The following is a 72,089-nucleotide window of genomic DNA, read 5'->3' on the forward strand; positions in this document are numbered from 1 at the left end:
AAATAGAAGAGTTTTTAGCTAAAATTGAACTGCCAAAATTGCAAGAAGAGGACCAAAACAAGCTGATAAAACCATTTGAAATAGAGGAAATACAGGATATATTAAAAAAGATACCGAACAATAAAACGTCTGGAGAGGATGGATTCCCAATAGAATTCTATAAAACATTTAAAGAGTTATTAATTCCTCCTCTCCTGGAAGTAATGAACCAGATAGAAGAAAAACAAAACTTGCCAGATTCATGTAAGACAGCAATAATACCAAAGACGAGGAAGGATCCACTAATACCAGCATCATATAGACTAATATCTCTACTTAATTCAGATTATAAGATAATAGCAAAATTATTAGCAAACAGATTGGCCGACTGTGTACCGAAAATAGTAAAACAAGATCAAACTGGATTTATTAAGAAAAGACGAACAGCGGATAATGTCTGCAAATTTATTAATTTAATTCATGCAATTCAAGGAAATAAGATACCAACGGTGGCTGTTGCTTTAGACGCAGAAAAAGCCTTTGACAGGATAGAATGAAATTATTTATTCAAAGTATTATAGAGGTTCAATCTACCAGAAAAATATATTAATTGGATTAAAGCATTATATAAGGGACCATTGGGGAAGGTAACAGTAAATGGATATGTATCGAACCAATTTAAATTAAGTAGGTCAACTAGGCAGGGATGTCCACTATCTCCCTCACTGTTTGCTTTAGCAATAGAACCATTGGCAGAACTGATAAGAACAGAAAATAAAATAAAAGGGATAAAAATAAAGGAGAAGGAGTATAAAATCAGTTTATTTGCAGATGACATCATAGTATACTTAACAGAACCAGAAATATCAATATAAGAACTACATAAGAAATTGAAGGAGTATGGAGAAATATCGGGGTACAAGATCAACGCAAATAAAAGTGAAGCGATGCCAATGAGTAATGCAGATTATACAGAATTTAAAAAAAGAATCACCATTTAAATGGCAAACACAAGCAATCCGATACCTAGGTATTAGATTAGATAATAATTTAAGCCACCTATACAAATTAAATTATCAGCCATTAATGAAGAAATTACAGGAAGACTTAAAACATTGGAAAGAATTGCCACTAACATTGATAGGGAGGATAAATTGCATTAAAATGAATGTCTTCCCAAGGATACAATACTTATTTCAATCGTTAACAGAGAAATTCCTGAAAAAAGAAACATTCTTTTTGAACTAAATGAAATTCTTCAATGAACTAAGGAGAATAATAAGGAAATTCTTATGGAAAGGGGGGAAACCAAGGATAGCGTTAGATAAATTAACAGAGTGGTACAAACAAGGTGGTTTGCAGTTACCAAACTTTAAAAATTATTATAGAGCAGCACAATTAAGGTATTTATCAGATTTTTATCAGACAAGGGAAAAACCAGATTGGACTAAGACAGAGCTAGATAAAATAGGGGAGAAGGTACCGGAACATATACTTTATAAGTGCGAAGAAAAGCTGGTGCAATATAAAAGCTCACCAGAACCGCATCATTTACTCAATATATGGAAGAAGATTCACTTAGAGAGGAAAAAAACAAATTACCAACTACCAAAATTATTAATGATGCAAAATCAACTAATCCCTTTTACAATAGATAATCTTTCCTTTTGAGAATGGGAGAGAAAAGAAATTAAAAGAATAGAAAATTGTTTTTTGGGAAATAACAAATATGGAATAACTCATGGTACAATGTTTGCATACCATCAACTGAAAGCCTACTAAAAGGACAAATTGGGAAGCAGACTGAGATTACCAGAAGGAACCAGCTTTGAATATGTGATTACAGAAACAATGATAATAAAAAGATTTATAATGAACATGTACATTAAGCTGCAAGAGAAGGAAAATGATGAAATAAGCTATAAACCCAAACAAAAGTGGGAAAAAGATTTAAATATAAAGATAAAAAATGAAATATGGGAAAAGTTATGCTCTGGAAATATGAAGAATATAATAAACACAAGGTTACACATGATACAGTATAATTGGTTACACACGTTATATATTTCGCCCCAAAAGTTTTAAAAAATGGGATCCAACATTATCAGACAGATGTTTTCGCTGTAAGAAGGAAACAGGAACAACAGTACATGCAATTTGGGCATGTGAGAAAGTGAAAAAGTTTTGGGAAGATTTAAATCAGGTATTAAATAAAATTACAAAAAGCAACATACCAAATAAATGCAGAGATCTTCTAACTAATATAAGAAGTAAAGAATTAGGCCTCAAACTGGATGAAACACAAAAAAGATTTATTATGATAGCCTTAGCTGTAGCAAAAAAATGTATAATGTCAACTTGGAAATCAAAAGAGAGCCTGAGAGTACAACAATGGTACATAGAAATGAATAAATGTATTCCATTGGAAAAAATAACATATAATTGTGATAGTACAGACCTATCACCAATGTATATAGTTACAGTATCTAGAGTGTAATGACTGTGCTTACAGCGATTGGCTGAGAGCTTAGCCATGCCTACAGTCTGGGCCTTAAAAGGATGTGTCCCTAGCCAGGTCAGATCATTCCGGACTGGTCAGCCACCTGTGAAGAGCTCCTGTCTTTTGCTAATAAAAGCCTTGGTTTGGATCAACAAGTCTTTGGTTCTTTCGACGAGCTCTACAATAATTAAAAAAATAAACTCATATTATTTAAACAAATTTTGGAACCGTACATGGAACATAACAGAGAGGGCTTGCCTCGGACCTCCAACCCCCTAAAATGATAAGAAGACAAAATGACTTGATCCAGTGTGTAAAAGTAGATGACACAATTTTCTTGTTTATTTTCATTGTGTGATGACATTGTTTAATGGTTTTATTGTATTGTATATGTGAATGTTAAATGGGTTTGGAGGGGGGGTGGGAAGGGGGGAGGGAAGGTAGGGGGGGAAAGGGGAGAAAGTGCCACTGTGTATATTTAAGAAGGAAATGTCTGTATGTATTTTGATTGATATGGTTCACAGTGTGAAAAATAATTTAAAAAAATACCACTACTTTATCCGCACTTTCTCCATACCCCTTAATTCCCCCGTAGTTTTAATGTATCAGTGTATTCAATATATCTGCTTCTGTGGGTCTCTGTGTTGGAGAATTCCAAAGAATCATAATTCTCTGAGAAGAAATACCTCTTCACCCCTATCTGAAAGGAGCAGTCTTTTTTCCGAAGCCACATTTTTCCTAGTTCAAGTTTGAGAGAGCCAGGGCTTTTCCCTCTGGAGCAACAAAGAATGAGAGATGACAATAGAGGTGTAAAAGTTTATGAAGGGCTTAGGAAAGTTAGACAGCCAGCACCTTTTTTCATAGGGCAACAATTGCAGATACCAGAGGACATCTGTTTAAGGTGAATGAAGGAAAGTTTAGGGGAGACGTCAGAGGTAGGTTTTTACACAGTGGTGCATATTATCGGGGATGGTGGTGGAGGCTGGTACAAAAGGGACATTCAACTGTCTCTTAGATAGCCACATGGATGAAAGAAAAATAGAGCTATGTCTGTAAGGTAGGGACAGGTTCATTGTTGTGGAGTAAGTTTCCATAGGTTGGCACAATATCATGGGCTATACTGTAATGTTCTATGTTTAAAGCATTTACCACTGAACTGGAAGAAATACACAGGATTGGATCAATATCTTGTGCAGTTAGGCTCAGTGAGGCTTAAAGCACAAATAAAACCCTTGCAAGATCTGTGACATCTCCTTGGAATACAGCTTGTAACTATTTTTCTGATATATTTATAAAAGATCCTGTTTTTAGTCAGCTATGATGGCAGTGATGTGGCTGGTTTGCATGGTGATTATTGTTGGAAGAAGACAATTGAAGTCTCTTATTGCATTAGCATTCAGAAGTTGACCTGACTCAAGGCAAGCATTAGCCATGTCCCATCTCCAATGGTCACAGAAACTTCCATCAGAAATATCTCACTAGAACAACAATAACTGATGTGTGGCCAAAAGAGGAAAGTGCATGACTACTAAGGAATTCAGGTCGTCGTATCTCCTGCCCTATTTGTAAGGCTCCTGTGGATAGAAGTGGTTTAACTTCCAGAGGAATGGAGGATGTCAAATATAGTGCTGTGGCGGCTCACCACAAGGCAGGCGAACTGGCCTCGCTTGTAAGCCACACGGCGGGGCAGCCGGCAAAAATGGCACCGTCGGGGGTTTCCCTTCCTTCCAGCTCAGGGCTCAGAAACCCACGCTTGGGAATCATGTGATGCCCGGATGACGTCAGCGCCCTCCAGTGCGGTTCTCAGCCATGTCCATGCTGGGAGTATAAGTGCAGCCCAGCAGCCTGCAATTTAACTAGTCTGCTCACTGAGCTCAACCCGTCTGGTTGTGTGTGTTATTGCAGGAGCAGTGTAGCTGCCGCTACAATTGGTGACCCCGACTGGTTCAAACGTCTTTGAACCTATCATGAGCAAGCCTGGGATCAGCGCTATAGTCGTGAAACTGCCTGAATTCTGTGTTCAGGAGGCCCAGTTTCACCTCTGCCAGATTTCGTCCGACACAACCAAATTCTACCATGTTGTCGCTGCCCTGGACCAGGCCACCGCCAGACACGTGCTGCACCTTGTTCAGCACCCACCTGCCGAGGACAAGTATGAGACCATCAAGCGAGTGCTTACCGGGTCCCTCGGACTATTCAGACACCAGCATGCCGCTCGGGTGCTGAACCTCGATGTCCTGGGGGACAGGTCCCCGATCGAACTGATGGATGAGATGCTCACGCTCATGGGTGAGCACACCAACTGCCCACTTTTCGAGCACATCTTCCTCGAACATATGCCTGGGGACATCCACCTGCTGCTGGTTCAGGAGAGCTTCACTGACCCAGGAAGGTCCCCCAGAAGGCCCAAGAGCTATGGCTCGCACGATTCTCAGAAGGCTCAGTGGTCCAGCAGGTCATGGGGCATGGGCACAACCATGCCAAGCCCACCCCTAGTGCTGCAGTAGAGCACCCGGCCCCTGCATGGGCCCCCATGAGCATAACCAAAGCCACAGCATCCACTTCAGGCCTCTGCTTCTACCACCAGCGCTGGGGAGCCAAGGCTCAGAATTGTCGTCAGCCCTGCTCGTTCCAGGGAAACGACAGGCTGGCCATTGTTAATGGCTGCGGCGGCTGGCCAAGGACACAGCCTTCTCTACCTGCGGGACTCAGTCAGCAGCCAGCGGTTCCTCAATGACACAGGAGCCATACCCACCGCTGCGAAGGTTGCCACCATCAGAGAGTTCCCACGTCCGAACAGCCTCAAGGGGCTGCAGGAGTTCGCGGGTATGGTCAACTTTTACAACCGCTTCATCTCGGAAGCTGCGCGCATCATGCAGCTGCTGTTTGCCCGCATCGCAGCCAAGCACAAGAAGCTCGTTTTGAACCCAGAAGCCTGCACCACATTTGAGGCCACCAAGGACGCCCTCGTGAAGGCTGCCATGCTCGCCCACCCGCACACCAACCTGTATATGGCACTGTCTGTCGATGCCTCTGCCACAGCCGTCAGTGCCATCCTGGAGCAGCAGGTGAATGGGCAATGGAAGCCGCTGGCATTCTTCAGCTGCCTGCTCCGCCTGCCGGAACGCAAGTATAGTGCCTTCACCACGAGTTACTGGGCATGTACCTGGTGATGCGGCATTTCCACTATTTTTTGGAAGGGAGGACTTTTACCATTTTCACCGACCACAAACCCCTCACTCAGGTGCTCACGGTGATGAAGGATCCCTGGTCGGCCCGCCAGCAGCGTCACCTCTCCTTTGTGTCGGAATTCACCACCGACATTCGGCACAAGGTGGGGAAGGACAATGTGGTTGCTGATGCACTCTCGTGACCGGCCATCTGCGCGCTGATGTCCTGCCTCGACTTCAACCAGCTTGCCCGGGACCAGGAAGCTGATGAGGAGACGAGGGCCTTCAAGACCACCATCACCGGCCTGCAGTTCCAAGACCTCCCAACTCCGAGCGGCGAAGGCACCATCCTGTGCGATATCTCCTTGGGCACCCCGCGGCCAGTGGTTCCACAGCAGTGGCGTAGGCAGGTCTTCCATCTCATCCACGACCTTTCACATCCATCCATCAGGTCCACAGTCCAGATGGTGGCAGAATGGTTCGTATGGCATGGGGTGCGGAAACAGATCGTGGGCTGGGCCAGAAAATGCACCCATTGCCAGGCGTCCAAGGTGCACAGGCACACCAGGGTGCCCATACAGGAGTTTGAGCACATCTGGGAATGGTTCAGCCACATTCACGTGGACATCGTCGGGCCCTTACCTGTTTTCTGGGGCAACCATTACCTGTTTACGCACCACTTGCTGGCCTGAGGTGATCCCAATGCCAGATGCCTCCACTGACTCCTACTCCCGAACCCTGTTGCATGGTTGGGTCGCCCAGTTCGGCGTCCCGGCTCACCTCACCAGCGATTGGGGCGCTCTGGGCACAGCTCCCCAACAGGTTGGGGATACAGCTACACTGCACCATGGCCTACTATCCGTAGGCCAATGGACTGGCCGAACGTCTGCACCTCCACCTTAAGTCGGCGCTCATGGCCCACCTCACCGGTCGCGACTGGACGGATGAACTGCCTTGGGTGCTCTTGGGCATCCGCTCCACTCCCAAAGAAGATCTGCAGGCGTCATCAGCTGAGCAGGTCTACGGTGCAACGCTGGCACTAACTGGTGAGTTCGTCAACGCATCTCATAATCCCCAGCAGTCGCCGCATAAATTACTTCCTCACCTCAGGGCATGCTTGGACTCCTTCGAACCCCCACTGCCACCCAGGCATGCCCGACTTGCATTCCTGGTGACCTGGTTTCTGCGGAGTTGGTTTTCGTTCGGCAGGGCCCGACTGCAGCACCTCTGCAGTGACCATACAAGGGGCTGTACAGGGTTATACAGCATTCCGGCTCGATGTTCACAATGGACTTTGGCGGCAGGCATGTCAGCGCACCTCGATCCCACCGAATCCGTGGTCGTTGCCCAGCCCGAAGCGAGGCCGCCCTGCAAAAAAGGACATTGGCACCAGTTCTGCGGAGGGCTGTGTGGTGGCTCACCACAAGGCAGGCGAACCGGTCCCGTTTGTAAGCCATGTGGCAGGGCAGCCAGCCAAAATGGCGCCGTCGGGGGTTTCCCTTCCTTCCAGCTCGGGGCTCAGAAACCCGCGCTTAGGGATCACGTGACACCCGGATGACATCAGCGCCCTCCAGCGTGATTCTCAGCCAGGTCCGGGGTGAGAGTATATGTGCAGCCCAGCTGCCTGCAATAAACTAGTCTGCTCACTGAGCTCAACCCGTCTGGTTGCGTGTCTTATTGCAGGAGCAGAGTAGCTGCCGCTACAGTGCCATCATTTATAAAGGATAATGCAGATGACTACAGACCTGTTGGTTGAATGTCAGTGGAAAGGAAAATGCTGGAGAAGATACTGAGAGATAGAATTATTCAACATTTGGATGGCCAGACGGAAATTAAGGAGCACCAGCATGGATTTGTGCGTGAGAAATCGTGTTTCATGAACTTAATAGAATTTTTTGAAGAGGTGACAAAGAGAGCAGACCAGGCAGTTGATGTGGTTTATGTGGATTTTAGTAATAAATTTGATATGGTCGCACATGGGCACACAGGACAGGAGGCCAACAGTTGAATTGAATTTAAAAATTGGCTTTGTGATAGGAGTCTGAGAGAGGCAGATTTTTAGACTTTTTTTTTACTTTTACTTGTGCACTTTATTGATTTTTTTTAATTTTCTCTCTCTTTTGCTGCTGGGGTTTTTTTTGCATTCATAATCTGTTGTAATTTTTTGTTTATTGCACCAGGAACCATTATCAATAACAATATATACAAGAGAGTTCATCATTAATATATACCCAGTGACATTTCAATTTTCCCCCCTTCATCTCTCCCCCACCCCTTCAAAATCAAATAAATAATAAAAACACACAGAACAAAAGAAAACAGGAAAAAGAACGCCGTATTGTCCACATTTCCATATTTAAGCCTTATTGTGCTTGTATTCATATCACTTTAGTAGTTGGAGGTCCAAAGTCGGCAGTTTCTAACATATTTTATGTATGGTTCCCAAATTTGTTCAAATAAAGTATATTTGTCTTTTAGATTGTAAGTAATTTTTTTCTGATGGAATTTTCTTGTTCATTTCTATCTGCCGTTGTTGTATTTTTAGGCTTGCTTCCATTTTCCAAGTTGTCATCATACACTTTTTTGCTACCGCAAGCTCAATCATAATAAATCTTTTTTGGGCTCTGTCTAATTTTAGAGCTAGTTTTTTGTCTCTTATATTATTTAACAGAAATATTTCTGGATATTTTGGTATGTTATTTTTTGTAATTCTGTTTAATATTAAGTTTAAATCTTCCCAGGTTCTCTTCTGTACATGTCCAAATTGCATGTAATGCTGTTCCAGTCTCTTGTTTACAGTGGAAGCGTCGTCCGATATTGTTGGGTTCCACTCTTTTAATTTCTGAGGAGTGAATATATAACCTCTGTAACCTGTTATATTGTATCATACGTAACCTAGTATTTATTGTGTTTCTCATAGTTCTTGTACATAACTCCTCCCATGTTTCATTTTTTATCTTTATGTTTAAATCTTTTTCCCAACTTTGTTTAGGTTTATTCCTTATTTCATCCACTTCTCTGTATTGCAGTTTGATGTACATATTTGTTATAATTTTTTTTACTATCACTGTGTCTGTGATTAAGTGTTCATAGCTGCTACTTTCTGGTAATCTCAAGCTATTTCCCAATTTATCTTTTAAGTAAGTTTTCAACTGGTAGTATGCAAATATTGTACCATGCGTTATTCCATATTTGTCTTTCAATTGTTCAAATGTTATTAAATTATTTCCCAAAAAGCAGTCTTCTATTCTCTTAATTCCTCTTCTAGCACATTCCTTAAAAAATAAATTATCTATTGTAAAAGGGATTAATGGTCAATAACATTTTTGGTATTTGATAATTTATCTTTTTTTCATTCCAGGTGTATTTTCATCCATATTTTAAGTATATGATGTAAGACTGGTGAATTGTTGTATTGCACCAGCTTTTCGTCCCATTTATAAAGTAAATGTTCCAGGACATTTTCTCCTAACTTATCTAATTCTATCCTAATCCAGTCCAGTTTTTCTCCTGCCTGATAAAAATCTGATAAATATCTTAACAGCGCTGCCCTGTAATAACCATATAACATATATCAGTTTATGGCATGGAAACAGGCCATCTCAGCCCTTCAAGTCCACGCCAGTTCACTCAAACAACTCCACTAGATCCCCCCACCTATTCTCCACCCATAACCCTCCAACCCCCTCCTATCCATGTATATATCCAGCCTCCTCTTAAATGAAAGAATTGACTCTGCCTCAACTATTTCCTCTGGAAGATTATTCCATTCGGCCACCACTCTCTGAGTGAAGAAGCATCCTCTAATGTTTCTCCTAAAATGTTGCCCCCTTACCCTCAACGTGTCCTCTTGTTTCAACCTCCCCTGCTCTCAGGGGGAAGAGTCTACTTGCATCATAATTTTAAACACCTCTATCAAATCCCCTCTCAACCGTCTACGTTCCAATGAATAAAGTCCTAACCTCTTCAATCTTTCTCTGTACTCTAGGTATTTAAAGCCAAGCAACATCCTTGTAAATCTTCTCTGCATCCTCTATATTCTTATCTATATCTTTCCTATAATTTGGAGACCAGAACTGAACACAATCTCTAATGGGTTGTATGAGATCTGCTTTTCTTCTTTTCTTATCGCTAAAATGGTTCTTTTTATTGTTCTGTTTTAAGTTGCCAGGCCAGTATTTTGTGCATTTTCTCTCCTAGTTCATAATATCTTTGCTTTGTTTTCATAATGTTTTTTTTCCACTTTGTATGTTGGTAATGTTTTGCATTTTAATTTTTTTCTCTGCCAATTCTATCTTTTTCTCTATGTCTTCCCTTTTCGCTAATTCCTTTTCTCTTTTTCCAACTGTTCTCCTTCCCAGTTATATTCTTTTTTTAATTTTAGTCATATAGCTAATTATTTGTCCTCTAGTAAAGGCCTTCACTGCATCCCATAATATAAATTTATCTTTTACTGTCTTTGAGTTCATCTCAAAATATGCTTTAATTTGTTGTTCAATATATTCCCAAAAATCTTACCTTTTTAAGAATATAAGGTTTAGCCTCTATCTATATGTTTTGGGTGGAATATCCTCTGATTCGATTGTTAATAACAAGGCTGAGTGATCAGATAAAAGTCTTACCTTATATTCAGTCTTTCAAACTCTCCCTTGAATTTTCACTGACTACAAGAACATGTCTATCCTTGAATAGGTTTTATGTCTATTTGAATAATATGAATACCCTCTTTCTTTTGGGTGTTGTTTTCTCCATATATTAATTATTTTTATATCATGCATTGATTTTAGTGTAAATTTGGTTACCTTATTTTTATTGTTTTCCCAGTTTTATCTATCACTGGGTCAAGATTAAAGTTAAAATCTCCAACTTGTAAGATGTGTCCCTGTGTATCCGCTATCTTTAGAAAGATTTCCTGCATAAATTCCTGATCTTCTTCGTTAGGTGCATAAATGTTTAGCAAATTCCAAAATTCTGAATAAATCTGGCACTTCATCATTACCTGCCCACTGGGACTGTTACTATTTCCTTTATCTTTATGGGCATAGTCTTATTAACTAGAGTATAGCTACTCCCCTGGCTTTTGACTTGTATGATGATGCCATGACATGACCAGTCTCGTCTCAATTTACTTTGTTCTATCTCAGTTAAGTGTGTTTCTTGTATAAATGCTATTCTTGTGGCGCTAAACCCAGCTGAAGAAAGTACACCCACCACATTGAGGGTCGTTAACGACCATTTTATTTGAATTTAGTGCGCGCCCCTTTAAGGGCAGTGCTGGCTCAGTCACCACGTGTGTGGTGACATCATAATTGCTGCCCGAGGCGCACGCTGCGCTGGAGGCTTGAGTCAGGAAGAATCCCTGATGGCGCCATTTTCCATGGCTGCCCCTCCACGTGGCGTTACATGCAGAGCTGGTTCACCATGTGAGATTGCACCGCCACACAACCCCACCCCCCCAGAACCGGCTACGCGTCCCACTGCTTGTACAGGCAGCCTCGGCGTTTAGGCATGGCTGTCCGTATGGGCTGCGATAAGTTCAAGTGTGCCGCCTTCAGGCGGTCCACTGTGAAAAGTTCCTCCTTCCCTGTCAATGTCTAACGTGAAAGTTCCGCTGGATCGCCAGAGGACCTTATACAGACTTTCGTATGGGTGCTGCAACGGTTTTGCCTGTGGTCCTCTCCAGGTGAACACGAACTGTGCTGAGTCCAATTCCTTGGGGCAGTGAGACAGCCAAGGTCTGTGGCGCGATGGGGGTGGGGGGGGGGGGGGGGCCCAGGGAGGCGAGTTTTCTGCGGAGATCTGCCAGCAGGTTCACATGCTCGTGTGCGGTGCTAGATTCTGGGCCGAAGAACTCGCCAGGCAGGGAGAGTGGCACGCCATATACCAGTTCCGCTGACGAGGCTTGCAGGTCCTCGTTGGGTGCAGTCCTGATCCCAAGGAAGACCTAGGGCAGTTTGTCTTTGATGGTGAGAGAAGGGACTGACACGATTGACAACAAGGATATTAACTCAGAAGATGTGGAATCTATATGGGTAGAACTGAGGAATAGCAAAGGGCGGAAAACGTTAGTGGGGGTGGTATATAGGCCTCCAAATAGTAATGTAGAGGTGAGGGAAGGCATAAAAAGAGAAGCGTGCAATAAGGGAACAGCTGTCATAATGGGAGACTTTAATTTACATATAGATTGGACTAGTCAAATTAGTAAAAATACTGAGGAGGAGGAATTCCTTGAATGTTTACGGGACGGTTATCTAGACCAATATGTCGAGGAACCAACTCGGGAACAGGTCATTTTAGACCAGGTATTATGTAATGAAAAGGGGCTAATCAGCAATCTTCTTGTATGAGGCCCTTTGGGTAGGAGCGATCACAATATGATCGAATTCTCATTCAACATGGAGAGTGAAGAAATTAAAACCGAGACTAAGGTCCTGAATTTAAATAAAGGGAATTATGATGGTATGAGACGGGAGTTGAGTAAGATTGATTGGGTGGTGTTTATGGGGGAGTCGACTGTGGATAGACAATGGAAAGCATTCAAAGATCTAATGGAAGAATTGCAAAAATCGTTTATACCAGTTTGGCATAAAAATGAACCAAAAAAGGTGACTCAACCGTGGATAACAAGGGAAATTAGAGACAGCATTAGATCCAAAGAGACAGCATATCAATTGGCCAAACAAAGTACCAAATCAGAAGACTGGGAACAGTTCAAGATGCAGCAAAGGAGGACAAAGGGATTAATCAAGAGGGCAAAAATAAATTACGAAAGTAAGCTTGCGGCAAACATAAAAACCAACTGCAAAAGCTTTTATAGATATGTCAAGAGGAAAAGATTGGTGAAATCCAGAGTAGGTCCCTTGCAGTCAGAATCAGGGGAAGATATAATGCGGAATAAGGAAATGGCAGACCAATTAAATTCTTACTTTTCACAAGAGAGGATACAAATAACCTCCCAAGGATGTTGGGAAACATAGAGACTAATGCAAGGGAGGAGCTGAAATAAATCAGTATCTCTAAGGACATGGTCTTGGGGAAATTGAAGGCCGATAAATCCCAAGGGCCTGATAATCTACATCCTAGGGTACTTAAAGAAGTGGCCATTCAGATAGCAGATGCTTTAAGAATTATTTTCCAGAACTCGATAGACTCAGGATCAGTACCTATGTGAGGGTAGCTAATGTTACCCCACTATTTAAAAAGGGGGATAGAAAAAAAGCGGGGAATTATAGGCGGTGAGCCTTACATCAGTAGGTGGCAAAATGATGGAATCCATTATTAAGGATGTAATAGCGGAGCATATGACTAGCAGAGAAGAGATTGGACAGAGTCAACATGGATTTACAAAAGGTAAATCATGCTTGACAAATCTATTGGAATTCTTTGAGATGGTGACAGGTAAAATAGATGGGGGACAGCCAGTGGATGTGGTGTACCTGGATTTCCAGAAGGCCTTTGATAAGGTCCCACATAAACGACTGGCTTGCAAAATCAAGGCTCATGGGATTGGGGGAAAGGTATTGATGTGGATTGAGAACTGGCTGGCTGATAGAAGACAGAGAGTTGGGATAAACGGCTCATTTTCTGAGTGGCAGGCGGTGACCAGTGGGGTGCCACAGGGATCTGTTCTGGGACCCCAGCTGTTCACAATTTACATCAATGATCTAGATGAGGGGATTGGATGTAATATCTCCAAATTTGCGGACGACACTAAGCTAGGAGGAGTTGTGTGCACTGAAGAGGGGGTCAGGAAGCTCCAGTGTGATTTGGATAAATTGGGAGACTGGGCAGATACATGGCAAATGCCCTACAATGTGGATAAATGTGAGGTTATCCACTTTGGTAATACAAACCAGAGGGCAGATTACTATTTGAATGGCAATAGATTGGGAGATGGGAAAGTGCAGAGAGACCTAGGGGTTCTTGTGCACCAGTCACTGAAGGCGAGCATGCAGGTACAGCAGGCGGTTAAAAAAGCAAATGGTATGTTGGCCTTCATATCAAAAGGGTTTGAGTATAGGAATAAGGATACCTTACTGCAGCTGTACAGAGCCTTGGTGAGACCACACCTGGAGTATTGTGTGCAGTTTTGGTCGCCTTATCTAAGGAAGGATGTTCTTGCAGTGGAGGGTGTGCAAAGGCGATTCACCAGGCTGATACCTGGAATGGCAGGAATAACTTATGAGGAAAGATTGCGCAAATTGGGATTGTACTCACTGGAGTTTAGAAGATTGAAAGGGGATCTCATAGACACATATAAAATTCTGGCAGGACTGGACAGAATGAATGCGGAAGGGATGTTTCCAATGGTGGGGGAGACCAGAACCCGGGGCCATGGTTCAAGGATAATAGGCAAACCATTTACAACCGAGATGAGGAGGAATTTCTTTACCCAGAGGGTGGTGAATCTGTGGAATTCATTGCCACAGAGAGCAGTAGAGGCAGGTTCATTGAATATATTTAAGAGGGAATTAAATATATTTCTTCAGTATAAGGGAATTAGGGGTTACGGAGAGAAGGCGGAGAGGGGCAATAGATTGGGAGATGATCAGCCATGATCTCATTGAATGGTGGAGCAGGCCGAATGACCTACTCCTGCTCCTATATTCTATGTTTCTATGTCTGCCCAGTCCGGGCCAGTGATTCGAGCCATGAGCGTGGACTTTAGGTGCTAATGAAACCTCTCCGCCAAACCATTGGATTGCGGGTAGTAGGCCATTGTGTGGTAGAGTTTAACCCCCAGGAGTCTCGCCAGCTAGGCCCAAAGTACAGAGGTAAACTGGGCACCCCTGTCGCTGATGATATGTGCCAGAACGCCGAACCGAGCAATACACTGACTAACCAGACTCCTAGCACATGTCTCTCTGATAGGGATGGCCTCGAGCCATCTCGTAGCTCTGTCCACCACCTGTCTTGGGTAAACTTGTACCTCTCACTTTGTTCATTTTAGATTGGTCACAGTGTTTGAGCTACTGAAAGAAAATAGACACACACACCAAGAGCAGTTCAGATTATACAAATGTTTATTACAAATTCAAAAGCTGATTTCACACTACAATATGCAAGCCCTTCCCAACTATACTTATCAACGCCTGGACTGGTCCCAACTGCTGAAGCGAGGCAATGACTGCACACTTGTAGTAGGTTGTCAGGGCGCCGGTAGCAGCTTCTCCACCTCCCCTGACTGGGACGTTGGCTGGACTCTAGAAGTTCTTCTTCTTCTTGCTGAGAGATGTTGCCACCTCTCAGAGAGTCTCAAACTTCAGCAGCGGGACCATGGCTTATATTACCCAAAAACTGCTTACCCAAGCACCTATTCCCAGCACAGCAAGAAAGATAAGTGAGCAAGCTAGCATGCTAGGTTTCTAACGAATAACATAATTTTCAGCTTATCACTTTGAATACAATGGTTTATTTTGCATCAAGGCTAGGCCTCTGACAGTCTGTGACCAAAACAAGCAGGAAGATTAAATGTTCTTGGTACACAGATGTCCTTTCTTCAGATAACTGCATCTCTGGCCCCTCGGTGGAATTTAGCTTATGTCTGCTGATTCTAAAAACAAGCAGGTTCTCAGCCTTGCAGAAGCAAAAGCTGAAAAGTAAAAATAAACAGTTAGAATCTTCCATTTCACCACCGTAAGGTGGTAGCACATCTCTCTGGACACTGGCAAGGGACCGACGACATCAACGTGGATGTGCTGGAACCTCCGTGCCGACGAGTCGAAGTGTTGGATTGAAGCCTGTGTGTGCAGGTGGACCTTGGAGGCCTGGCACTTGGTGCAGTTTCTAGGCAACTCCGCCACCTCCTCCTTGAGCCCGTGCCACACGAACCGCTCCACCACCATTTGCATGGACGTCTTCACCGAGGGTTGAGCTAGGTCGTGGACTAGACTAAAGACCCTCGCTCTCCACTGCAGTGGGACTACTGGATGCGATGGGCCCGTGGAGATGTCGCAGAGCAGCATGTCCGAGCTGTTGGGCAATTGGATGTCCTTGAGGTCAAGGCCCAAGATAGCGGTCCGGAGGGCTTGTGTCTCTGCGTCGTGCCACTGGGCCTGGGCTAGCTGCGTATAGTCAAGGTCGGGGGTGAGAGAGATGATGGTCGGGCGCAAGAGTGTGTCCGCTACCACATTGTCCTTGTCTGCTCTGTGCCGGATGTCGGTGGTGAACTCCAACACATAAGAGAGGTGGCGCTGTTGCCTGGCTGACCATGGGTCCTTGGCCACCACGAGTGCCTGGGTGAGGGGCTTGTGGTCTGTGAAGGCCATGGTCTGCCCTCCAGGAAGTAATGGAAATGGCAGGTGGCCAGGTACAGCACCATGTGTTCCCGATCGAACGTGCTGTACCTGAGCTCCGGTGGGTGCAGCTGCTCACTGAAAAGGGCCAGTGGGTCCCATTGTCCATTAAGCCATTGCTCCAGAACTCCTCCGACCGCCGTCACCGAGGCGTCCACTGAGAACGCTGTGTGTGCCTCCTGGCGTGGATGCACCAATAGCGTCACACTGGCAAGGGCCTCCTTCATTGCCATAAAAGCCCTGTCTGCCTCTTCCGACCAGGATAGTCTTATCCTTCCCGGTGATCAGAGCAAACAGTGCACACGTGGTATGGGCAGCACCAGGGATAAAATGATGGTAAAAGTTCATCATTTTCATGAACTCCTGTAGGCCTTTGAGGGTGGATGGGTTGGGGAAGCGTTGGACGGCCACCACCTTCTCTGGTGCCAGAGCGGCCCCAGCCACTGAGATGGTCTGCCCCAGGAACTGCAGTGACTGCTTGCCGAACTAACAATTGGCCGTGTTGCCCATGAGGCCGAAGTCCGCCAGCCAGGCAAAAAGGGTGCGGAAATGGGCTTTGTGTTCTTTGCGGTTGTGGCTGGCGATGAGAATATTATCTAGGTAGATAAACACAAACTCCAAATTCCTACCCACTGCGTCCATGAGGTGCTGAAAGGTCTGGGCCACATTCTTTAACCTGAAGGGCATCCAGAGGAATTTGAAAAGGCCGAAAGAGGTGATGATTGCCATCTTTCCCATGTTGTCGGGGTGCACTGAAATCTGGTGATAGCCCAACATCAGGTCGACATTAGAAAAGACCTGCGTGCAGTGGAGGTTGGCCAAGAAGTCTTGGATGTGAGGGACTGGGTACCTGTCGGGGGTTTTTGCATTGTTCAGCCGCCGGTAGTCTCTGAAGGGTCTCCAGCCCCCAGACAATTTGGGGACCATGTAGAGGGGTGATGCCCAGGCACTGTCCAAGTGCTGGACGATCCCCAACTCTTGCAGCCTTGAAAATTCCTCCTTCACCTGTTGCAGATTTTCAGGTGGTAGCCATCTGGGATTGGCATGTAACAGGGAGCCTTGTGTGGAGATGTGATGGCACACTCCATGCTGGGGAAAGGCAGTGTTGAAGCGTGGCTCCAAGATGGTGGGGAACTCGTGGAATATACTCGAATGCTCATCCTTGGCAGCGGCAATGGCGGCGATCTCAGGTTTGCAGGCATCCGCGGTGTCCAAGCACACTGAGTGGAATGTACGGGCGTTGACCAGCTTCTTGCCATTCATATCAACCAGCAAGCCGTGATCCCTCAGGAAGTCGGCTCCCAACAACGCGGTGCCCACTGAGGCCAACACGAACCTCCAGTGGAATTTTTCTTTGCCGATCTGGATCTGTGCTCTGCGGGTACCGTAGGTCTTGATGGTGGAAACATTGGTCGCCCGCAGGGTTGGACTGCGAGATCGGGTGCGAGTCTCTAGAGCTGTGGAGGGTAGGATGCTCAGTTTGGCCCCTGTGTCCACCAGGAAACGCCGGCCGGTGGATTTATCAATGACATGAAGGAAGCTGTTCACATGGCCAGCCGTCACAGCCATCAATTGTGGCTGGCCTGGTCATTTCCCTGGAAGCTGCAGGGATGCCGACACTTACGGGCTTGCACTCCCCAGCACTGGTGATAAAAGCACCAGGTGGAATGGCTCTCCTCTGGCTTGTGCTTAGGGCGGCTTGCGGTTGGCTGGTTCCTGGTTGCAAAATCTGGTTGAGGGCTGCCTCATTCTCCCTCTTTGTGCACCAGAGGGCATCCGCCCAGGCCGTGACTTTATGTGAGTCTGCTAAATCCTCGTCTGCCAGGAGCAGCTGGATATCTTCAGGCATCTGCTTGAGGAAAATCTGGCAGAAGAGGAGACAAAGCTTATGATCCTCTGCCAGGGCCAGCATTTCATCCATTAGTGCTGATGGGCTGCAGTCCCCAAGCCCATCCAGGTGCAAGAGCCTGGAAGCCCGCTGCTGGGGGGTTAAGGTTAATGTGCCTAGGAGCAAGTCCTTGAGGGTGGTATATTTACCCTCTGCCGGTGGATGGTGTATGAGGTCATCCACCCTAGCTGCTGTTTCTTAGTCCAGTGCACTCACGACGTGGTAGAACATTGTGGCATCTGCTGAAATGTTTCTGAGCTGGAATTGCGCTTCTTCTTGCCCAAACCACGTCCACAGGTGGTGGGTTCAGAAGGGGGGGGGGGGCGGGGGGGAGCTTGATTGCTACAGCGCTAATCTCAGCCAAATCCATGTCTCAGAGACCAGAAAGATGTTTTGGCTCATTGGGGTCACCAATGTGGCGCTAAATGCAGCTGAAGAAAGCACAGCCACCACATTGAGGGTCGATAACAACTGTTTTATTTGAATTTAGTGCGCGCCCCTTGAAGGGCAGCGCTGGCTCAGTCACCACGTGTGTGGTGACATCATAATCGCTGCCCAAGGCACACGCTGCGTGGGAGGCTTGAGTCAGGAAGAATCCCTGACAGCGCCATCTTCCCATGGCTGCCCTGCCACATGGTGTTACACGCGGGACTGGTTCGCCATGAGAGAGTGTGCCGCCACATTCTCTCTTTTTAAGTAATGTCAATATCCTTTTCCTTTTAATTTGGTTGTGAATTCCATTACTATTGATGGTCATATAATTCAATGTACTCACCGTATTCAACCGTTTTCAGCTCTCTCGCCTCTTCAACCCCTCCATCTCCCTTTTCCCAGAATCACTCTTTAAATTATTCTTACTTTTTACTATACACGATGATACAACTAACAAAAGAACCACAGAAACTTCAACAAAAACAAAATATAGTCTTAAAAAAAAATTAACCCCCACGGGCCCCCCCCCCCCCACCCCGTTGGGTTGTTTTTGGCTCCTTGCAAGACAACCACAGCTCTCTTTTTTAACTGGGTTGCGATATTGATTCAAGCATCAACAGATTTCGCAGTGGTATATCTTCCCCCCTTCCCCAGCCCTCCCCCAGAGAAACATTATACATTTTTCTAAAAATATAACAAAGCTTTCTTTTTTCTTTTTTTCCCCTATCTTTTTCAACCTTAAACATCTGTATTCAAATTATCAACTTTCCATCTTATTTCTATACATTATCTTAACAGTCTTTTTAATGCTCCTCATCTCGTTGTCTGTTTGGCAATAATTCTGCAAAGTGATGAGCTTTTTCTAGATCTGAAAACAGTCCGTTCTGCTCACCAGGGATGAATACCTTTAGCACTGCTGGATGTCGCAGCACAAAGTTGTAACCACTTTTGCCAAGTTGAATTCCTTTCGTTTCTTTATAAGTTCATAACTGATGTCCGGGTAGAAAAATATTTTTTTTCCATTGTATTCCAATGGTTCATTATTTTCTTTGCCAGCTCCAATATTTTCTCTCTCATTGTGTATCATAGTAGCTTTATTAGTATGGAGCGTGGCTTTTGATGTGGTTGAGGCTTTGGTGCCAGTGTTGTGTGGGCTCTTTCAATTTCTATTTCTTCTTGGAGTTCTTCCACTCCCAAGATTTGTGGGATCCATCTTTTTATAAATCCTTTTATGTCTTCTCCTTCTTCCCCTTCTTTCACATCCACTATTTTTATATTGTTGCATTTGCTAAAATTCTCCAAAATGTCAATTTTTTGTGCTAACAAGTCTTGTGCCTCCTTAATTTCCTTGTCTCGAAGATAAGTTTTTCACTTAGGTCATTCCTCTCCATTTCCACAGCTGCCTCTTTTTTTCCTATATCTGTTAGAGCATGTTCCATTCTTTGCATTCTTACTTCTGCCTTTTCCATATTTTTTTATTGTATTAAACTCTGCCATTAAGGTGTCCATTAGTGTCTTTATTTGGTTATCAAAATATTCTTTATATATTAGCTTCTTTTGTTTTTTTACCTTCTATTTCCCCTTGTGGGACTTTATCTTTCTCTTTGTCTTCCTTCTCTGGCTCCCTTCCTTGTCTTTGTGTTGCTTCCTCCTCCATCATTGTCTCCCTCTTATTCCTCCAACTGTTATTGCAGTGTCCTGCTGCTGGGCTCCACTCCTGTCGGCGTCATCGCTGTACTGCGCTTCTTTCACTGTCATCAATGTAGTCCGCCCCGAGAGATGTCACTGCCGCCCAGCTGGCTGCTTACCGGCTTCAGAAGTCAGGCCAACCTTTTGGTGGGAACTCCCTGCTCCCGTGTACAGATAAGGCTTTCTTCCTTTTTTTTCCTGGAGATTTTCTTACTTCTTCTTTCTCTGCCATTCTGGTCTTTTCTTTTTTTGGAGCCATCCTCAGGATCTTCTTGTTCACTTTGTCTTGCAGCCTCTCTATATTTTATTTGCTCTGCTTTGTTTTTTACTCTTTTATTCACTTTCTCCATGGAGGGCTGGTTTTCCCAGACCAGTCACTACTCCATCACATGACTCCCCACCCCCAGATTTTTAGACTTGAGGACCATGACAGTGGTGTGCCTCAGGGTTCAGTACTTGGATCCTTGCTTTTTCTAATATGTGTAAATGATTTGTTTGTAGCAAATTGAGCAGGCTTGTTGATGGCATGAAAATATGTACTAAGGTGGATAGTTAAGAAGACTACAGCACATTTAAGGGGGCCACGGACTGGCAAGGGTGTGACTGGCCCTTGCCCAGAATCCTTTTCTTTCTTTCTCAGTCTTTTTATTAATCATATTATAGGTAAACAATACATGAGGAGGATAGGAATCCATAATCAAAAGGGGAAGAAAAAATTATAGGGCATCGTATGATATAATATATTGTATTACACCACAATTAAAAAATATGTTCTCGTCTCCTCAAACTGAAATCTTCAAAGAAATAAAAATGTTATTATATAAAACCCCACCTAATCTAAGAAAATTAAAAAAAAGACTGGGCAGTCTTTCCTGAGAATTTATTAATAAAAATTAATCGTCTGGTCTTTACCAACTAAGAGAAAAGAAATAAAATATAGTTTAAAAGTGAAAATAATTATACTAACTAAAAGTCATGTGGAAAAAAGTTATAAAAGGTTACCAAGTCTCTTCAAATTTAACAGAAGTATCAAATGTAGAACTCCTAATTTTCTCTAATCTATACACTAACACTTTAGATAAAATCTTCGTATCGTTAAGTAATGAAATTGGTCTATAAGAAGGATGTTCTGTTGCTTCTTTCCCTTTTTTTTCCAAAATAAGAGAAATACTAGCCTCACAAAAAGATGAGAGAAGCATTCCTTCTTTAAATGATTCTTCAAACGCATAGCTTAGACAAGACACAAGGCATTTAGAAAAAGATTCATAAAATTCTGCTGGAAATCCATCTGGACCTGAAGATTTACCAGACTGCACAGAAGAGATAACTAGAGAGATTTAATCCTGAGAAATAGGTTCCTTCAGCCTTGTATACTTGTCCTGAGATTGGGTGGGTAAATTTATTAATTCCAAAAACTCTCCCATTGAAGTAAAATTATTCTTAAATTCAGAAATATAAAGTCTAAAATAAAATTATTTGAAAGTCTCAATAATTTTAGAATGATTGATGTCATTATGCCATCTCTCATTTGAATATTATTAATTTGGTTTTTTTACTGCAATACCTCTCAATTGACCTGCAATTAACTTAGCAGTTTTTACACCATGAATGTAAAAGTGACTTTTACTTTTCAACAATTGTTGTTCAATACATAGGTAGAAAGTTCTCTAAACTTGAGCATTACCTAATTTGAGAGAATCATTGAGTCAAAGTAGGTGGATTGGAATCTTTCCATTTAGATAAGATAGTTCTTCTAACCAGCAATGTAGAAAAGGCTACAACCCAATATGTGAAAGCGGGAACACATCCCACTTCTGGAACTATAATTTCAAAAAGAGCAGTCAGTGGGTTAAGTTGCAAACTGATATCCAGTATACCTCTCCAACATAGGGCATGACTAAAACATATGAGTTAGAGAAGCCACTTCTGATTTACATCTATCATAAATAGGACTAATGTTAGAAAAAATACGGATCAATTTGTCTTCAACATATGAGCCCGGTGTACCACTTTAAACTGAATTAAAGAATGATCAGCACATATTGAAGAGGTATTAACCAATCCAAAAATCTTCTCCCATAATTCCTCTGGAAGATGTAAATGAAGTTCCTCTTCCCAGGCACTTTTAATTTTGTCATTAGAATTTGATTCCAATCTTATAGCTTATAAATGTTACCTATTAAACCCTTATGAGAAGGATTCAAATGAAAAAAAGTATCAACTAAATCCAGTTGGTATGATGTTGGAAAGTTAGGCACTAAAGTGTTTCACATAATCCAACATCCCGTTTAACATGAGGCCAGGTAAAATGTTCCATAACTAGTTTGATTGATGCTCTTCTCCCAGGATATGATAGATAGTGAAGAGACTCAAAAATTTCCTGCCTCATAGCCACCAGCACAAAACGCCTTTGCCTTCCTGTGGAAAAATCGCAGACTAACTTTTCACCCAATTCATCTTGAAGATGGAGACCAGAGTTGATCTGGCGATACCAGATGAGATCTGGATCATTGTGCTGTGCACAAGCCATGGACATGAAATCAATGGCAGTAGTTGCATGTATGGTGTCAATGTCGCGCCAAATCTATCTGCATGAGTAGAGATGTCTGTTCTAAGCAGAAACCATGTGCCTGAGGCTAGTGGTCTGTATAAATGGTGAAAGGATGATCTTCCAATAAAAAATGGAAATGTTTCACTGACAAACGTACTATAAATTGACTCAGCTGGTGACAGCTTAGCTGAGAGAAAAAAAGCCAGTAAAAGTATGGAAGACACTAACTAAACTTGACTGCTTAACAGGGAAGGGGGCCCCATGAACTTTGGGCAGAATCCTAAGGTGACCATCACCAAAAACAAAAGGATGAGAATAGTTGGTATAGGATGCTGACAAGGGATCTTACTGAGGTCAATAAAAGAATCTAAAGTGAGAGGGAGAGATTTTGAAAGGATGTGAGAGGACAGTTCATTTCTCATTGGATGGTGGGCACATGGAATGAGCTGCCAAAGTGGACGTGACAAGTGTGTTAGCTTTCTTTAAGAAACTCTTGAATAATTACATACATGTTGAGGGGGATTGGAGAGGAATTGGCCAACAAGCAAGTAGAACTAAAGCAAGAGGGTATGTTGTTCAGTGTGGATGTTGGGCCTATTTCCGTGCTATAGGACTTCAGAGATGCAAGTATAACATGAGACAGAGTGACATTACTGCCTGTGGTTTACCAATGATGTAGCCTTCTCATGCAATCATCCTCCATTCACTGAGTGTGGCCACAGAATTTGCAAGCAGGAAACAAAATGACAATACTGAAAATAAATGCCAAATTATGATTTAATATCCAGACCCACCTCTTCCCAAATTACTAAAAAAACAGATGACCTGCACGATTGATGATTACCAAAAGAATCTAAAGACATATTTCACTTTTCAGGGTATATACAGTTACAATCTGTAATAGTGTTAAACAAGAAAATCTCTTGATTTCTCTTCTACCCTATCACCTGCATCGACCTATGACTTCTTACCTGTAAGCCTGTGTATCTCCCCCTGCCCCTTCCTCCCTTTTCTCCCCCTGCTCCCACCTTTTAATTCAGGCACATGGTTTCTGTTTAGAATCATGGAACTTTATTGCACAAAAACAGGCCCTTCGGCCCTTCTAGTCTGTGCCAAACTATTATTATGCCTAGTCCCACTGACCTGCACCTAGCTGATAGCCTCCATACCCCTCCCATCCATGTACCTGTCCAAATTTGTCTTAAATGTTAAAATTGATCCCATGTTCACCACTTCAGCTGGAAGCTCGTTCCACACTCCCACTACTCTCTCTGTGAAGAAGCTCCCCCCTAATGTTCCCCCTTAACTTTTCCCCTTTCACTCTTAACCCACGTCCTCTGTTTGTATCTCCCCTAACCTCGGCGGAAAAAGTCTACTGCATTTACTCTATCTATACCTTTCATAATTTTGTACACCTCTATCAAATCTCCCCTCATTTTTTCTATGCTCCAGGGAATAAAGTTCTAAATTTTTTTTAGACCTACAGCACAGTAACAGGCCATTTCAGTCCATGAGTCCGTGCCACCCAATTAACCTACAAACCCTGATATGTTTAAAACCATGAGAGGAAACCGGAGACCCTGGAGGAAACACACGCAGACATGGGAAGAACATACAAACTCCTTACAGACAGCATAGGATTTGAACTCTGGTCCTGATCACTGGCACTGCAAACTGTGCTGCTAACCTATTTAACCTTTCCCTGTAACTCAGTTACCCAAGTCCCAGCAACATCCTAGTAAATCTTTCCTGCACTCTTTCAGTTTTATTGATATCTTTCCTGTAGTTAGGTGACCAAAACTACACACAATAAACCAAATTTGACCTCACCAATGTCTATACAACTTTACCATAACATCTCAACTCCTATACTCAATACTTTATACCTGACAAAGCGCCCAAAACTGATTACCCTCTACTTTCTATGGTTGTTCCATAACCTGATGAGTTTCTCCAGCTCGTTTGTGTCTTGCATAAGATCTGTAATATATTGCTTAAAAGAATGGTGGAAGTATATTTAGTCTTGGCTTTGAAAAATAATTTGGATAATTAATTGAAGGGCAAGAACACTACAGGGTTATGTGGATAGAGTGAGAATAAGGACCAATGGGAATCTCCTACAAAAGCTTGCAAAGGTCAATGGGCTAGATTTCTATGATGAGGAACTCCAAGTTTATTTATCAGCCGATTGTACAGTACAACCTAACAAAACAGCGTTCTCCGGTCCTCCATGCAAAAGCATGCAAACACATAGCCAGACATAACATACATACAGACATCTGATACATATGCAGAACATATACTGTATACATTTATATTAAAAAATGACAACATAAAGAAGGGTTTAGGCCCAAAATATCTTTTTCTCCTACTGATTTCCTATAGCAGTTTTGTGTTTTTACAGATGTCTGTAGAGCTCGTTGAAAGAACCAAAGACTTGTTGATCCAAACCAAGGCTTTTATTAGCAAAAGACAGGAGCTCTTCACAGGTGGCCGACCAGTCCGGAATGATCTGACCTGGCTAGGGATACAACCCTTTAAGGCCCAGACAGTAGGCGTGGCTAAGCTCTCAGCCAATCGCTGTAAGCAGTCATTACACTCTAGATACTGTAACTATATACATTGGTGATAGGTCTGTATTATCACAATGTCCATAATGATTCTCTGGTTTGATACTGTCAGTCTAGTTCTCTCATTCACAACGTTGCCTCAGTTCACCAAGCCATTATATGTATAGTACTGGCAGGATGAAATTGAAGAATCACTCATTTCCACCAGTCAAATTGCTGCATTACAGCATTGTCACCATTATAATGATACTGTGTCAAGATGTAGCAAAGTTACTACCCTCCACAATATTCTATCATCAAATCACTCCATTACAAGCAACACATGCTGGATCACACATTTCGATCATTAGTGAGGTAGTGTCTGAGGTTCATTGTTCATTCAGAAATCTGATGGCAGAGGGGACGAAGCTGCTTTTGTACCATTGAGTGTTCATCTTCAGGCTCCTGTACCTCCTCCTGATGGTAGCAGTGAGAAGAGGGTGTGGTCTGGGTCACTTATGAATCTCTAGGGGTCATTTGCTGTAACCGGTGCTCACGACGTGGCTTCCTCTACATCGAGGAGGAAGGACACAGTCTGAGAGATCGTTCCATTGAGTACCTTCACACTGCTGGAATAGCAAGGACCTTCCAGTGGCCAACTACTTCAATTCCACACGCCATTCCCACACAGTCACGTCTGTCCATAACTTCATGAACTGCCAAACCAAAGCTATCTGTAAATTGGAGGAACAACATCTAAATTCATTTTGAGCACTCTCCAACTAGAAGGCATTTACATCCTTCTCTAATTTCTCTTAAAGCCTTCCTTCATCCTTCTCTTTCCCTCATCCTCTGTCTCCTTTCTTCCAGCTCCCCACCCCTTTCCCATCCATCTCCTATCAAAGATCTACCCTCTCCTCATTATATCTCATACTTTTCTCTTTTACCCTCCCACCAGCATCTTAACTCTTAACCATTGATCCTTGCCCTGGTTTCTTCTCCCCCTGCCCCTTCCTCCCTCCTTTTCTGTTTCCCCCCCCCCCCCCACCTTCTTATAAAGGTGCCTACTTGTTTATTGCTCATACCTTGACGAAGGCCTCAGGCCTGAAACATTGGTCACACTTTATTTCCTATAGAAAACAGAACACTATAGCACAGTACAGACCCTTCAGCCCTCAATGTTGTGTTGACATATATATTCCTACCTCATAACCTTTTATTTTTCTTTCATCTTCATGCTTGCTGAAGAGTCTCTAACATTTTGGTCTCCACCACCACCTCTGGTAAGGTATTCCAGACACCCACAATTCTCTGTGTAAAAAAATTACCCCTGATACCTCTGCTAAACTTTCCTTCCTTCACTTTATACAGATGCCCTCTGGTGTTTGCTACTCCTGCCCTGTAAATAGGTGCTGGCTGTCTACCTTACCTTTGCCTCTCAGAATCTTGTAGCCCTCTATCAAGTCACATCTCATCCCTCTTCGCTCCGAAAAAAAAAGTCCTAGCTCTGTTATCCTTGCCTTGTAAGACATTTTCCAATCCAGGCAACATTCTAGTAAATCTGTGCACCCTCTCCACATCCTTCTTATAATGAGGTTACCGAACTGAACACAAGTTCAGAACACACGTGTGGTCTCACCGGAGATTTGATGAGTTGCAACATGACCTTTCATCTCTTGAACTCAATCCCCCGACTGATGACCATCCCATAGACCTTCTTAACGATCCTACCAACCTGCGCGGCAGCCTTGAGACTTGTGTGGATTTGGACCCCAAGGTCCCTCTGTATCTCCGTACTGTTAAGTTCCGATCATGAAGCCTGCACTCAGCCTTATGGTTTGTCCTTTCAATAAAATCAGACGCACAGCCGATGATGTCATTGCGGGGCAGAATGGTCACTGCTCTGAGGATGACGCCGCGATCAGTGCGGGGCTGAGTGAGTGTTGGGTGTCGCTCTGATGATGACGCCGCGAAGCTGGGCGCCGTTCAGACGATGTCGGTGCGGGGTTGAGTGAGGGATGGGTGTCGCTCTGATGATGACGCCGCGATCAGTGCGGGGCTGAGTGAGGGATGGGTGTCGCTCTGATGATGACGCCGCGATCAGTGCGGGGCTGAGTGAGTGTTGGGTGTCGCTCTGATGATGACGCCGCGAAGCTGGGCGCCGTTCAGACGATGTCGGTGCGGGGTTGAGTGAGGGATGGGTGTCGCTCTGATGATGTCGGTGCAGGGCAGGGACTGAGAGTGAGGCTCTGGCTCGGAGGGAGTTGCTGGGGACTCACGGCTATTCGGGCCTGGGGGAAATTCGATGTCAGGGCCCCAGGGAAGAGGCGAGCCGCCGCCGCCCGTCTTCTCGGGAGTTCACACGGACCAATCCCTGCCCTTGCCCCGCCCGGGCACCAACTCCAAGCCAAGCCTTTTCCCGCGTGGCTAAGAGCGGGGCGAAGCCGAGGCCGAGCCGGTTAAGCGGCGTGAGGGCGGGCCGCGACAGGCCGGACAAGACGGTGTAGCTCATGCACGGCCCGGTACCCCTGCATCCTCGGCCGCCGCTCGACAGTCCCTGAGGCGCCTCCCCCCCCCCCGCCCGGCCCGGCCCGGCCCGGCCCGAGCAGCAGCCATGAAGCGCTACCTGCCGGTGGCGCGGCAGCACTTCCTGGCGGCGGCGGCCAGCACCAGCGTGGTGGTGAAGGCCCTGTGCGGCACGGTGCTGGCCCTCTACTGCCTCTCCTTCCTGACGGACACGGTGCACGGCCTGGGCGTGACTCCCGGTTACCTCTTCCCCCCCAACTTCTGGCTCTGGACCCTGCTGACCCACGCCGTGGTGGAGAGCCACGTCTGGGATGTGTGCATCGGTTTGGGCGCCGTGGTGGTCGCCGGGCGGCTCCTGGAACCTCTCTGGGGAGCACTCGAGCTCCTGGTCTTCTTCGCGGTCGTTAACGTGTCGGTGGGAATCCTCGGAGGACTTTCTTATCTTCTGACCTACGTGGCGACTTTCAATCTGGATGACCTGTTTACCGTGCGCATTCATGGCATGTCGGGCTTTGTGGGCGGAGTGCTGGTGTCTTTGAAGCAGACCATGGGCGACACGGTGGTCCTTCAGGTGCCGCAAGTGCGCATGAAAGAGGCTCCAATGATGGGATTGATGCTCCTGGCGATGTTGCGTTTGACCCCGTGGCTGAGGAGCTCCTTGCTTGCCTCCTACGGGTACGGTGTGCTGTCCAGTTGGGTCTACCTGCGCTTCTATCAGAAACATAGCCGAGGCCGTGGGGATATGTCTGACCACTTCGCGTTCGCCACCTTCTTCCCCGAAATTTTACAGCCGCTCGTCTCGGTGGTGGCCAATGTGACTTACAGCGTGTTGGTGAAGATCCGAATATGTAAGAAGACAGTCAAACGATACGATGTGGGAGCGCCGTCGTCCATTACAATAAGCTTGCCTGGCACCGACCCACAGGACGCAGAACGGAGAAGGTACTGCATTCCATAGTCTAACCCGTTAAAGCCGCTTAAAAGTGCGCCGATCGCTGAAATTCGTTCACTTCGTGGGGCACAGTGGGACCCGAGGAGTGATGGGGGTGGTCAGTTCCCCTTGAATGCCATATTACACGTGGGTGGTCGTATTCTGTGTGATGTGAATAGAGCCCACTCTCCATCAAAAGGAAAACAGAACTGACCACGCTGAAATGTTTTGGTATATGCCAATAAATGAAGTCTTGAATCTTTAAAATGTTAGAATTTGGAAATGTGAACTAAATGCACTCAGGTGGTTGGGCAGCTTCTGTGGAGAGGAGAGCGATTGTTTCAGGTTGACTTATCATGTGAATGAAAAATTCAACATGTGCGTGTTAGATTTCTCTTCAGGCCAGATAAAATAATAAATCTGAATCTTTAACTGTTTCTCCACAGATACTGCCACAGTTTGTTTTTTTACTTTTTTTTTGCTGTGTTAAATTTGCAAGCTTCAAGCCCTTGAGACTCCACCTGTAGCAGCCTGGATAAAATACAAAGTATTGAAGGGTGATCGTTTGGGCTTGGAGAATGTGCACACCAGGTTTTGATGCGGGGTCAATTGCTTTTGGAAAAGTGATTTTTGACTTGGCCGAATTTTCAACGTTGCTCTTAACATACAGTGAGGAGGAATAGTGAATTGTAATGAGGCTTTCAACTCCATAGTTACGGGCTCATAGATGGAAATGGAATTTAATGCTGTGAATATTTGTTATATTTTTGATAGGAAGAATAAGGCAATATCGAGGACACCATTCTAAACGGAGTACAGGAGAGTGAAATGTGCATTGGCTTTTGAGTAGTTGAAAAGGCATGCAATCACCTGGGCACAAATTGAAGTAGAGGATTGGTGTATACTCTAGGAAGAATATGCGATTGGAAAGGGTGGAGAAGAGATTTACTAAAATGATTCTAGGGATAATGTACTTTAGTTTGTAAAGACTGGAGAAAGTCTGCTCCTCTTGGAACGGGAGGTTGTGCAGAGATCTGGAGGTATAGAGAATCATGAAGGATATGAGTGAATAGTTTCCATTTTTAACAAAAAGTGGTTGGCAAAATCTGGCATGAAGATGTTTTTATTATGCAGTGAGTGGAATGTTCTGCTCAGGGTGATGAGGAAGATTCAGTTTTGTGGGCTTTGTTTTAATTATTTGAAAGTGAAGCTGATTCTGTTGAGGTGATAGGCAGTGGTTTGTCTCTGGGCAACGATGACCAAAAGATTGGGGTGAGACTGACAAGAAAGAATGTTGACTATATCTTTGAGCAGGTGATTAATTGTATCTAAACCTAGAATACAATATTTTAAAAATGGTTTAACATCTACTGTACGAGAAATTCCAAACAATTGAATAACAATTAAAAGCACCAAACAGACATTTTACAAAGGAAGGCACAGGATGTGCTGGGGAAAAAAATTAAACAGGACAGGGAACATCTGTGGAGTGAAACACAAAAATCTGCAGATGTTGTTATTGTAGTGAAAAGACAGAAATGCTGGAGGAACTCAGCAGGTCCTGCAGCATCCATAAGAGGTAAAGATATATTGCAGATATTTTGGGCCTGAGCCCTTCTACAAGGTATGAGCAAAAAGCAGACAGACACCTGGGGGAAGAGAGAAGATGGGTCAGGGGAGGCACCCAGGCCAAGAGGCAAAAGGTGATAATTGGGCAGGGACAGGAGAGGAAGAGTAATAATTAATAGGGGGTGGGAAGTGGCTCTGAATGCAGATCTGGAGGAAAGGAGGGAGAGATAAAGAGCAATAAGGATAGATGTGGGGGGAAGTGACTAACAGAAACTGGACAAGTTGATGTTGATGCCATCTGGTTAGACGATGCTCAGACAGGATATGAAGAGTTGTTCCTCCAATTTGCAGGTGGTCTCAGTCTGGGCAGTGCACGTCACCATGGACAGACATGTCGACAGGGAATTGAAATGGCTGACCACTGGGAGATGTTGCGACAGACAAAGCCAATGTGCTCAACAAAGCAATCTCTCAGCCTGTGTCCTGTTCCTCTGGTGTAGAGGAGACCACAATGGGAGCACCGGATGCAGTAGATGATCCCTGCAGATTTACAAGTGAAGTGTTGTTTGACTTGAAAGGACTGGGTCCTCAAATGGTGGTGAGAGAGGAGTGTGAGCACAAGTGGAGCATTTCCTGCAGTCAAGAGAGTCCATCGACATTCTTGGTCTGCAGCCCCTTGTAGACCTGAGTAGTTGACTGTTTCTCTCCCAGATGCTGTCTGACATCCAAAATCTTTACATTTTTGGTTTTGATTTCAGATTTCCAATTTGCTGTACTTTTAGATTTAAGAAAAAAAGTTTGTTTAATTTATTGTCACGTGCACAGAGAAGAAAAAAAGAAAAGTTTTGCGTGCTATCCATGCAGTCCCCAAAAATGTCTTGTCTCTCTCGGGTACAATTTTGAATTTTAAAATCGTATGATAAGCAAACGAGTGAGAAAGATCAAGCATAACAATGTTGAAACTTGTTTTCTAGCATTTTAACATCTGGGGAAATCAATCAAAGATTGGTGTCCTTAGCCACCATTACTGTCCTGTCTTCGGGTAATCCCAAGTAGGTTTTGCATTTCTCCTGTCATTTTAATTTTTTTTATATAAAGCACAGCGGTTCAGGCCCACAACCCCGTGCCATCCAGTTATATCCATGTGACCAATTAACCTACAAGCTGCAGTGGTCTTTGGAAAGTGAGGAAACATCAGCACCCAGAGAAAATCCATGTGGTCACAGGGAGAACGCACAAACTCCTTGCAGACAGCTTTGGATTCAAACCTAGGTCGCTGGCCTGTAATAGCCTTGTGCTAACTGTGCAGCATTAATTGGCCTCTGCTACCATCGTCACTTCCTGTTTTCCAATTGTCATATGAAGTAGGAGTTGGCCATCTGGCCCATAGTTCCTGCTTTCCATCAATAATTTCCCAGATCTAGTAATGGGAATGAATAAAATAAAATAATTGATGTGTTAAACTCAGACCATTTGCAGCATAATTGTTAGCTCGAGATTGACAAAGAACACAAGGCAAAAGCCAATGTGATGAATTGAAAGAAAAAGACGGGATAATCATGGATCTGAGGAAACTAAATCGAACAGTACTGCTTACTAAAATTCCACTACTCACTGCCCCACCCTCATCAACCACCCCTTAAAAAAAAACTCAATCAAATTGGTAAGATTTAACCATGCTGCCCTCACAAATCCATGTTGACTGTCCTTAATCTGACTAACATTTTCCAAATCTGTCCCTTTATCATTTTCAGTGATTTCACCACTGATGTGAGTCTTAGTGGCCTATAATTTCCTGGATTATCCTTTTTTCCCCCACTTAAACAAAGGAACAACATTAGCTACCTTCTAATACTCCGTGACCTCTCGTGTCGCTAGTGAAGATGCAAAAACTTTGTCAAGGCCTTTGTATTCTCTTCACTTGCCTCTTTCAATAAACAGGGATCTATGTCAACAGGCCCAGGGGACATCCACCAGTGTGGGGGCGGAGGGTGCATGGTAGTATAGCGGTTAACATGACTCTTATACAGCAGCAGCAACCCGGCTTCTAATCCGCTACTGTCTGTAAGGAGTTTGTATGTTCTCCCAGTGTCTGCATGGGTTTTCCCCGGGTGCTCTGGTTTCCTCCATTTGTAGGTTAATTTGGGTGTAATTGGGTAGCATGTGTTTAAATGTTTGGAACCATCTTCTACTGTGACGTAAAAAATAATGCTCAGAAGACCCAACACTGTCTCTTTCTTGATCTCAAAATGTCCTAATCATGCGCATTCTCCACATTTTGCTCCCTGTCACTGTCCATGTCCTTCATGGTAAACACCAGTGCAAATTACAGTACTCAGTTCCTCTGACTCCAAGCATAGATTCCTTCCTTTGTTCTTGAGTGTCCCATCTTCTACTTAGTCATCTGCTTGTTTTTAATGTAAATATAAAATGCCTTGTGATTTCAGTGTTCCTTTTTTATCCTTACTAATGACCGACTTAAGCTCTTTTGTGCAATTTTTATATTTCTCAAGGGCCCTATTTAATTGCAGCTTCTTGAATCTTCTGCCTCCTTTTACTTTTGACTAAATTCATCCAAGATTCCCTTCCTTTGCTATCCTTATCCTTCCTTCGAATTGGAACATAGTGGTCCAAGGCTCTAATCAACTTGCTTTGAGTTTATGCCACATCAATTATCAGATAACAGCTGCTCTAGTTTGCTCCCCATAACTCCTGTCTAATCACAAATGGGCTGGTTTGAGGCGGTCCAGTTCCTCTCTGCCTCTGATGTTGAGAATGAAAATACATGCATTCCTCTGGAGGACCTTGTAAGGTCTCTCGTAGGGACGCTGGAGGGGTGACTTGTGTCTGCCCCTGTCCTGGTAAACTTGTACCTCTCACTTCGTTCGTTTTAGATTGGTCACAGTGTTTGAGCTACCGAAAGAAAACAGAGACATACGCCGAGAACACTTCAGTTTATACAAATCTTTATTACTAAATCGAAAGATGATTTCAAACTACAATATGCAAGCCCTTCCCAACTATACTTATCAACGCCTGGACTGGTCCCAACTGCCGAAGTGAGGCAACAACCGCACACTTGTAGTAGGTTGTCGGGGCGCCAGTAGCAGCTTCTCCACCTCCCCCGACCGGGACGTTGGTTGGACTCTAGAAGTTCTTCTTGCTGAGAGACGTTTCCACCCCTCAGAGAGTCTGAAACTTCAGCAGCGGGACCATGGCTTATATTACCCAAAAATTGTTTACTCATAACCCATCACCCTGAATAAATGGTTTACTTATCTTCAAGGTCTCCTGACCAACAAAAGACAACTGCATCTCTGGCCCTCATGGTGGAATTTAGATTATGTCTACTGATTCATATGCATCTCTGGGCCCCATGGTGGAATTTAGATTGTCTTCTAAATCATATGACATCTCTGGGCCCCATGGTGGAATTTAGATTTATGTCATTTGATTCACATGTATACATTATTCTCAAAGTAGGTGGAAATGAGATTATGTCATTGATTCACATGCATACATTCTTGCATAAGCTGGTCTAAATTCTCCATTACAGCCCCTGCGAACAAACACATAGTCGCAGGAGTTTAAGTCTGCAGGGTAATTGGAGGATGGATGACAGTGTGGCGATGGTGGTGCAAGCAATCCCAATTGTTTCTTGGTCTTTCCAGTATGATGGCGGTGTCAAAGACTTGGCTTGGCGATGAAGGGAGGAATTGGCCCGGAACTGCAAGGATTTTGCTGTAGACTAACTCAGCCGAGGAGGTTTTGAGGTCATCCTTAGGTGCTGTACATATACAGAGGAAGACCCATGGCAGTTTTTCCACCCAGTTTAGTCTCTCAAGCTGCACCATCAGTGCCGACTTAAGATGGCAATGAAAATGCTTGACTAGTCCGTAGGCATTGGTGTGGTGTAGCTGGATGCCCAGGAGTTTGGAGAGTTTGTTCCAAAGGGCAGAGGTGAATTGGGCCCCTGGTTGGTAGTTATGTGCGCTGGGACTCCAAAACGGGAGACCCAGGCAGAGTGGAAAGCTCTGGTGGTGGATGGGGATGGCCTCCGGCTATTGGGTGAATCTGTCCACTATCGTGAGCAAGTAGCGTGACCCTTGGGAGACTAGCAAGGGACCCACTATGTCGAGGTGGACATGCTGGAACTTGTGAGTTGGTGCATCAAATTTGGAGGCGGGGCTTGGTGTGCCGCTGGACCTACGCAGTTTGGCAGTGCATGCAGGTTTTCGCCCATTCACTAATCTGCTTGCGCAGCCCATGCCAGGCGAACTGAAGGATATCATCCACACCATCATAATTGGAGGGATGGGAAAGGCCATGTAGTGTGTCGAAAACCATTCGTCGCCATTGGGCAGGGACAAGCAGTCGGGGTTGGCCAGCAGAGATGTCGCAGAGTAAAGTTGTGTCATTGGTGTCCAGTGGGAGGTCTCGGAGGTACAGACTAGTGAACGCCTTCCTGAAACTGTGAGTCTCGGGATCATCCTGTTGGGCTCAAGCCAGGCCATGGTAGCTGATGCATTGCAACAGGGTGTGAACATCTGGCCTGGTGAGTGCATCAGTGACCCCGTTCTATTTGCCCGAGAGGTGGCGGATGGAGGTAGTGCATTCAGAGACGCAAGATAAGTGCCGCTGCTGGTGAGCAGACCAGAGGGCTAGCGACTCTCTGTCAAACGTGCTATACTTCAGTTCAGACAGTCACATGTGATGGCTGAAAAAGGTGAGGGGCCTCCAGATGTTGTCGATGAACTATTCCAGGACACCGCCCAATCCTGTGTTGGACGCGGCAACTGTGAGAGCTGTGGGCAAGTCCATGTATGGGCAGACAAGCATTGTTGTGGTGGCCAGGGCCTCCTTGTTTCTTTGGAAAAAATCCTACACCTCATTGGCTCACTCGTTCTTTATTAGAGTCCTACATTAATGAGAAGAGTGGGCACGTAATATCGGCAGCTGCGGGGATGAACCTGTTGCAGAAATTCACCATGCCCACAAATTCTTGCAGTCCCTTCAGAGTCGTTGGTGTTGCGAATTGTTGTATAGCCTTCACCAACTTTGTGGTGCCGAGTTTGGTAATTCTGTGGCCCAAGAAGTCTATTTCCTTGGACAAACTGGCACTTCACCAGGTTGATGGTGAGGCCAAACTCTTTAAGTTGTTTGAAAAGCTGGCAAAGATGTGAGATGTGTTCTTCAAGTCTTGCTCACTACCTGGATAATATCCAGGTAGATGAAAAGGAAAGGCAAGACTCTGCCGACTGCATCCATGAGGGGCTGAAAGGTCTGGGCTGCAATTTTCAGGCCAAACTCAAGGCTGGAAGGGGTGATGGATGAAGGGGACGTTGTCCAAGTGAACAGGGATCTGGTGGTGTCCCTGGATCAGGTCAACCTTAGAAAAGAGGCGTGCACTGTGATCATTTGCCGTGAAATCTTAGATATGGTGGATGGGGTAGTGGTGTGGCATTGTCGATTCGTTGAGGCATCTGTAGTCTCCACAGGGTCTCCAGCTGTCATTGAACTTGGCACCAAGTGGAGGTGAGAGGCCCATGAACTGTTGGAATGGCAGACAATACTGAGTTCTTTCATGCACTTAAGCTCTTCCTTGGCAAGGTTGAGTTTGTCGGGCCAGATGTTGGGCTCGAGAATGCTCTGGTGGACATGTGGTGCTCCAGCATGACAACGGTGAACTGGGTGGAGGATGGAGGGATAGTTGGCAAGGAGGTGGCAGTATTGGTTGTGTGGTCTCCAGAGGTGTATGTGCAGAGTGGTACTGTCTGGATGGTCTCTGTGGACCAGTCGTTTGCCCTGGAGGTCTACAAATAGACAGTGAGCACGCAGGAAATCTGCACTTAGAAGAGGCTTGTCCACAGATGCCAATGTGAATGACCAATTGAAAGTGGTCTCACTGAACACTCAAGGACGTGCCTCTTGCCAAAATTTTTAATGGCATTATTGGCTGTGTGCATAGTGGGTCCATGAGGTCTTGTGCATGTCTCAAGCGACGTAGGGGGAAATGACATTTATCTCCACACCCATGTCCACAAGGAATCTGCGGCCTGAGATCCTGTCCCAGATGTGGAGTAGGCTGTTCGGTTGGCCAGCTGCCATGGCCCTTATTGGTGGCTAGTCCTATCATTTCCCTGAGACAAACACGGCTGGCAGCACCTGTGTGCTTTTGTGCCCCACCATTGATGGTAGACGCACAATTTTGGCTCGAGCCTTTCAGCTTTGGGAGGGGGGGGGGGGGTGTCCTGTTAGGAGTTGGACTGGCCTTTGGCATTGGCCTGGGTGGCAGCCTTGTAACGTGGTTGACTGTCTGTGGGCTCGCGCTTGGAGAGGTAAAGGACATCTGCCCGGGCCGCAACCTTACGTGGATCGCTGAAATTCGCATCAGCTAGTATGAGCTTAATGTCTTTGGGCATTTGCTTGAGGAACACCTGCTCAAACATGAGGCAGGGCTTGTGTCCCTCTGCCAAGGTGAGCATCTCGGTCCATGAGGGTGGATGATGTCCTGTCCCCTAGGCCATCCAAGTGAAGGAGCCTGGTGGCCCTTTCGCCCTATGATAGGCCGTACGTGCTAATGAGGAGGTTCTTTAATGCCATGTATTTACCTTCCTCTGGCAGCGGATGGATAAGGTCATCGACTTGAAGCAGCTTCCTGGTCTAGTGAGCCGACAACGTAGAAGCATTTTGTTGAATCCGAGGTTATCTGTTTGATCTGGAACTGGGCCTCCATCTGGCCAAACTAAGTTTGTCCAGAAAGTTGGCAGCTTTAACACAACGAAGCCTACAGCTGCAGGGTCCGTTTTGCCGAGTTTCAGAATGTGGAGACTCGTCAGGGTTACCAGTTTGGCGTGTTGTGCATGAGTGCAGCGAAAGAACTGAGGCAGCAGGCTGTGAGCTCATTTAGCACAACTGATTCACTTTCAAGTGCGCACTGCAGCTTTTAAGGCCATCCAGAGTCCGTTCCTTGTGTCCTGGAACTTGCATCATGCTGGCGTAAGCGCGTACGTGCACTCCTGGTCTACACTGGAAGAGAAGGACCCGCGAAGCCATGCTTGCCGCTGCTGACCACGCGTGCCAAGCTGGGCTGGTTTGCCACAGCAATTATGTGCGCCACCACAAACTGCCACTTTCTTGCATATGATTAAAAACCATCTCATTATAGCACTGTAGTGAGAGATTGTGCTCAGATGTTGGAGGATGCTTTGAATACATGTAGGTCTGACGGAGTATTCAGGGGTCCATTATTTAATCCCTAGAAATTGTAGAAAACCGTATTGACAAATTTTGATGAATGTATGTACAGGGTAAGTAGGAGTTAAGATAGATAAATGGAAGACTGCAGGGTTAAGTTTGTCCATGAAAGAAGATGGTCTTACATGACAACTGCCATAGAACTTGTCAACTATAGATCATCCAACATGCACAATACAGGCTCTTCAACCCATGATGTGCTGCTGACCAATGTAGACCTACTCCATAATAATCTAACCCTTCCCGCCCTCACACCTATAGCCCTCTTTTTCTTACATCCATGTGTCTGTCTAACAGTATTTTGAATATTCCAGCCTCCGCCACTCCCTGGCAATTCATTCTAGCCCCCCACAACTGTGTTTATTTTAAAAAAAAACTCATTTCTCTCCTAAACTTTCCTCCACTAATAAAGAGATTGCCCCTGGTATTTGCAATAGTTTCCCTAGGAATAAAGGGGCTACCTGTCCACTTTATCTAAGCCCCTCATAATCTTCTACACCTATTGCCATCTCACTCTTCAGTGGTAATGAGATCTAATGAGTGGAAGTGCTAGAACAAATTAATTGAACAAAGGGATGGAGTGTGTTTTGAAGCCCACACATCTTGTTTTAAATTCAACCATAAAGCCTTTAATGCCTTCATAAAGTGGGATATCCTTGGAAGCAAAGGACTGAAAATGTTGGTAGGTAGTATAAAATAGGTCCTGGCGAAGGAGGCTGATAAGAACATTGAGGAGCAGGAGTCAACCATCTGCACCATCGATCCTTCTCTTCCATTCATCAAAATAATGGGTGATCCGGCTCTGGTCTCAGGTCCACCTACCTTCCTTTTCCCCATGACACTTTATCCCCCATCCCCCCCATAATGCAAAAATCTGTCTTAAATATATTTTGAGGCAACCTCTCCTGCTTCCTTGGGCAAAGAATTCCACAGATTCACCTCTTTATCTCCATCCTAAATCTGCTCCCCGACTCTTGAGACTCCATTCTCTAATTCTAGACTCACCTGTTAGTGGAAACTACTTACCTGCCTCTTACCTCTTTCATAATTTGTTTCTATAAGATCCCCTCTCATTCTGTTGAATTCCCCATCCCCTTCCGTTGAATTCCCCATCCCCTTCCGTTGAATTCCCCATCCCCTTCCGTTGAATTCCCCATCCCCTTCCGTTGAATTCCCCATCCCCTTCCGTTGAATTCCCCATCCCCTTCCGTTGAATTCCCCATCCCCTTCCGTTGAATTCCCCATCCCCTTCCGTTGAATTCCCCATCCCCTTCCGTTGAATTCCCCATCCCCTTCCGTTGAATTCCCCATCCCCTTCCGTTGAATTCCCCATCCCCTTCCGTTGAATTCCCCATCCCCTTCCGTTGAATTCCCCATCCCCTTCCGTTGAATTCCCCATCCCCTTCCGTTGAATTCCCCATCCCCTTCCGTTGAATTCCCCATCCCCTTCCGTTGAATTCCCCATCCCCTTCCGTTGAATTCCCCATCCCCTTCCGTTGAATTCCCCATCCCCTTCCGTTGAATTCCCCATCCCCTTCCGTTGAATTCCCCATCCCCTTCCGTTGAATTCCCCATCCCCTTCCGTTGAATTCCCCATCCCCTTCCGTTGAATTCCCCATCCCCTTCCGTTGAATTCCCCATCCCCTTCCGTTGAATTCCCCATCCCCTTCCGTTGAATTCCCCATCCCCTTCCGTTGAATTCCCCATCCCCTTCCGTTGAATTCCCCATCCCCTTCCGTTGAATTCCCCATCCCCTTCCATTCCCTCTCCTATCGGAGAGCTACCCTTAACCCTCTTCCCCATAATTTCTCAGCTTTGTCTCTCCTAGCTTCCTACCTGTATCCACCTATGTCCACTTGCCTTTTAGCCTGTGCTCCTCCCCTGCCCCTTCCTTCCTCCTCTCCTTCTCCTTACCTTTTTATTTAGTCACTTGCATGTTTTTGCTTGTACCTAATGAAGAGCCCTGGCCTGAAACATTGGTTACCCTTTCCTTCCTATGGATGCTTCAGGACCTGCTGAGATTCTGTATTGCAAGTACTTTGATGTGTATTGCATCAAAGTCAGAAACTTTGCCTTTTTTAGTACTGTATGTTACAGCTGCAGCCTTCAATCATTTTCATGGACCAATTCTGGTGACCAATTTCAAACCAGGGCACAAGGTGTTTGCACAGCTGCATAATGAGATAACATTATAAACACTAAAACCAATATTTCTTGAAACTGAATTTTAAGATTCAGGGCAAAACACAATCTGCTCGAGGAACTTGGCAGGTCAAACAGTGCCAGTGGGGGGAGGGGAGGAGAAGAATTGTCAATGTTTTTTGACTGGATCCCTCCCAGGGATGTTGGTTCAAACTGGCAGCAACACATTCTTGGGATGTTGTGATCAGTCTGTGGAATATGTCAGCTGATTCTGAAGTAGGACTGAGACCAAGGCACTTAATGTGTGTGGCTGTGAGAAAACTTGTATCTATAGCAGTGAATGCTGCAAAAGTATACTTGATTTACTTTGGTCCTTGTCTCCATAATTGATTCTTATTTACTCCCCAAAGTGTTCAAGCAATGCATTCAGCACTAGGCCATTGTTGGAATAATAGAAGTTGGCCCTTTGGCCCAACATGCCTATACTGACCATCACCTCTATCTATAGATGCTTTCAAGCTGCCTTGTAAAATGGGGTTAACCGGGCAATTTGTCCGGTTAGTGCCTCACTCACAAGGCAGCTTGAAAGGGTCTGACCTAGTCAGCATTGTCCAAAGCCAACCCGGTGGAACCCAGTTAAACTTACCCAGGACACGTCCACCAGCAGCTTGAACAGCAAAATGACCAACCCAGTTACTCTTGCATCACAGGGAAATCCCTGGATGAAGTACCTGTTGCAATGGTAGGGTGGGGAGGGGAGAGGATTCACTGCTGTGGGGGGCGGGGGGAGAGATGGGAGGTGTCGCTGCCATGGAGGTGGAGGGGAGAGAGAGAGAGAGGAGGGGTCACTGCCTCAGGGGTGAGGGGGAGGGTGGAGAGGGGTCACAGCTGCGGGAGGGGACATGGGTGAAACCAAACACAGACATGGGAATCCTCTTGTAAACCATCTATACTCTGTCTGCAATGACCATCCTGAGCTCCTGGTTGCATGCCATTTCAACTGCTCTTTCCCACACTGCCAGAGGGCGGCCCAGTGAAAGCTCAAGGAACAATATCTTGTTTTCTGCTTGGGCAATCTACAGCCCATTGATGTGAATTTTCCAATTTCAGATGATGAATCCCCTTCTGTATCCCTTCTGCTCTTTTCCTTTCCCAGTTTACCCCCATCCATTCTCATCTTCCTATTTGGTTCCATCTTGTCACCATTGAAGTCTTGTATCAGATTTCTGCACTGGCAACTTTTGTCTTGTGGCTCCCTCTTTTTCTCACTCTCTCTTTTTCTCTCTTCCCACCTGCCCTCACTTTTCCCGGCACCTGCCAATCTATTGCCTCTGTTCATGTTTCACTACCTGGTATGTCAGTTCCACATGGGTCCTCTTGACATGAGTTTATCCATAACCCTAATATCACTAGTAATGTTACTGCTTTGTTTGGCCTTGTAGGATGTGATATTATACAAGCCATGCCACAGCTGTCGATCTTCTGTCTAAAGCCCCTTTCACACTTGCATGACACTAAATAGTTGTTCAGTGTTCTGGGATAGGAATGGGGGTTTGGTTTTTCATACTTGACCACTCCTAACTGGGACATGGGATAGGAATGGGGGTTTGGTTTTTCATACTTGACCACTCCTAACTGGGACATGGGATAGGATTGGGGGTTTGGTTTTTCATACTTGACCACTCCTAACTGGTACATGGGATAGGATTGGGGGTTTGGTTTTTCATACTTGACCACTCCTAACTGGGACATGGGATAGGAATTGGGGTTTGGTTTTTCATACTTGACCACTCCTAACTGGGACATGGGATAGGAAAGGGGGTTTGGTTTTTCATACTTGACCACTCCTAACTGGGACATGGGATAGGAATGGGGGTTTGGTTTTTCATACTTGACCACTCCTAACTGGGACATGGGATAGGAATGGGGGTTTGGTTTTTCATACTTGACCACTCCTAACTGGGACATGGGATAGGAATGGGGGTTTGGTTTTTCATACTTGACCACTCCTAACTGGGACATGGGATAGGATTGGGGGTTTGGTTTTTCATACTTGACCACTCCTAACTGGGACATGGGATAGGAATGGGGGTTTGGTTTTTCATACTTGACCACTCCTAACTGGGACATGGGATAGGAATGGGGGTTTGGTTTTTCATACTTGACCACTCCTAACTGGGACATGGGATAGGATTGGGGGTTTGGTTTTTCATACTTGACCACTCCTAACTGGGACATGGGATAGGAATGGGGGTTTGGTTTTTCATACTTGACCACTCCTAACTGGGACATGGGATAGGAATGGGGGTTTGGTTTTTCATACTTGACCACTCCTAACTGGGACATGGGATAGGATTGGGGGTTTGGTTTTTCATACTTGACCACTCCTAACTGGGACATGGGATAGGAATGGGGGTTTGGTTTTTCATACTTGACCACTCCTAACTGGGACATGGGATAGGAAAGGGGGTTTGGTTTTTCATACTTGACCACTCCTAACTGGGACATTGAACACATTCATACTTTTAAGGAGCCATCCCCAGGTTTAGGACTGTTCTACCTTTTACTGGTGACATCATAACACATCTAGTGATGGTGGACCTGCCCTAAATCCTGATCAATGTATTACCTTATATTTGAACATAATTAATCATGCATAATTATAACATAATAAAGCTTTATGTACAGCACAGTATGAACCTTTCACCCCCCCTGTTGTTGTTGTGCCGACCTATATAAGCCTTTATAAGGGAATGTGGGAAAGTGCGAGCAGTAAATAGCAATACCGACCATTTTTAAACAGGGTGGTAAAGTTGGTAGCGCTATCGCATTGCAGCGAGGTCACTATAGCCCTAAAGCTATAGCTTGAATCTGCAGGAGAAGAAAGACACACACTCCAGTAGAGTATATTTGACACAGTCTATTCAGTGGCAGCTATGCCTTTTATAGTCGGCTCGGCCTTGCCACAACCAGGGCATGGCTTGAGAGGGCCGGTTCCCAATTGGTTACCTCGGATGCCCAGGCCCTGATTGCGGCCCCCTGCGATTCACCTGTACTGTGGTGATCGGCCAATTTCACCGCTCTGCCAGCAGCCAATGGAAACGGGAGTTTCAGCCTGCATGATGCTTTGCCAGTCACCGCGTTCAACGGCCATTTCCTATGTTGGCCTGAGTCACGGGCTGCTATACAACCATTTCCACCCGCCCCCCCCCAACTGGCGATCAGGGCACTGTTTTTAGGAGGCCAACCCCTGCACCATGGGGTCGAGTGAGTGATGAGCTGGTCAAAGTAAAAGTTTGCTAGTTTCAACCAATCGAGTATGAAAGTCTCTTCCCTGTCTCCATTGTCCAAAACACAGATGGAGCAGTTGTGTCTGAGGACACGGTATGGCCCCTTGTAAGGCCGCTGTAGAGGTGGCCAGTGAGCCCCATGCCAAACATGTATTTACAGTCAGTAAAGTTCTTTGGGACGCAAGTACAGGTTTGGCTGTGGGTGTCTAGGTTTAGCAGGGGCAAAGGTGCCTAGGCGCTCATGTAGTTGGGACAGTGTGGTCACCGGGGGCTCCCCCAAGTCCTCAGGGGCTGTCACGAATTTGCTCACTATAACTAGGGGTGTGCCATAGACTAACTCGGCAGAGGATGTCTCGAGGTCCTCCTTGGGTGCAGTGTGGATGCCTAACAAGAGCCAAGGGAGTTTGTCGATCCAGTTAGGTCTGGTAAGCTGTGCCATTAAGGCTGCCTTAAGGTGTCTGTGGAACATTTTCACCAACCTGTTGGCCCGTGGGTGAAACGGTGTGGTGGGGTTGGGTTCCCAGGGCATAGGCTAAGGCATTCCACTGTATGGAAATGAATTGGGGGCCCCTGTCCGTTGTAAGGTATTTGGGGACCCCGAAACACACTACCCAAGTGTTGAGTAAAGCCTGTGCACATTCCTCTGATAGTGGAACCGCCTCTGGTCATCCGGTCAACCAGACACTGGTAGGGGCCCCACAATGTCAATGTGCACGTGGCTGAAGTGGCGATGTGCTGGTTCGAATGTCTGTGGTGGAGCTTTGATATGAGTCTGTATTTTGGATGACTGGCACTGGGTACAAGTCCTGGCCCACAGGGCGACCTCTTTGTGGAGGCCCTGCCAGACGTACTGTTCGCCACCATTTTGACTGTAGTCCTTATGGCGGGGTGAACCAAGTTGTGGACAGAGTTGAAAGCCACCCCTTCCATGCAGCTGGAATGACAGGATGAGGATTACCCGTCGAGGTGTCGCAGAGCAGCATGCGATTGCTGGAGGCGATCTGGATGTCCTCCGGTTGTAAGCTGGTGAGCGCTGTCCGGTATGGCGGAATGTCAGGGTCACACATCAGCCAGGGTTGCTTAGTCAATAATGGGGTATGGTCGTGCACCGCCAAGATAGCTAGATGGGATAGGGTGTCGGCCACAACGTTGGAATTGCCGGCTATGTGTTCAATGTCTGTTGTAAATTTGGAAATGTAGAACAGGTGCAGCTGTTGCCTGGCTGGCCATGGATCTGACACCTTTCTGAAGGTGAAGGTAAGAGGTTTTGTGGTCCATGTAAATTTTGAACTTCCTGCCCTCCGGGAAGTAAGGAAAGTGCCGAATTGCCAGCTTAACAGTTCTCTATCCTTGAGACACCTGCGACGGGTAATCCTCATCCTGTCATTCCAGCTGCATGGAAGGGGTGGCTTTTCGACTCTGTCTACAACTTGGTTCACCCCGCCATAAGGACTACAGTCAAAATGGTGGTGAACAGTACGTCTGGCATGGCCTCCACAAAGAGGTCACTCTGTGGGCCCTGTACTTGAGCTCTGGTGGCTTGAGGTGTTTACTGAAAAAGGCCAGCGGTTGTGATTGTCCATTCACCAGTTGCTCAAGTATACCCCTGACTGCTGTGCTAGAGGTGCCTGTCAGCGGGGGCATGAGGAGGGTGGCATTGGCTAGGGTGTTTTTGGTGTCCTGGAAAGCCTCGATTGCCTCCTGGGTCCATTGTATGTTTTTACCAGGTCCTGCCATGAGGGGAAAGAGTGGGCTCATGATGCAGGTGGCTACAGGTATGAAGCAGCGATAAAAGTTGACCATACCTGCAATCTCTTGTAATCCCTTCACAGTTGATGGCGTGGGGAAGAGCAAATTGCATCCACCTTAGTGGGTAATGGTCTGGCTCCATGTTGGTTGATATGATGGCCCAGGAAGTCGATAGTCCATCAGCCAAACTGGCACTTGGTCAGATTGATGGTTAGGCTGAAATCACTCAGCCTGGAGAATAATTGTTTTAAGTGGATGGCGTGCTCGGTGCAGATGCGGCTGGCGATTAAAATATCGTCGAGGTAGACGAAGGCAAAATGCAGATCCCGCCCCACTGCATCCATCAGCCTCTGGAAAGTCTGAGCCATGTTTTTTTTTTAAACCGAAGGGTGGGCGGAGAAATTCATACAATCCAAAGGGGGTTACGATTGCGGTTTTTGGGATGTCTTGGGGGTGGACCGCGATCTGGTGATAGCCCCTGATGAGGTCCACCTTTGAGAATATCCATGCTCCTTGCAGGTTATCACTGAAGTCTTGGCTATGGAGCATGGGATATCTGTCCGGCGTGGTGGCTTCATTGTCCGCACAGCCTCCAACCACCTGTGCTTTGGGGACTATGTGGAGAGGGGAGATCCAAGGATCTCCATCTTTTTGAACTCATCCCTGGCTAGGTTGAGTTTCTCAGGGCGAAAACGCTGTGCCCTGGCATGGAGGAGAGGGTCCTCTGTAACAATTTGGTGCCTCACCCCATGTTTGGGTTCTGCCGAATGGAAATGAGGCATGGTGATGGAGGGGAATTCTGCTAGGACCCGAGTAAATTCATTGTCAGCAGTACTCACTGAGTGCAGGTGGGGGCTGGTGAGTTCAGTGCCCTTGAGTGAAACTCACCAGTGTGAGTTGGCCCGCAGGAATTCTGCACCCAGTAATGGTTGTTGCACGGCCACCACTGAAAACTTCCAAGTGAACTGTCTGTCCCCGAAGCGTAGGGGAATGGTGCAGGTGCTGAATGTTTGGATGTTGGAGCCCTTTGCTGCTTGGAACTCCCAGCCCACTATGCCGCAACGGGCCTCCAAGCTGGTTGAGGGAATGACGCTGTATTATACCCCAGTTGGCCGACAGGGAGTCTTGAATGTGTAGCAAGATATGCAGTTGGCTGGTCATCACAGCCATTAACGATGGCCAGCCTGGGCATTTCCCTGGAACGCGAAGAGGGAGCAGCATCAATGGGCCTTTGAACCCCACCATCGGTGATAAAATCAGTACTGCTCACTGGTTGGGTGTGACGTTCGGGTGGTCAGTCTGTGGTCTTCCTGGCCGGCCGCTGATGATGCGGTGCTGTCACTTGCTTGGGTGAAGCATAGGCTTTGCCAGCAATAGCACGTCTGCTCGGACAGCCACGTTCCTGGGGTCACTGAAGTCTTTCTCCGCAATTAGCAGCCGGATGTCCTCAGGCAGCCTCAGGAAGATCTGCTGGAACAGCGGGCAAGAGGTGTGGTCATCTTTGAGAGTGAGTACGTCACTCATGAGGGCGGAAGGGGCCTTGTCCCCTAAACCAACAGTCGGCCAGCGCACTTATGTTTTGAGAGCCCGAAAGTATGGGTTAACCACTCTTTGATGACAATATACCTTCCTTGCTCTGGGGGCTGCTGGAGGAAGTCAATGATGCGGGCTGCGGTGTCCTGATGGAGGGCACTGACCACGTGGTAGTAGTGCATGTCGGCGGAGATCTGTTGAATGGCGAACTGCGCCTCGGCTTGCTGGAACCACACCTGTGGTTGCGCCCTCCAAAAGCCAGACAGCTTCAATGCTACGGTGTTGATCACAGGTTGTTCTTCCATCTTTGGGTCTAAAGTGCCAATTGGATCAGTCGGGGTCATCACTGTACTGAGGTAGCTACGGCTACAGCTAGGTTATAGCTCTCGGCTATAGCCCTAAAGCTATAGCTCGAATCCGCATGAGAAGAAAGACATGCACTAGTAAAGTGTATTCAGCACAGCTGACTCAGTGGCATCTATGCCTTTTATAGTCGGCTCAGCCACATCACGACTGGGATGTGACTTGAGCGGGCCAGCTGCTGATTGGTTACTTCGGATACCCAGGCCCCAATTGAGCCCCTTGCGATCCACCGGTGGTGATTGGCCAGTTTCACCCCTCTGCCAGAGGCCTATGGAAACCGACGTTTCAGCCTGCACAATGTTTTGCCAGTCACCATGTTCGATGACCATTTCCAATGTAGGCCCTAGGTGCGGGACGCTACAGCGTACAATTTATAAATACCATGGAGAAAAAAGTGATGGTGGACCTGTCCTCCCAGAATTCCATGCGGAAGAGAAAGGGCTGTATGTCTGACTGAATATATGGAACATTCATTAGAGGGGTTTCTCTGCTGCACAGCATTCTGGGAAGTCAGTTCTGCCATTGCTTCCCCCCCCCCCCCCCCCATCTTTATAAATTGTGCGATTATAGTGCTACCAATATTCCCATGCTGTTTAAAAGTTGTCCCACCACTGTGACTTTCCCACAGCAAAGTTTATACCTTCATTTTAATCTTTCTGCACTCAGGCAAAAACTTAGGTCATTTCAATCCCACAATGTAATTACCCCTTTCATAATTACCTGATTGCAACGCGGTGTCTGCAGACACCGGGGATTGTTCTAGGGTTCGAGGCCATCATCTGATGCTGTCATTAAGATGATTTTGCTTTGACACTCGCCACTTTAAAGGCTGGTTGGCATTTGATTCCTGGGATCACTTGCAAATGTGAAAGGGGCTTAAGACTCTAGCTTCCTCTAGAATTGTCTCTGCATTGGTAATGGTCTACTGAAGGTTGTACCTGGACTTTGTTTCTGAATATCCAATCCTAAATACTACAGATCTGGTCCTCAGCGATTTGTGGATCTCTTGATTCAGCCATTGGTTCTGATTTGGATCCACTCGGAGAGTCTTAGAAGGAACATTTCTTGGAAAAAGTTAGTGATCACTGTGTTATATTTAAGATCTGCTTCTGACTCCTTTATGCCCAATTCACTGACATCAGTCATGTAGCTGCTCTTCTGCCTTCTGGTTGACAGCCAGTGGTTAGTGGAATGCCAGAAAGGTTGGCTCTGGGTCCACAGGTGGTCATAATGTTTAATTTTAATTTGCAGATACAGCAAGGTAATAGGACCTAAAGGCACCACCCAAATACACCTATGACCAATGAACCAACAAATGCCCACATCTTTGGAATGTGGGAGGAAGCCAGAGCATCTGAAGGAAACCCATGCAAACACAGGGAAAATGTACGAACTCTTTACCGACAACAGACTCAAACCTGGGTTACTGTCACTGTAATACAGTACGTTTCCCTGTATCTCTAACAGTTGTGACCGGACGTTTTGACAGTTATCGGAACATTGGCCTTAAGCAGCTCCGTAGTGTCAGCAGAATACTTGCATCAGGACAAAAAACAACAGCAGGCTTGTTGAGCATGAAATAATGTTTAATACGTACAAAAAAAACTTGATCTTTGCTTGTAAAAGAAGATAAATGCAGCTCCAAGCACTAGATATTCTCCTCGATGGCTTTTTCAAATGCTTCCTCCAGTGTCATCTGCCTCATTAACAATGCTTTTTGTCTTAGAAGTCTGTCTTTGATTTTCTTATTCTGTTATGAATGCACACTGCTCTAGTCCTTCTCTAAATCCATCGCACCTTTTCACCATATTGTCTATAGGTACTTTTTCTGCAGTGTTAACTAAGTCATCTTCATCATTCTCTCCGTGATGCAGAACAATTTCAGCTATTCTCCTTCAGTCAGTAAATGAACAACTGGAGCCTCATTATTAATGTTAAAAACTTCTTCAATATCCACTTACAGCTTACTGATGGACTCTAAATGTAAATCTTTTGCATATGTAAGGAGGTCACACAACATTTTTTCTCACCTGATGTACGGAATCCTTAAAAATTACCATCTTGTTCACTGAACATTGTTGCAGGCTAGAGATTGTACCAGGCATGTGCAACTGTCTTTAGTCACTTTGTTCCAAGGTTGGCAGCAGCATAAATGGCATCCTTTTGGAAACCTGCCACACCCAAGCCTCTGTTCACTGCTGACAGCATGTTCAGAATCCGAACAAGTAATGAAATTCGTTGTTTTGCAGCAGTATATCATAGTTTAAACATTCATATTATTAACCATCTTACAACTTTACTATTTAAAAAAAATTGTGCACAAAAAGTAGGGCAATGTCTTTGGTTCATTGATTATTTAGGAATCTGATGGCAGCAGGGATGAAACTCTCCTCATGCTGTTGAGTGCTCATCTTCAGGCTCTTGTACCTATTTCCTGATGGTAGCAGAGTGAAGAGGGCATGACCTGGGTGGTCTGGGCTTTGAGGATAGAGCCTGCTTTTTTAGGACACTGCCTCATGTAGACTCCTCAATGGAGTGAAGTCTAGAGTCTGTGATGTTGCAGGCTGAGTTAGTGTTTTTATATTCATTCTTCATTGATTTAAGGATACCCTGATCACATGGCTTAATCAAGGAAGTCACATTTGGGGGAAGGTACGTGACATGAACGTAGCTTTAAATGAGATTTTCAGCTGGAGGATGAGCAGATCAGTTGTCGAGGAATTTTAAAAAACTTGCAGTCATCATCCAGTCCAGATTCCATGCAGTGAGCATGAAGTGCTGGCACAAAATATTTGTTAAACCAATCAGAAAAGATATCCCTGGTGACCCATGCTTATTTTTGCATAATAAACAATGAAGGTGCGAGCTTTTGCCTATCACAATGAGCTTACACTTGGCATGCCTGCTGCATTAGCACACCCCAGCACAGTTATTCTGCTCTTGGCATCCATAATTCTTGTCGGGGCTGTCTTATCAGCTGTAGCCAGTGTTCTTCTGGAGTCATAATGCCAAAACAGTGATGTTTCATCACAGTTATAGACTTGTTCTGTTGTCACATTTTCATCAGCGATGATCTTGGCAGACTCATCAATGAGATTCTCTGCTGCTTCGTGATCAGCAGATGCTTTTATCACCATTAATCTTTAACAATTTAATGCTGTGTACTTTTTAAAAAATTTGCTCAACCAACCGGTTGAATATTCAGTTCCCTTCAATTTTCAGATCATCTTGATAGAGGTTTGCTTATTTCATGATTAGCAATCTATTAATGGCATGAGTTCACTGTGACGCTGTCAGGTCCACTCCATCAATACACGATCGAGATTGTCACTTTATGTAGTTTTTCTATCTTTCATTAACTTTCATCACTTTCTGAATAGAACTTCAGTTTATCCTTCTGTTTCTTCAGGTCATAGATAGTCCTGTTTCACCAACAGCTTGCCTTTCTGTTCTATAGACAAACCTAAATGCTTCCTCTTTCTTTTCCACTGACCATGTAGAAAGGAAAAAAAAACAATTACCAACTACCAAAATTATTATTGATGCAAAATCCGCTAATCCCTTTTACAATAGATAACTTTTCCTTTAGAGAATGGGAGAGAAAATGAATTAAAATAATAGAAAATTGTTTTTTGGGAAATAATTTATTAATATTTGAGCAAATTAAGAACAAATATGAAATAACTCACGGTACAATGTTTGCATACCATCAACTGAAAACCTACTTAAAGAATAAATTGGGAAGCAGGCTGAGGTTACCAGAAGGAAGCAGCTTTGAATATGTGATTACAGAAACTGATAATAAAAAGATTTATTTTTTTCTTTGGCTTGGCTTCGCGGACGAAGATTTATGGAGGGGGTAAAAAGTCCACGTCAGCTGCAGGCTCGTTTGTGGCTGACAAGTCCGATGCGGGACAGGCAGACACGATTGCAGCGGTTGCAGGGGAAAATTGGTGGGTTGGGGTTGGGTGTTGGGTTTTTCCTCCTTTGCCTTTTGTCAGTGAGGTAGGCTCTGCGGTCTTCTTCAAAGGAGGTTGCTGCCCGCCAAACTGTGAGGCGCCAAGATGCACGGTTTGAGGCGATATCAGCCCACTGGCGGTGGTCAATGTGGCAGGCACCAAGAGATTTCTTTAGGCAGTCCTTGTACCTTTTCTTTGGTGCACCTCTGTCACGGTGGCCAGTGGAGAGCTCGCCATATAACACGATCTTGGGAAGGCGATGGTCCTCCATTCTGGAGACGTGACCCATCCAGCGCAGCTGGATCTTCAGCAGCGTGGACTCGATGCTGTCGACCTCTGCCATCTCGAGTACTTCGACGTTAGGGATGTAAGCGCTCCAATGGATGTTGAGGATGGAGCGGAGACAACGCTGGTGGAAGCGTTCTAGGAGCCGTAGGTGGTGCCGGTAGAGGACCCATGATTCGGAGCCGAACAGGAGTGTGGGTATGACAACGGCTCTGTATACGCTAAAAGATTTATAATGAACATGTATATCAAGCTGCAAGAGAAAGAAAATGATGAAATAAGCTATAAACCCAAACAAAAATGGGAAGAAGATTTAAACATAAAGATAAAAAATAAAACATGGGAAAAGTTATGCTCTGGAACTATGAAGAATATATAAACACAAGGTTACGCACGATATAGTATAATTGGTTACACAGGCTATATATCACACCCCAAAAGTTAAATAAATGGGATCCAACATTATCAGATAGATGTTTTTGCTGTAAGAAGGAAACAGGAACAACAGTACATGCAATTTGGCCATGTGAGAAAGTGAAAAAGTTTTGGGAAGATCTAAATCAGATATTAAATTAAATAAAATCACAAAAAGCAACATACCAAAAAATCCAGAGATCTTTCTTCTAAATAATATAAGAAGGAAAAGAACTAGGCCTCAAACTGGATGAAGCGCAAAAAAGATTTATTATGTTAGCCTTAGCTGTAGCAAAAAAATGTATAATGTCAACTTGGAAATCAGAAGAGAGCCTGAGAGTACAGCAATGGTACATAGAAATGAATAAATGTATTCCATTGGAAAAAATAACATATAATTTAGAAAATAAAGTCACATTATTTGAACAAATTTGGGAACCGTACATGGAACATAACAGAGAGGGCCTACCATGGACCTCCACCCCCTAAAATGATAGAATGAGAAGACAAAATGACTTGATCCAGTGTGTAAAAGTAGATGACACATTTTTCTTGTTTATTTTTCATTGTGTGATGACATTGTTTAATGGTTTTATTGTATTGTGAATGTTGAACATTTCTTTTCCACTATCTGGAGACATTTTTGCCATTTGCAATTATATTTTTGTGCTTGTACACGAGAACTCTGTTGTTACCATAAATGGCACCAACAGAACATCAGAGCCCCACATGGGCAAGTCGGGTGCTAAAAATTTTTTCAACTTGTGACATCATGTTGGCACCTCAAAAAAAAAAGTTTGGTTTTTGGATCTTTTCCGTATTCAGAACTTGGGATACGGGGAAATACTGTAGTGTTGTGCAAACCATGACACTAACCATGTTGCTCCAGATAAATACAAAGGATTTGGAGGAAGGGATCAAATGTGGCTGCTGTCGCTAGATTGAGTGGAAAAGCAAATTGTGTTAAGGGCACAGTTTGTAGAGAAATGTAGATAAAGTGTGTGGGAAAGGGTCTGGCAGGTTGATAATATGAGGTCATCAGTTTTGTAAGGAAAAATAGTAAATTGGAGTGCTTGTACATCAAGTACCAAAGTTGACTTTGCAGGTACAGTAAAGAAGACAAATGGAACATTCCAACAGTATAGGGTAAGGCTACACCTTGAATATTGTGCATTTCTGGCCTTTCTTGAAAAAGGATACACTGGCTTTGGAGTTGGTGCAGTGAAGGTTCATCAAGTTGATTTTTGGAGATGAGGGGGTTAGCTAAGGAGGAGAGATTTGGTCTGGGACTGTACTCATTAGGATGAGGAGGTAATCTTACAGAAACCTACAGAATTTTAAAATAGATAGAAGCAGGGAGATTGTTTCCACTAGCAAATGAAACAAGATGCCTAAAGATTCAGAAGCATTTCAATAGGTATAAGGATGGGAGGGGTATGGAGCTCACTGGGACTGGGTAGAATAATAGTTCAGCACAAACTAGATGGGCCAAAAAGGCCTGCTTCTGTGCTGTGTTGTGTTCCAGCTCCCCACCCCCTTCTCATCTAGAGGAAAGCCCTGACAAAAGGGCCCACCTGGCCTGAAATTGTAGTCACCCTTTATGTCCTGTGAACGTTGTGTGACCTGCTGAGTTTCTCTAGGATGTTTGTGTATTGGAGCTGAATCTTCTCTTCCTTGTTCCAGATTATTGCATTTGAATTTTTTTTTCCATTTGCTTGCACTGAAGGAATGCCCTTGCAAATCCTGATTTCTTTTTGTTTCATTTCAGACAGTTGGCGTTGAAAGCTCTGAATGAGCGACTGAAACGTGTGGAGGATCAAGCAGCTTGGCCCAATATGGATGAAGATGATAAAGATGATTTTCCTGACATGCCTTTGCTTGCAGAGACCAGCAGGAGTGAGGGAGATGATTCAAGAGTGCCGGAACATAATCCATTCCCAGGTCTTTCATCGGGATCTTAGAAGACCTTTAATAAAATGAATTGTCCAGTTGATGGAAGTGAAAGAGGGTTTCAATGCTGCACAGATATGCATCAGTACTTTAAACTATTTAACTCCAGCACTTACGATCTGTATGGAAAATAAATTTGTCAGTTAAAAGACTGTGCAGCTGTTCGTAGCCAAGCTTCCGCAGGATTGATGTTTTTAACTCTAGCTGGAAGCTATAAACACTTGGGAGTGGCATTCGAACTGGTGAATTAGACAATCTTTGCCATTTAGTTCTGAAAATTTGTTAATGTACAGTTTTATTTTGAAGTGTCCTTTTCTGGTTAAAATTAACAGATGATAAATGCGGTGAAGGTGGTTGGGCAGAGGGAGACTGAGCAGAAAGGGGATGGAGGGAGACAGAAAAGGAACCTTGCTGTCATTGAAATGAAAGGGACAGAGCAAACCTGTAGCTTTTCCCCCAAGTGGCCCTTCAGATAATGTGCCAAAGAAGTGTCCTTGGTGTGTGAGACCTTGCCATCTTTGGGAAATAGAATGGGAGTCCCTTGGCACTATTTTCCAATACATCTATCGTACATTGTCATACTCTTTGAATTGGATTCACCTTTTTCAATTATATTTTCAATTTCTTCCTGGTATCATGTTCCAGGTTACATGTAATCGTAACAGTAAACAAAACTCAAAATTTGATCATGTTGGGTAGTTTGTTTCTCCTTGGTTCCCCTTGTTTGCTTATTAAGTATCCATTTCTCCCACCATTTTGGCTGTTCTGTTAACATTAGCAGGGAAAAATCGCTTCAAATTGGTTGTAGATTTTCTCTGAGGAGCAAAATTCGCTTCAAATTGGTTGTAGATTTTCTCTGAGGAGCAAAATTGTGCCTCGCCCTCAGTACTTCACCATTTCATAGATTTAGAAAATTGCCTAATTAAAGGGCTAGCTAATTATTGGTATTGGTTCTGAATTTTTTGCCTCTGAGTATAGACAATTGTTTTGTGTACTTGGACTTGGACTTGGGTATTCTGAATCTTCCAATTATAAAAGGGGTAATGAAAGTCCATGAAAAGAAACTTCAACATTTTAAAAAAAAACAACAGTTCCTTGTTTTTTTTTGTCACAAGAACAAAAGCCTCTCATTGAAATGTCAGGATTTTATTCCCAAATGCAAAACTCCAAACAGGGGAAATTTGAGCAAGAAACAACTGGATAATTTTCATAAAGATTTTATGATATGACAAAAATATATTGAAATCTTTATTATCAGTATAAATTGAATTTTTATTTTTGCAACGTCCCACAAGTGTTGACAAAGCTACAGCTTCCTTTCCAATCCAGTGCTTTACAGAAAGTAAGAATGTAGTTTTTTTGCATCCTTCTGCTATACCAACATCATTCTCAGTGTCTACATTTGATTATTTTGGCAAACCTAGCTAGTAGGAAGTAGTTAATATTTTTATTACATTTAAATGTGCAGAATACTTTAATGTAAGATTCTTAAAGAACCAGTATTAGTCTAATCTGTGTGATTTAATGTTTTATTTCCATCTTCTGTGGGTGAATTGTCACAGTCTTATCATTATGCTTTTTTATCTGAGTAGCATTTATGGCAAAAACAAAGCTGCTTTCTTTCCTGCTGCATTTCACTTAACAAGTTGCAGGTTTTGTTTTTTGTCCCCATGCATCAAAGCCATGCAGGCCAGTCTAATAAACTTTGCAGTCTTGTGTTCACTTCTCGCACCCCTCAAAACACTTGTTTCAGCCCGATTATTGAACAAGTTGTTTTTCCCTTGTGTTGTGCTCACAAGTCATGCTATGGGGTAGAGTGGAGAATGTTATTAGCCTGATAATCCAGAGAATTCAAGTTCAAATCCCACTAGTTGGGAGTTTTGATTCAGCTGTTGCTTAATCTGGAAGGTGAAAAAGCTGCTTATTGGTGAAATAATAATAGTAAATACTTTTGTCACTAAAATCTTGGATGGTCTTGATTTGTCATTGAACATCAGCTGGTTAGTTTAGTGAAGGAGAGACGCTGCCTCTCTCTGTTATGACCTAAATGTATTTTCAGGTGCACATCCTTGACCTACACTACACTTCCCAATACTCTAGCTACACTTACTCAGTGGCTATTTAAATAAAACCCATCACACAGTTATAATTAAAAAGCTGACCAAGGCATAGCTGAGTGATGAAGCCTGAGAGCAAAGGGCAGCAGAATAGAAAGGAGGTGAGTGTAGTGTCAGGTGCATTTGTGTCAATCGAGCTTCTCAAGCTGAAGCAACAAAGCACATTCACTCAATGAACATTCTACAATGTCTAAACCAATTGAATTAGTGCACACTTGTGGATAAGGCATTCCAATTGATCCTCAGAGTCAGCTGCCATCAAAAATTAGTCTTGTTTTGGTTTGTTTCATAATAGCTGTGATCCTAACCAGTGACATCTAACAAAAGCCAACCTGTGAAGGTGAAAATTAAATAAACTGCAGATTACCCCTTTGAGGAGGCCTTTTGGTTCACGATCTTCTGCTGACTTAGGGAAACCTACTCCACAGCAATCTCATGTTTCCCTATCTCCCACTCGTAATCAACCTTACTTGTACCCATGTGCCTATCTAAGTCTTGAATGTTTCTACTAAACCACCCCTGGATTCTGTGGAGAACAAAGCAACGTTTCAGTCCAAAAATCAAATTAATTGAATGAGGTTTATTCCTGTTTATTGTGCCCAGTATGTCAGCAAGGAGATGAGATGGAACAGGAATGTCAAATATGCTCGATAATTCTGAACTTGCTGATGGTTGTCACAGAAATTGAATATTTGAGCAGCTTTGTGGAGGTGTTGATAGATTCCTGAGTATTTTTGTTTTATTTGTGTGTGTATATATATATAATATATATATATAAAGTATCCCATCTAATTCTTTTTGATTCAGGGGAAATTCTATTTGACAAACTGATCAAGCTCGTGGGGAGCCACAATCTGAAACCTTCTGTGATAGTCCAACAGTTTGAGTTTCACAGCCTTTTCAGGAAGTCAGCACAGTCTGTGTCCAAATTTGCTTTGGCAGCTATTGGAGCATTGTGATTTCGAGGCAGTATTGGATGATCTATCCGTGATAGATTGGTATGTGGCATTAATAATGTGCCATACAATGCTGCTTGTTGGAGGAAACACCACTGCTAACTTTCTAGAAAGCCTTAGAGGTTGCCTAAGGCATGGAGATGGCAGCTAATAATGCCAAGGATATCCAGAAAGAACATGGGGGGGGGGGATGGCGATGGGGGTCGCAGTCAGCAGCTGTGTACCAAGTCAGGAGGGAGACTGGTATTCAGGCAAAGAGGGTGGAATGTTTTTGGTGCAGAGGGACACACTGCAAATGAGTCCAAATTGAAAGACACTGCTATGGTTGTGGCAAAAAGGGATATTTAGCTAAGAAGTGCAGAAGTTCAAAAAGGGTAAGGTTAACCCTGGGCAGAGGAAAACTCAACAGGCTCTGGCAGCCACACACGACCAAGAAGAAGCAGATGAAGAGACAACGTGTGCTTAAAATATGTTTGGAATGGAAACATCTGAACCATATTCTGCCACAGTCATTGTCAGAGGAAAGGATATGAAGTTTGAGATTGATTTAGGGGCCACAGCATCGGTCATCAGCGAGGAGATCTACAGGAGGACATGAGTGTTCAATCTGCCTCCCATTAGTCTGTCAAAGCTCAAACTCCGGTCCCATACGGGCAGCGCATATCTCATTTAGAGGTGTTATATGTACATATTTCAGCCGAAGGTCAGAAGGTGGAAGCCAGGCTGGTGATGGCTAAAAATGGCGGACCCAGTCTTTTGGGCCACAATTGGCTTTGCAAAATCTGGCTCAACTGGCATAAAATTAAGTATTTGCACACAGCAGAGGATATTCTGCAGCGGTACAGTGACGTGTTCAGGGATGAGCTGGGCACATTGAAGAACGTGACGGTGGAACTCGAGGCCACACCCATTTTTTAAAGTCTAGGGTGGTGCCCTACATCACGAAAGACAAAAGTCGAGGAGCTGAAACGTTTACAGCGATTGGGCATCATTGAGTCCGTCCAGATTTCAAGGTTGTTGGCTTACCTTGTTCGTTTTGAAGGCAGGCAAAATGGTGAGGATATGTGGGGACTATGAGGTTACGGTGACTCGGGTCTCTAAGCTGGAGGAGTGCCCATTGCCACGAGTGGATGTCCTGTTTGCAACCCTGTCAGGGGGTTAAGCTATTTACAGAGTTGGATATGAGCCACGCTTACCAACAACTGCTGCTCAACGAGGATTCAAAGGAGTATGTCACAACACGTGTAAGGGATTATTTAAATGCAATTGCCTGTTGTTGGAGGGGTGTTCAGCCCTGCCATTTTCCAAAGGACAATGGACACCTTGCTGCAGGGGACTCCACATATTGTGGTGCATTTGAATGATAGTTTGGCCACGGAGGTGGAGCATCTGGCTAACTTGGAAGAGGTGTTGAAAAGACTCTCAGATGCAGAGCTGTGATTGAAATGCAGCAATGTGTTCCTGGCACCGAGTGTGACCTACCTGGCACACAAGATCACAGCTGAGAGGCTTTGCCAGGTGGAGGACAAAGAGAGCTATCAAGGAGGCCCTGAGCCCAAAGGGAGTCTTTGAACTTGGATCATTTTTGGGCATGGTGAGTTATGGCAAGTTTCTTCCTGACCTCTCAAGGGTTTGGCCTGACTGAACAAGCTGTTGCACAATATCACCAAGTGGCAGTGGAGAGAAGAGCAGAAGGAAGCTGCTGGCTCACTATGACCCAAGTCAGGAGATCACCCTTTCATGTGACACCTTACCCTATGGAGTAGGGGCAGTTCTCTCACATGTAATGGAGGACCATTCAGAGAAACCTATTAGTTTTGCTTCACATATCCTAACAGCTGCTGAGATGGGATATTTACAGCTAGACAAAGAAGGTCTGGCCATTGTTTTTGTGATCAAACATTTTCATCAGTATATTATGATGTGCATTCACAATTTGTACGGATCATTAACCACTGATGTGTTCCACTCAGCTAGGATACAGCGTTGGGCTCTTGCAGTGAGTATACTACGGAGTACAGACCAGGTGGGGATAATGCAAATGCCGATGCGTTGAGTCTTCTACCTTTACCCGAGACACCAGATACTACATATGTGGCTCCAGAAACAGTATTTGCTATGGAAAGGCTGTCTGAGACACTTGTAAAGGCGACTCAGATAAAGTAGTGGACAAAGAGGTACCCAGTCCTGTCTCAAGTCAATACTTTCCTGTTACAAGATATGCCAAACATAAGAGTCTGCAGGATGGCTGCATTTTCTGGGGTGGGGAGGGGAGGCAAGGGTCATTGGAGGAAGTTCATGAGACTCATCCATGGGTGTCTTGAATGAAAAGCCTTGTAAGATCCTGCATCTGGTGGCCAAGAATGGATCAGGATCTGGAGAACAAGGTAAAATCATGCTCACAATGAAACTTGGTTGCAGGAGGGGCATGATTGGCAGCTAAATATTCCAGGGTTCTGTTGTTTTAGGTGTGATCGAACGGGGGATAAAAGGTGGAGGAGTTGCATTGCTTGTTAGAGAAAACATTACAGCAGTGCCAGGTCAGGATAGATTAAAGGGCTCGTCCCGTGAGGCTATTTGGGTGGAATTGAGGAATGGAGAAAGCATGAAAACACTAATGGGAGTGTATTATAGATTACTTACTGGGATGAGGGAATTAGAGGAGCAAATTTGTTAGGAGGTAGCATATATGTGAAATAAAGATAAGGTGGTGATTGTAGGAGATTTTAACTTCCCACACATTGACTGGGACACCCATACTGTAAAAGGGCTGGATGTGTTGGAGTTTGTCAAATGTTTTAAATCAATACATAGAATAACCGACTAGAGAGGGGGCGGTATTGGATCTCCTATTAGGGAATAAGTGACAGAGGGTTGTATGGGGAACACTTTGGGTCTAGTGATCATAATATTAGTTTTAGGTTAGTTTTGGAGAAGGATAGAAGTGGGCCTAAGGTTGAGATTCTTGATTGGAATAAGATTCTCGAGATGAAAAAGGATTTAGAAGGTGCAGATTGGGATCATTTATTTTCTGGGAAGGATGCAACAGATAAATGGAGGATATTCAAAGTAGAAATTCTGAGAGTACAGAGTCGTTATGTCCCTGTGAGGATTAAAGGAAAGGGTAGAAAATATAGGGAGACTTGGTTTTCAAGTAATATTGGGAATTTGGCTTGGAGGAGAAGGCAGGTGTACAACAAGTATAGGCAGCAGGGAATATGAGGGGCTTCTGGAATACAAGGAGTGTATATATAAAAAAAAAAGAAAGGCTAAAAGGAGATATGAGGCTGCTTTGGCAAGCTAGGTAAAAATAAATCTAAAGGGTTTCTGCGGGTACATTAAAAGAATAGTGAGGGATAAAATTGAGCCCCTTGAGGATCAGAAATTTGTGTGCTTAATTTTAAAATGATTTTTTTTCTTCCATGTTCATTAAGCAAAGCTATATTGAGCCAGGTGAAGTAAGGAAATCTGGTAGTGAGGTCATTGGATAATATACAGATTAATGAGGAAGTAATATAGGCTATTTTAAGAGAATAAAGGTGTATATATCTCTGGGTCCTGACAAGATATTCCCATGGACCCTGAGGTAGGTTAATTTACAAATAGAGGGGTCTGTGACAGAAATATTTAAAATGCACTGGCCACGGGGGAGGTGCCAGAGGATTGGAGGGTGGCTCATGTTGTTCTGCTATTTTTTTTTAAAAAGGCTCCAACAGTAAACCTGGTCATTATGGTGGGTAAATAAATGGAGTGTTCTTAGAGATGGTATATACAATTATTTGGAAAGACTGTGATTGATTAGGATTAGTCAATATGATTTTATATGTGGTAGATCATGTGTAATAAATCAAGGAGGTTACTAAGAAGGTGGTCGAGGGGAAGGTTGTGGATGTTGTATATTTGGACTTTATTTAGGAAGGTTCAAGCATTAGGTATTAATGTTGAAGTAGTGAATCGATTCAACAATGGTTGGATGGGAGATGCCAGAGAGTAGTGGTGGAAAATTGTTTATTGAATTGGAGACCAGTGATACTAGTGAAGTGCCTCAGGGATCGGTACTGGGTCCATTGTTGTTTGTCATAGATATTAATGATCTAGATGATATGGTAGTAAATTGGATTAGTAAGTATGCAGACGATACTAAGATGGGAGGTAGAGGGACGTAGGCCAGTTGGAAGAGTGGGCTGAAAGATGGCAGATGGAGCTTAATACTGATAAGTGTGAGGTGCTACATTTTGGTAGGATTAATCAACAAAGGTTATACACGTTAAATGGTGGACAATTGAGGAGTGCAGTGGAACAAAGGGATTTAGGAATTCTGGTACATAATTCCCTGAAAGTGGAGTCACATGTAGATAAGGTGGTCATGAAAGCCTTGGTATGTTAGCTTTCATAAATCAGAGTATTGAATACAGGAATAGGGATGTCATGTTGAAATTGTTTAAGGCATTGATGAGGCCAAATTTGGAATTTTGTGTGCAGTTTTGGTCACCGAATTATAGGAAGGCTATCAACAGAATAGAGAGAGTGCAGAGAGATTTACAAGAATGTTGTCTTGGTTTCAGGGCTTGAGTTATCGGGAAAGGTTAAACAGCTGGGACTTTATTCCCTGGAGCATAGAAGATTGAGAGATGATTTGATAGAGGTATTTAAAATTATGATGGGAACAGATAGTCAATGTGGACAGGCTTTTTCCATTGAGAGTGGGGGAGATTCAAAGAAGAGGACATGGATTGAGATTGAAGGGGGAATAGTTTAAGGGAAACATGAGAGGAAATTTCTTCACTCAGAAGTGGTGGCAATGTGGAATGGGCTTCCGGCTGAACTGGTAGATGTGGGTTCTATTTTTTTTTAATTTAAATTTTTTAGTTTTCACACTATGAACCATATTAACCAAAATACACACAAAAATTTCCCTCTTGAATATACTCAGTGTCATTTTCTCCCTCCCCCCCCCCCCTCCCTTTCCTCCCTCCTTCCCACCCCCTTCCCTACCCACTAAACATTGAACATATCCAATACAATAAACCCATTAAACAATGTCATCACACAATGAAAATAAACAAGAAAATTGTGCATCTACTTTTACACACTGGGTCAGTTCATTTCATCTTCTCATTCTGTAATTTTAGGGAGTGGAGGTCCGAGGCAAGCCCTCTCTGTTATGTTCCATGTACAGTTCCCAAATTTGTTTGAATACTGTGACGTTATTTTTTAAATTATGTTATTTTTTCCAATGGAATACATTTATTCATTTCTATGTACCATTGCTGTATTCGCAGGTTCTCTTCTGATTTCCAAGTTGACATTATACATTTTTTTTGCAACAGCTAAGGCTATCATAATAAATCTTTTTTGTGCTTCATCCAAATTGAGGCCTAGTTCTTTACTTCTTATATTACTTAGAAGAAAGATCTCTGGATTTTTGGTATGTGGCTTTTTGTGGTTTTGTTTAATACCTAATTTAGATCTTCCCAAAACTTTTCCACTTTCTCACATGCCCAAATTGCATGTACTATTGTTCCAGTTTCCTTCTTGCAGCAAAAACATCTATCTGATAATGTTAGATCCCATTTATTTAACTTTTGAGGCATGGTATATAGCCTGTGTAACCAATTATATTGTATCATGCGTAACCTCATGTTTATTGTATTTCTCATAGTTCCGGAGCATAGCTTTTCCCATTTTTCATTTTTTATCTTTATGTTTAGATCTTGTTCCCACTTTTGTTTGGGTTTACAGCTTATTTCATCATTCTCTTTCTCTTGTAGCTTGATGTACATGTTTGTTATAAATCTTTTAATTATCATTGTGTCTGTAATCACATATTCAAAGCTGCTTCCTTCTGGTAACCTCAGCCTGCTTCCCAATTTATCCTTCAAGTAGGTTTTCAGTTGGTGGTATGCAAACATTGTACCGTGAGTTATACCATATTTGTACTTCATTTGTTCAAAATATAATAAATTATTTCCCAAAAAAACAATTTTCTATTCTTTTGATCTCTTTTCTCTCCCATTCTCTAAAGGAAAGGTTATCTATTGTGAAAGGGATTAGTTGATTTTGCGTCAATAATAATTTTAGTAGTTGATCATTTGTTTTTTTCCTTTCTATGTGAATCTTCTTCCAAATGTTGAGCAGATGGTGCAGTATGGTGAACTTCTATGTTGCACCAGTTTTTCATTACACTTATAAAGTATATGCTCTGGTACCTTCTCCCCTATTTTATCTAGCTCTAACCTGATCCAATCTGGTTTTTCCCTTGTTTGATAAAAATCTGATAGATATCTTAATTGTGCTGCTCTATAATAATTCTTAAAGTTTGGTAGCTGTAAACCCCCATGTTTGTACCATTTTGTTAATTTATCTAGCGCTATCCTCTGTTTCCCCCCTTTCCGTAAGAATTTCCTTATTATTTTCTTTAGCTCATTGAAGAATTTCTCTGTTGAAGGAATTGGTAATGATTGAAATAGTTATTGTATCCTTGGGAAGATATTCACTTTAATGCAATTTACCCTTCCTATCAGTAGAAATGGTAAATCTTCCCAATGTTCTAAGTCATCTTGTAATTTCTTCATTAATTGCTGATAATTTAACTTGTATAGATGGCCTAGATTATTATCAAGTCTAATACCTAGGGGATTGCTTGTGTCTGCTATTTAAATGGTGATTCTTTCTTAAACTTTGTGAAATCCTCATTATTAATTGGCATCGCTTCACTTTTATTTGCGTTGATCTTGAACCCCGATACTTCTCCATATTCCTTCAATTTCTTATGTAATTCTTTTATTGATAATTCTGGTTCTGTTAAGTATACTATGATGTCATCTGCAAATAAACTGATTTTATATTCCTTCTCTTTTATTTTTATTATTTTATTTTCTGTTTTTATCAGTTCTGCCAAGGATTTTTAGCTAAAGCGAACAGTGAGGGAGATAGTGGACATCCCTGCCTAGTTGACCTGCTTAATTTAAATTGGTTTGAGATATATATCCATTTACTGTCACCTTTGCCAGTGGTCCCTTATGTAATGCTTTAATCCAATTAATATATTTCTCTGGTAGGTTGAATCTCTGTAGTACTTTGAATAGATGATTCCATTCTACCCTGTCAAAGGCTTTCTCTGCATCTAAAGCAACCGCCACTGTTGGCGTCTTATTTCCTTGTACTGCAGGGATTAAGTTAATGAACTTACAGATATTGTCTGTTGTTCGTCTTTTTTTAATAAATCCAGTTTGATCTAGTTTTACTATTTTTGGTACACAGTTGGCCAATCTGTTTGCTAATAGTTTTGCTATTATCTTATAATCTGAGTTAAGTAGAGATATTGGTCTATACGATGCTGGTGTTAGTGGATCTTTCCCGTCTTTGGTATTACTGTAATTATTGCTGTTTGACATGAATCTGGCAAGTTTTGTGTTTCTTCTATCTGGTTCATTACTTCCAGGAGAGGAGGAATTAATAAGTCTTTAAACATTTTATAGAATTCTATTGTGAGTCTGTCCTCTCCAGGCGTTTTATTGTTCTGTAGCTTTTTTTAATATATCCTGTATTTCCTCTATTTCATATGGTTTTATCAATTTGTTTTGCTCCTCTTCTTGCAATTTCGGTAGTTCAATTTTACCAAAAACTCATCTATTTTGTCTTCTTTCCCTTTGTTCTCAGTTCGGTATAATTGTTCGTAGAATTCCTTGAAGTTTTCATTGATCTCTGTTGGGTTATATGTAATTTATTTGTCCTTTTTCCTTGATGCCAATACTGTTCTTTTAGCTTGTTCTGTTTTAAGCTGCCAAGCTAGTATTTTGTGCATTTTTTTCTCCTAGGTCATAATACTTCTGCTTTGTCTTCATTATTTCTTCTCCACCTTAGACGTTTGTAGTGTTTCGTATGTTATTTTTTTTGTCTGTCAATTCTCTTTTGTTGTATCTTCCCTTGTTGCTAGTTCTTTTTCTGTACTTACTATTTCCCTTTCCAGCTGTTCTATTTCCCGATTGTGTTCCTTCTTCATCTTAGTTACATAACGTATTATCTGCCCTGTGATGAAGGTTTTCATTGCATCCCATAATATAAATTTTTCTTTCACTGATTCCATATTTATTTCAAAGTACATTTTAATTTGGCGCTCAATAAATTCTCTAAAATCCTGTCTTTTAAGTAGCATGGAGTTTAATCTCCATCTATACGTTATTGGTGGGATGTCCTCCAGCTCTATTGCTAATAACAGGGGTGAGTGATCTGATCACAATCTAGCTTAATATTCCGTTTTCCTAACTCTCCCTTGGATATGGGCTGACAATAGGAACGGATCAATCCTTGAGTATGTTTTATGTCTACTCGAATAATATGAGTATTCTTTCTCCTTTGGGTGTTGTCTCCTCCATATATCCAAAAGTTGCATTTTCTGCATTGATTTAACCATAAATTTGGCTACTTTGTTCTTTCTGCTAATCTTTTGTCCAGTTTTATCCATCTTTGAATCCAAATTAAGGTTAAAGTCCCCTCTATCAATATATTCCCCTGCGTATCTACAATCTTCAAAAAGATATCTTGCATAAACTTTTGATCCTCTTTGGGTGCATATACATTGAGCAAATTCCAAAATTCTGAATATAATCTGACACTTTATCATTACATACCTCCCTGTTGGATCTATTATTTCCTCCTCTATTTTGATTGATACATTTTTATTGATTAATATAGCTACAGTTAGATGCGTTTCCTGCACGAATGCTATATCATTTTTTTTCTTATAGACCCCTCCTCTTCCTTTTGATTTGGTTATGTATTCTGTTAATATTTATAGTCATATAGTTCAACATGGCCATTTCATACTTTGTTTACATTTCATTTCCACTTCCTCACGACCAACTTTCCCCTTTTCCCAATTTCCATTTCTCAGTTTTCTTTTTTTGAATGTACTGTATGACAACACTTCTAAAACATAAAATATTTCAACCATTCCCACATCTAAAATTCCCTTAACCCCAAGTGTTCCCCTGTTCTTTGAGTTGCCCCTTGTACCTTGCCGGGCAACTACAACTCCCCTCTCCTTTCGGACTGCGAACCAGTTCGCAGATGTCAACTGATTTCGCAGTGACTGTTATTCTCTCCCACCCAACCCCCTCCAGAAAAGACTTTTATCTTCACATTAAAACAAATCTCCCCGTCATTTCTTCTTTTTGTTGTTTTATTCTATTATTAATTTTATTATTTTTTAACCCCTCCTCTTCCCCCCCTTCTCCCTAACTTCCCTTTTCTTCCCTCCTTTAGTTCTTGTACATTATTTTTACTTCTTTATATGTAGTTTGTTGTCGTTCTTTGTTCTTGTTACATCTCTTCATCTCTCTTTCTGTCTTGCAGCCATTCTGCAAATTCTCGTGCTTTCTCCGGATCCGAGAACGGTCTGTTTTGCTGACCCGGGATAACTATTTTAAGCACTGCTGGATATTTTAACATAAATTTATAGCCTTTCTTCCATAGGATTAATTTTGCTCTTCAGGAGCTCAAAACTTGCGTCTGGGTAGAAAAAACTTTTTTGACCTTTGTATTCCAGTGGTTTTTTGTCTTCTCTCATTTTATTCATTGGCTTCTCCAATATATTTTCTCTTGTCGTGTATCTCAGGAATTTTACTAAAACGGATCTTGGTTTTTGTTGTGACTGTGGTTTCGGGGCTAATGTTCTGTGTGCCCTTTCTATTTCCATTCCTTCGTGCATTTCTGGCATTCCCAGGACCTTGGGGATCCATTCTTTTATAAATTCTTTCATATCTTTGCCTTCTTCATCTTCCTTAAGGCCCACTATCTTTATATTGTTTCGCCTACTATAGTTTTCCATTATATCCATCTTCTGAGCTAACAACTCCTGTGTTTCTTTAATTTTTTTATCACTTTCTTCCAATTTTCTTTTTAAGTCGTTCACTTCCATTTCTACCACCATTACATGTTCTTCCACATTTTCTAATCATTTCCCTACATCTGTTATGACCAGCTCTATTCTACTCACTTTTTCTTCTGTACTTTTCATTTTTCTTTTTATTTCACTAAATTCTAGTGTCAGCCATTCTCTTAATGCTTTCATATGTTCTTGAAAATTTTTTTTATCTATGTACTGTCCATTCATTTTACCTCCTATCCCTCTGTGCAGAGCTTGATGTTCTCCTTCTGTGTGTACTCTTGGGTTTGTGTCTTCTATTTCTCTTCCTTGTATCTGTCTTTTCTGACCTTCTTGTTGAGCTGCTTGTCTCAGTTTGTTGGGTTTTTTTTCCCATGGTGTCTTGATGTTGGTCCTCTTCTTCTGGGTTGGTTATCTGTTGTGTCTCTAGTTTCCTTTTTAATTCTCACCCCTCTCATTCCCATTGTTTTCTTTATCTTCCAGCTGGGAGCCCTGCTGTCGGGTCTCTCTCAGCTGTTCGTGTTGTGGAGTTTCACTCCACAGCTGGTCCCTCCTCCCGTCATTGTTGCCTTTGTCATGCGCATGCGCAGCTGCTCACCTCTGTTTGGCACCGTGAGCCATTTTTGCAGTACTGCAGTCGGTGGGTCGCGACCCTGTAGGGTCTCCACTAACCTTGGGGAGTGGGCTCCTCTTTCCACGGCGGGTCCCTGCTTTTTCGTGCAGGTAAGACCTTCACCTTTCTCTTCCGGCGTCTTTCTTTCTTCTTTTCTTCCCGTTGTTTTTGGCTTTTCTTTCTTAGGTGCCATTTTCTCCACACCTTTATTTTTTATTTGTTGTGATTTGTGTATCTGGGGCTTTGCTTTTTCTTCACTTTTTTCCTTCTTTTCTGGAGAGGGCTGGTATTCTCCTACCGGCCACTACTGCATCACGTGACTCCTCCGTTCTATTTTAATATTTAAGGAAAAGTTGGATATGTATATGGACAAGAGAGGTGTGGAGGGTTGTGGGTCAGGTACAGGTCAATTAGACTAGGTGGGAGATGTTTGGCATGGAGTAGAAGAGCCAAACTGGGCTGTTTCTGTGCTGGAATTGTAATATGATTACATAGATAAACTCAGGCAAGTGTCTGCAGATGAAGGGTTGCCTGGCACTCTGGTCACTGATAATGGCCTGACATTTACCAGTGAACTGTTCCTGGAGCAGAATCTCATCCATCACATTCAGACAGCTCCTTTCCACCCAGCCTCAAATGATTTGCCTGAATGGGCTGTTCAGACAGTGAAGGAAGGCCTGAAGAGGATGACAGGGGATTCTCAGCACCAGGCTTTCATGTTTTTTTGTTTAAATACCACCTTACACCGCAGACTACATTTGCATGCACTCCAGCAGAGGTGGTGATGGGGTGTAGGCCCAAGTCCAGATTGGACCCACTGTGCCCAGACATGAAGAGTGGAGGGAAAGCAGAAAGAGGGACATAATCAACGTGTGTGAGAAAGACAGTTAAAACCAGATGACAATGTCTACGTGAGAAACAATCAAGCAATGGCTACCCAAGGCCTGTTTCCTATGTTGTTTCCACAGACATCAGGACCATGTGTGCTTGCGTCATACATACTCCGAGGCGGATAGTTCCACAGAGTTTCCAATGGTGAGACAGACTACTGTGGAAGAGTGTTCTCCAGTGACTTTGCCAGACAGAGAGACTCACTGGCAGAGGGGCCTGGGTCCCCTGAAGAGAATGGACATTCCCACATGAACACACAGACCCCCTCTTATGCCTCACTCACCAGATCCGCCCTGAACGCCTTCATCAGCAGTGCCTGCTGAGTCACTGGGGGTTGTGCACAGATTACAGCGCATTCCATAAACCTGACAGACTAAATCTTTCATTGGACAGTTCTTTTTTAGTAGAATGAATGTGGAATCTACCACATTTTTATTTTAATTTTTTTATTAATAATGTGTTGCTGAGATGTTATAAGTTTTAGTACACAAGCTAATGATGCCATTGTTCTTTATATTTGGGGCATGTTTGATGTTTGATTCTAAATGGGGGGGGGGGGGTGTGGAGAGAATTGTAATGTAAGCTATTTTTAAAGTGAGACCTTGTCTGCCTTTTACTTCCTGTGTGCCTTGTGTATAAGTTGGAGGCCATGTGTGCAGAGGAGAAACAACAGAGGAAGAAGACAAGCATCTGTGTGTGTGTATGGTTTTTCTGCTCCAGAAAGTTGTTCTTTCAAGCTTGAAGTTGTCAAGTGGTTCTTTCTCAAAGTAGAAGTTACCACAGAAACCATTCATACAAGCAAGAACTCACCTACACATACTTCCATTGAATGACCTGATGCAAACACTGGCTTTAAAGGTACAGCTATGCAAACAAACAAAAACCGCAATAACAGTGTCACATTGCAGGAAGCCACTTGACACAAGCCTGTTCAATTCCACAGCATTTTGATATTTTAGTCTGTTAATAATTGTGTAGTAATACTTTTACAATACCATAGGACATATTTATGGTATTCCTTGCAAGTATATTGTTTGCATGGTAGAGGACCTTCGCGGTATCTGCATCTTTTTATTATCCATGGGAAGTCTATGTTCCCATGCCCCACAAATGGCAAGGATTTCACACTGTCCCTGAAAGCTGGTACTTAATTGCCTTTTTACTGTTTCACTTACCTGTGTGAATGCGACCAAAACGGTATGGGGAGGTCATTTTCATCCCGGTATTTGCCTGCCAAGGTAGGTAGTATCAGAGCTGATATATTTCACATCAGTTTTCAGTATAAATGTCACACTGAACCAACTTTTCTTGGTTCATTGTGAACACTCCGATCTGACCTGACCTGGCGTTAAACATGGGTTGTTGACACCTCAGTTTACTGGGATCTCCATGTGAGAGCACCACAGAAACACGCACTCTAGATGCTGGAATCTTGAGTAAACCAGGAGGTTGGAGGGACTCACTGGATAAGGCTGTGGAGAGAAATGGTCAGTTAGAGTTTTGGTCCAGGTTGGCTACCTAAAATGTTGACTGACCATTTCTCTCCATTGATGCTAAGTTTCTTTATACTACCAAAGACAAGATGGTCCAAATAGCCATTTATGTGTTCTCACTGGAGATCAATGTGACAATGGACTAGTCAGCAACTTAATTATGGCCCAATGAACAAGCTGAAAAGTGTGTGATAAAAGGCTTATTATTTTCGGTTACAATACAAATAACCAAGTAGTTATATATAAAAAGAGAAAATACTATACAGAAGGCCCAATGTTTGTTGGTCTCTGCATATGTGTAAAAAGTAGGGAGGTGCCTGAATTAAAAGCAAGGGGGGCAGGGGGTGGAAAGTACATATTTGCAGCCAAAATGTAATTGGATATGGAGATGAGAACAGGGGAGAGGAAAGATGCAAATTGATTGAGGGAGGGGGGGGGGGGTTGGCTCTGTGATGCAGAACTTGGGTAAATGAGACAGGGAAAAGGGGATAGAGGCTGAGCTAGAGGAAATTAGTCTTGGGGAAAGATGGGGGTGGGAAGTTCTAACAGAAACCGGAGAAGTTGTTCAGAAGATGGGGTGAGGGTATGGGAGGTGTGTTGGGCAGGAGGGAAGAGTTGGGAGTCAGAGGAGAATCGGGGAGGGTGGAGTGAGAAATTGTGAGTGAGTCTGAAGGGTGTGAGGGATGTTCCTTCTGCATTTAGAAAGATTTCATAGCCCCCTGGTTTGCAGGATCTGTGATTCATGAGGCAAATCTGGGCATTGCAAATTTTTCTACAGATGTGCCAGGGGTGTAATGGCAGGGAGAGTTAAATAATGCAGAAAGGGTGAGAGGGCTGAATCCTCCATGTAAAATGTATTGTCAGCAAAGTTAAAAGACTACTAACCTTGTGTGGGAATATAGAATGGGATTGGTGGCATTTTTGTAACTGACAGCGATACAATAGCCAAATGACTTTTCTCTCAGCTGCAATTTGGAAAACTGTTACATTTCAGGGAATGTTAAGGCAATGGATGACCAGAATTCATGGCCGATATTTCAAAATATTAAAGGTTTTCAACATTCTCTTAAAGTAGACTACACAGAACCGAGGAAGAGGAGGTGTTATCCATGTTTCAACGTACGGGACCATTCAGCAATGCGGAGGAGAACAGTCCTTAATGAAGCTGCTTGTTGCAAGAAAGGAGATAAAGATAAGAGGTGGGTCCAGAGAACAGTACAACCACAGGATCAGGCCCTTCAGTCCACACATCCATGCCAAACACAATGTTCATATCAAACAAAAACAGCTGATTCCACTTGATAGATACCATCCATCCCTTTCATGTATATTACATATATACACGCTTCTTCAATGTTACTATTGCATCTACTTCCATCAATACTGGCAACTATTTCTGTCATTCACCACAAAAAACAAAACTGACCTGCACATCTGTCCTGGGTAAACTTGTACCTCTCACATTGTTCGTTTTAGATTGGTCACAGTGTTTGAACTACCGAAAGAAAATAGACACCCACACCGAGAGCAGTTCAGTTTATGCAAATGTTTATTACAAATTCAAAAGCTGATTTCAAACTACAATATGCAAGCCCTTCCCAACTATACTTATCAATGCCTGGACTGGTCCCAACTGCCAAAGCGAGGCAACAATTGCACACTTGTAGTAGGTTGTCGGGGGGCCGGTAGCAGCTTCTCCACCTCCCTCGAACGGGACATTAGCTGGACTCTAGAAATTCTTCTTGCTGAGAGATGTTGCCACCTCTTGGAGAGTCTCAAACTTCAGCAGCGGGACCATGGCTTATATTATCCAAAAATTGCTTACCCAAGCACCTATTTCCAGCACAGAAAGAAAGATAAGCTAGCAAGCTAGCATGCCTAGGCTTCCATCGAATAACGTAATTTTCAGCTTATCACTTTGAATACAATGGTTTATTTTGCATCAAGGCTAGGCCTTTGACAGTCTGTGACCAAAACAAGCAGGAAGATTAAATTTTCTTGGTACACAGATGTCCTTTCGTCAGATAACTGCATTTCTGGCCCCTCAGTGGAATTTAGCATGTCTGCTGATTCTTAAAAAAAAACAAGCAGGTTTTCAGCCTTGCAGAAGAAAAGGCTGCCAAAGTAAAAAAAAAACACGGTTTAAGAACATCTCCGTTTAAAAAATGAGCGTCTCCTGATGTGTGATGCTTTTACCCTGGGAACAGATCCTGACTGTCTATCAAAAAGGAGGTCATCTCTGATGTGCCTACAGCTTCCTTGACTACACCTCTTCACACCTTGTCCCTGTCAGGATTCCATTCATCTCTCTCAATTCTTCTGTCTCCGTCCTATATGCTGAAACTCCTTCTTCAAACAACTTGGCTTTACCTTCATAATCATCAATTGGGCCCTCACCCACATATCCTCCATTACCAGCACTTCTGCCCAGACCCCCTCTGCCCCCACCTACCACACCACCAGTCTCCACATCCAGCATATCATCCTGCACCATTTTTACCAGATGCATCTTCTCTCTTTGCCTTCCACAGGGGACTGCTTCTGTGACTCACTCGTCTTTCCTTCTCACCAATTACCCCCTTAGCACTTACCTCTGTAGCTGTGACCACAGCATGTTCTCCATTTGTGCTCACCTCTCCTCCCTCACCACTATTCAGGACCACAAACAGTCTTTCCAATGATTCACTTGTGAATCTACTGTATTCACTGCTCATTTTGTGGGAAAGACTATGGGAAAGACTGGATTCAGACTGGGAGACCACTTCGATGACCACCTCAGCTCTGTCCGCCACAATAACATGAATCTCCCAGTGGCAACTCATTTCATTTCCCTGCCCCCAATCCTTTGCTGACATGTCTGTCCATGGTCTCGTGCACTGAGACTGAGACCACTAGCAACTTGGGGAAACAACATCTCGTCCTCTGTCTGGGAACCCAACAACCGGATGGCATTAACTTCAACTTACCCAGTTTCTGTTAACCCTACCAACATCTTTTCCTTGTTTCCTTTCCTCCAGCATACTTTCTCTCCCCCTCCCTCTCTTCCCCTCCCCCACCCCCTTCTCCCTCTGTCTCACTTCATTGAGACATAAACTACACCCCCCCCCCC

The 72,089-nt window shown here is 43.8% G+C and overlaps 1 protein-coding gene and 1 long non-coding RNA gene across 2 annotated transcripts; one reads left to right on the forward strand and one right to left on the reverse strand.

Moving 5' to 3' along the window:
- Positions 1-24,653: 24,653 nt before the first annotated feature.
- On the reverse strand, positions 24,654-26,686 carry LOC138763165 (uncharacterized). Its single transcript, XR_011357360.1, has 2 exons — positions 26,483-26,686; positions 24,654-25,787 (listed from the first exon to the last, which is right to left on the reverse strand). It is a non-coding gene; the product is annotated as an uncharacterized lncRNA (long non-coding RNA).
- A 491-nt stretch (positions 26,687-27,177) lies between these two features.
- On the forward strand, positions 27,178-54,984 carry tmem115 (transmembrane protein 115). The gene is made up of 2 exons (XM_069936890.1): positions 27,178-28,521; positions 52,840-54,984. The coding sequence occupies exons 1-2, from the start codon at positions 27,668-27,670 to the stop codon at positions 53,030-53,032; spliced, it is 1,047 nt and encodes a 348-aa protein (XP_069792991.1). The 5' UTR covers positions 27,178-27,667; the 3' UTR covers positions 53,033-54,984.
- Positions 54,985-72,089: the final 17,105 nt, after the last annotated feature.

The sequence above is a fragment of the Narcine bancroftii genome, chromosome 5 (assembly GCF_036971445.1).
Source record: "Narcine bancroftii isolate sNarBan1 chromosome 5, sNarBan1.hap1, whole genome shotgun sequence".
In the NCBI taxonomy this organism is placed as follows: Eukaryota; Metazoa; Chordata; class Chondrichthyes; order Torpediniformes; family Narcinidae; genus Narcine; species Narcine bancroftii.

Excerpts from the sequence above, each read along its gene's own strand:
- tmem115 (XM_069936890.1), top strand. The coding sequence starts at position 27,668 with ATGAAGCGCTACCTGCCGGTGGCGCGGCAGCACTTCCTGGCGGCGGCG. Across the intron at positions 28,522-52,839 it reads CAGGACGCAGAACGGAGAAG|ACAGTTGGCGTTGAAAGCTC; the intron begins GTACTGCATTCC and ends GTTTCATTTCAG.